General features: G+C 37.2%; 12 protein-coding genes across 18 annotated transcripts in view; 3 read left to right on the top strand and 9 right to left on the bottom strand.

Moving 5' to 3' along the window:
• Positions 1 to 4939, bottom strand: part of GPS1 (geranyl diphosphate synthase 1) — a 6502-nt gene extending 1563 nt beyond the window's left edge. Inside the window, exons 1-9 of the mRNA XM_086249257.1 lie at positions 4624 to 4939; positions 4449 to 4547; positions 3996 to 4076; positions 3764 to 3835; positions 3524 to 3652; positions 3004 to 3090; positions 1825 to 1896; positions 967 to 1052; positions 1 to 92 (exon numbers count right to left, since the gene is read on the bottom strand). The exon at positions 1 to 92 is cut by the window's left edge and continues 41 nt beyond it. Of these exons, the coding sequence (XP_086105383.1) occupies positions 1 to 92; positions 967 to 1052; positions 1825 to 1896; positions 3004 to 3090; positions 3524 to 3652; positions 3764 to 3835; positions 3996 to 4076; positions 4449 to 4547; positions 4624 to 4764 (859 nt within the window). The 5' untranslated portion in view covers positions 4765 to 4939. The remainder of the gene's footprint in view (positions 93 to 966; positions 1053 to 1824; positions 1897 to 3003; positions 3091 to 3523; positions 3653 to 3763; positions 3836 to 3995; positions 4077 to 4448; positions 4548 to 4623) is intronic.
• Positions 4940 to 10655: 5716 nt separating this feature from the next.
• Positions 10656 to 12278, bottom strand: LOC147297168 (Mitochondrial transcription termination factor family protein). The gene has a single exon (XM_086230257.1). The coding sequence runs from the start codon at positions 11744 to 11746 to the stop codon at positions 10811 to 10813; it is 936 nt and encodes a 311-aa protein (XP_086086383.1). The 5' UTR covers positions 11747 to 12278; the 3' UTR covers positions 10656 to 10810.
• Positions 12279 to 12407: 129 nt separating this feature from the next.
• LOC147297167 (IAP-like protein 1) lies at positions 12408 to 20391 on the bottom strand. Of its 3 annotated transcripts, none has more exons than XM_086230250.1 (8): positions 20298 to 20391; positions 19630 to 19894; positions 17271 to 17394; positions 16205 to 16551; positions 14338 to 16102; positions 13637 to 13890; positions 13324 to 13425; positions 12408 to 12719 (listed from the first exon to the last, which is right to left on the bottom strand). In XM_086230250.1, the coding sequence occupies exons 1-7, from the start codon at positions 20351 to 20353 to the stop codon at positions 13354 to 13356; spliced, it is 2883 nt and encodes a 960-aa protein (XP_086086376.1). In that variant the 5' UTR covers positions 20354 to 20391; the 3' UTR covers positions 12408 to 12719; positions 13324 to 13353. The 3 variants fall into 3 exon arrangements, with proteins under 3 accessions (XP_086086376.1, XP_086086377.1, XP_086086378.1); XM_086230251.1 differs by having other exon boundaries at positions 13340 to 13425; XM_086230252.1 differs by lacking the exon at positions 20298 to 20391 and adding an exon at positions 19985 to 20235.
• A 674-nt stretch (positions 20392 to 21065) lies between these two features.
• CIPK23 (CBL-interacting protein kinase 23) lies at positions 21066 to 27635 on the bottom strand. Of its 3 annotated transcripts, none has more exons than XM_086230254.1 (15): positions 26817 to 27635; positions 25865 to 25927; positions 25531 to 25602; positions 25330 to 25437; positions 24670 to 24750; positions 24403 to 24456; positions 24198 to 24323; positions 23746 to 23835; positions 23452 to 23571; positions 23238 to 23363; positions 22954 to 23070; positions 22744 to 22800; positions 22564 to 22638; positions 21894 to 21972; positions 21066 to 21375 (listed from the first exon to the last, which is right to left on the bottom strand). In XM_086230254.1, exons 1-15 carry the CDS (start codon positions 27003 to 27005, stop codon positions 21341 to 21343), a joined length of 1392 nt encoding a protein of 463 aa, XP_086086380.1. In that variant the 5' UTR covers positions 27006 to 27635; the 3' UTR covers positions 21066 to 21340. The 3 variants fall into 3 exon arrangements, with proteins under 3 accessions (XP_086086380.1, XP_086086381.1, XP_086086382.1); XM_086230255.1 differs by having other exon boundaries at positions 21066 to 21371; positions 21896 to 21972; positions 26817 to 27634; XM_086230256.1 differs by lacking the exon at positions 21066 to 21375 and having other exon boundaries at positions 21889 to 21972.
• Positions 27636 to 30299: 2664 nt separating this feature from the next.
• On the top strand, positions 30300 to 35120 carry RH1 (RNA helicase 1). Its single transcript, XM_086230253.1, has 9 exons — positions 30300 to 30569; positions 30700 to 30934; positions 31105 to 31359; positions 31605 to 31759; positions 32055 to 32232; positions 32922 to 33109; positions 33545 to 33749; positions 34076 to 34181; positions 34704 to 35120. Exons 1-9 carry the CDS (start codon positions 30451 to 30453, stop codon positions 34811 to 34813), a joined length of 1551 nt encoding a protein of 516 aa, XP_086086379.1. The 5' UTR covers positions 30300 to 30450; the 3' UTR covers positions 34814 to 35120.
• Positions 35121 to 35895: 775 nt separating this feature from the next.
• On the bottom strand, positions 35896 to 36830 carry LOC147297164 (galactosyltransferase family protein). The gene has a single exon (XM_086229822.1). The coding sequence runs from the start codon at positions 36506 to 36508 to the stop codon at positions 36221 to 36223; it is 288 nt and encodes a 95-aa protein (XP_086085948.1). The 5' UTR covers positions 36509 to 36830; the 3' UTR covers positions 35896 to 36220.
• Positions 36831 to 45630: 8800 nt separating this feature from the next.
• LOC147297163 (LEM3 (ligand-effect modulator 3) family protein / CDC50 family protein) lies at positions 45631 to 51267 on the bottom strand. 2 transcript variants are annotated; one of them, XR_015122343.1, is made up of 10 exons: positions 51061 to 51267; positions 49991 to 50139; positions 49508 to 49569; positions 49344 to 49418; positions 49059 to 49175; positions 48459 to 48529; positions 47362 to 47659; positions 46529 to 46818; positions 46301 to 46368; positions 45631 to 45960 (listed from the first exon to the last, which is right to left on the bottom strand). XR_015122343.1 is itself a non-coding variant. In XM_086244388.1 (8 exons), the coding sequence occupies exons 2-8, from the start codon at positions 50067 to 50069 to the stop codon at positions 46525 to 46527; spliced, it is 996 nt and encodes a 331-aa protein (XP_086100514.1). In that variant the 5' UTR covers positions 50070 to 50139; positions 51061 to 51267. The 2 variants fall into 2 exon arrangements, 1 of the variants encoding a protein (XP_086100514.1); XM_086244388.1 differs by lacking the exons at positions 45631 to 45960; positions 46301 to 46368 and having other exon boundaries at positions 46525 to 46818.
• A 632-nt stretch (positions 51268 to 51899) lies between these two features.
• Positions 51900 to 54092, top strand: LOC147297162 (pentatricopeptide repeat-containing protein At1g11290, chloroplastic-like). The gene has a single exon (XM_086229662.1). It carries the CDS (start codon positions 51900 to 51902, stop codon positions 54000 to 54002), a length of 2103 nt encoding a protein of 700 aa, XP_086085788.1. The 3' UTR covers positions 54003 to 54092.
• Positions 54093 to 54292: 200 nt separating this feature from the next.
• Positions 54293 to 56983, bottom strand: LOC147297161 (Transducin/WD40 repeat-like superfamily protein). Its single transcript, XM_086228824.1, has 3 exons — positions 56225 to 56983; positions 55464 to 55761; positions 54293 to 54639 (listed from the first exon to the last, which is right to left on the bottom strand). Exons 1-3 carry the CDS (start codon positions 56879 to 56881, stop codon positions 54569 to 54571), a joined length of 1026 nt encoding a protein of 341 aa, XP_086084950.1. The 5' UTR covers positions 56882 to 56983; the 3' UTR covers positions 54293 to 54568.
• Positions 56984 to 57203: 220 nt separating this feature from the next.
• On the top strand, positions 57204 to 59395 carry LOC147297160 (uncharacterized). The gene is made up of 3 exons (XM_086248137.1): positions 57204 to 57549; positions 58092 to 58204; positions 58949 to 59395. The coding sequence occupies exons 1-3, from the start codon at positions 57426 to 57428 to the stop codon at positions 59033 to 59035; spliced, it is 324 nt and encodes a 107-aa protein (XP_086104263.1). The 5' UTR covers positions 57204 to 57425; the 3' UTR covers positions 59036 to 59395.
• A 389-nt stretch (positions 59396 to 59784) lies between these two features.
• LOC147297159 (endoplasmic reticulum oxidoreductin-2-like) lies at positions 59785 to 64519 on the bottom strand. Of its 2 annotated transcripts, XM_086248123.1 has the most exons (10): positions 64170 to 64516; positions 63668 to 63799; positions 63198 to 63453; positions 62865 to 62975; positions 62149 to 62267; positions 61609 to 61713; positions 61268 to 61470; positions 60966 to 61089; positions 60116 to 60345; positions 59785 to 60025 (listed from the first exon to the last, which is right to left on the bottom strand). In XM_086248123.1, the coding sequence occupies exons 1-10, from the start codon at positions 64314 to 64316 to the stop codon at positions 60022 to 60024; spliced, it is 1431 nt and encodes a 476-aa protein (XP_086104249.1). In that variant the 5' UTR covers positions 64317 to 64516; the 3' UTR covers positions 59785 to 60021. The 2 variants fall into 2 exon arrangements, with proteins under 2 accessions (XP_086104249.1, XP_086104256.1); XM_086248130.1 differs by lacking the exon at positions 59785 to 60025 and having other exon boundaries at positions 60112 to 60345; positions 64170 to 64519.
• Positions 64520 to 66634: 2115 nt separating this feature from the next.
• On the bottom strand, positions 66635 to 67039 carry LOC147297158 (glutaredoxin-C9-like). The gene has a single exon (XM_086230038.1). The coding sequence runs from the start codon at positions 67037 to 67039 to the stop codon at positions 66635 to 66637; it is 405 nt and encodes a 134-aa protein (XP_086086164.1).
• Positions 67040 to 67973: the final 934 nt, after the last annotated feature.

The following is a 67973-nucleotide window of genomic DNA, read 5'->3' as shown; positions in this document are numbered from 1 at the left end:
TCGTATGCCCAGCAAGAATGGCAATTGCCTTGCAACTGTTGGAAATCAAGGATGCAGTCTTGTAATACGTCTTTTGTATATAATATTCCATGCTGCAATGAATACCAGATTCCATCATAATTAGCTAAATTTAATATGAAAGGAAAAAGCACAAATCAAGACATCACAAGAAAAAATCAATGATTGATTGAATCTACATAAATGCTTAATTGCACTCAAAGAATTGAGGCCTTTGATAATGGAATATTGAGAGGTGAGGTATGCATGCCTAGATTGTTTCTCACTCTCTGCTCTCTTTCTTTACAATACACTTTGTTGTAAAAGCCCCTGACTTTTTTCTTTTCTTCACTTTATAGCCTCAATTCTCTACCTTTTTCTTAACCAAAAAATACCCTAAAAATCCCACATATTAACAACACCCCTACCCTACTCCAAATCAGTGTGGCAAGAAAATTCCAGCATGATGGCTCTATGCCAGTACGTCCTCAAATTACCATTTTGTGTGCTGTGCCTGCATTTGGTTAGCAATGAACGGTGGAACCATTGAGGACATGGAGCGCTCTAATTTTGGCAAACATTTTGATATTGTCCAGATTACTAATACACCCCAGGCCTATTTTCCTCTAATACATTCCAAATTTTCTTTATGTTGTTAGACTTGTATACTTCCGTACTTGGTTGCGCCCCCTTGGCATCTTAATGTCTTAAGATGAGCAGACTACTATATACAAGAAGTGGCAAGCCAACTCCCAACCTTACGAATTACATTGCTACACCTACAGATGAACTTTTATGACATTAGTAGTTTACTAACTCAAAGGCAATTGATGAGTGAAAAAAGACTGTAACAGTGGATAAAAGGAACAAAGATCAAGAAGTGAACGCTTTATAAGCTCCATCACATCATGTATTGAGCAAAGAGAAAAAAGCAAACAAAATATAGACAGAAGCAGCAGAGCAGTGTACCTACAACGTTGATCAGATGAAGTTGTCATTTGCATGGTTTCACCTGTCACGAGATGCTCTACAACTGTTGATAGTAATGATACAACCTGCAAATGCACAAAGAAGATGCAGAAAATATGTTAAAATAACTAAAGCGAATGCACCTCCCTGTGTCTGCGTTAGTTGGACTCGGCAGAAATTCTAGACACATCACTTTCATGCTTCACTGGGGGTTGATGATGGTGGAGGTTGTGGTGTTTGGTGATGAAGGCATTGATTCAGTTGTTTATCCACAAGAATGGAAGTTCACAAGAAGGGAGGGGGAAGGCAGAAAATAAAATATTTGGCTGCTTGACAAGATAAGGAGCTGGCAGATTTGATTGAATAAAATATATGTAATTACGCTCTCTCAGGTTATTTAAAAAGGCTTTAGGATACATTATTCTTGATCCAATGCGATGCAACCGCATAGAACCTTGCCCTTGAATTGTTGACTCAAATTTTTATGAAACTAGAGAGACATAATAGCTTACATGATGTGGAACAGTCGAATGTTCAAGTGAAAAAGTAAAATGTCGGGCCTTGAGGTGGACCAGATGGACCCTGGCCATCTACCATTTTGCCTAAAAACTTTCAACTAGTACTTTATGACATGGGGATGAAATAAAACTACTCTAAAAACTGGGTGCCCACACAGTATATCCAATTTTGGACCCTTTCTGACCAAGTCCCCTGTATCCCCAATACAAGAAAGTGACAAACAAGATGAGTCAGATGTCTAAACACATAACCTAATCCAACACTCACACAATAGTCCATGTAACATATCTCAGTGTGTTATTGTTCTCACTATATTAGTACATAATAATGCATGCATACCTCTGTGTTTCTTAGAGAGGCAAGAGCGACACAAGCTCGAGCAAGCAGAAAATCTCCTGCTAATACGGCTAACTGCATTCAATGAGGAAAATAAGATCAGCCATCATACTATACAAAACCCCTCAGTAACTTGTGCATCTACCAAAAATCAAAAATAAGGTATGGACAACCTTTGTGCTTCCCCAGAAAAGAATCATTAATAAGAATGGAAAAGGGGAAAAGTAAATCTTGCTACAGTATAGCACTATATCTTACACAGAATACTAAAATGTTAAAAACTTTGCAAGAATATATACTAGATGCCATTTAACAGACAGGAGAAGTGATCAGCAGTAGCCACATACATCTCTATATGCACGGGGGGTAATAATGAACAAGTTATTTAGCCACCCTTCCTCCACCCCTTCTAGGCTTCAAACCACTAAACTCTAAGGACCCGTATGGTTCAAGTTTTGGAGGTTTAGGAATGAGAAATCAATTACATTCCCACGTTTGGTAAATACAGGTAAGGGAAATCAATTCTTGGCCCAAGGGAATCTGATGTCCTTATTAAGGGGAAAATGAAACCTTTGCTCCAGCTTGGGTTTTGTTTTTCCCCCTCTTGGGAAAGCATTTATTTCTTCTTTTTTGGACAAAACTAACCCTGCTATTATTTTAAAATGTCATCTCTATTGTCATTCCTTAAATAAATAATAAATGAGGGTATAATTGAAAAATTGATACTTTTCATTTCCAATTCCTGCACAACCCAAACATGGAAATGGAAATAAAAAGGTAATTTCTGGTTTACTTTCCCAGGATTACCAAACACAAGAAAGGGAATTTCACATTCCCTCCCCCCGGAATGTGTTTCTCAAAAAATCAATTTCGTGAACCAAACGGGCCCTAAAGGAAATGGGAATATCAGTTAACTAGCAGACTAAAAGACAAAGGGCAAGGTAAGAATTCTATGGTAGCACATTTTTGCCAAGGACAAGGTATAAGGGGTATATGCAATATATATACATAATCATAACACAATATAAACTCTCCAATAGTACAATACACACTTTTATTCCTATATTTTTTTTATCATATACAGAACTTCTGAAGAGAGAAGAAAAGACACATCATAATAAATTATATTCTTACAAGCAAAAAAAAAAAAATCTGATTAGTTTAAGGGAATCAAAAGTACACCTTATTCCCCATTACAGAATTTAATGAACCAACACCACGTCTTGTGTCTGCATCATCCAATACATCATCGTGTAGAAGGCTTGCCACCTGACCAAATGAAAATAATTACATTAGAAGCTTGGAGACTTGAAGTTTTGAGAGCAAAATCATATCCTCATTTCCAACAACTTATTGCTGAAAAATTGATAAGAGATTGCATTCTTAGTGAGTGTAACTACAAAATTTATAGGAATTTTCTAATAATATAGGATTTAAGTTACAATATTATTCTACATAAGTTGTAGGGGTGATAAGAAGATAATTTCGTACTTCCAGCACTAGTTTAGAAGAGAAAAAGGAGTCCTATTATTAGAGCATATGCACCCTGAAGCGGGATTAGGACAAGCCATTAGAAAACAGTAAGGACATGGATGAATTGGTCCAGGGATTCCTCACAGACAACGAATGTCATTCGTACATATGTAGCGTACATTAATTGAAAAGCAATGATTATAATTTCATTAGCAAAGATATAACTAACATGAATCATCTCTGTGACTTCTGCTATGCGTTGTTGTCTTGCACGCAGTTCTGTTGACAAAGCATCTCCCAGCCGCATAGGAGGTTCAGGTATAGTGATATTCAGAGCTGTTGACATCAACAATAAGACCTGTGTAGTGCATATAACTATTGAGTAGCTTTTAACCTTTATGGCAATCATAAATTAGAAAACCGAAGTTAGGGATGAATTGATCAGGGAAAACAATACTATTGTTATTACCGTGGGACGAAACCTCTTTCCTTCCACCCCCATTCTAAAGAAGTACTCAGCAGCAGAGGCAAGCTTGGGGACCTGGGAACAATATTAAATCTGATATATGATCATATGATATAACATTTAAATATTATTCTTATAGAGACCATCAATTCCAACTCTTCCTTTCTAACATATGCGTTTTTAGAGTAATATCAATTACTTGGTGAGAAGGAAAGGAGACAGGAAATACATATACCTCGGCAACTACCATTGACCGCAACCTGTCAGCAATAAGTGATAGCTCATCCGAAACAAGCGAGAATGGGTCAAGTGGTTCCTGTAAAGCAGTATCTCAGCATCTTAGTAGAGTGGGAAAACAAAATATCTTTTACAAGAAAAGACTGAAGTCTCTATGAAAAGGGCACAATCATTTTTAGCCTCAACAAGTTAACCTTACTTTCATCTTTGTAATTGTACCACAAACAACAATACACCATTGATACACTGTCATTCAGAAGCTGAACACATAACTAACTAAAAAACTTTTCCACAATCAATCAGGATTCAGGGGGAAAATTGGGGGAGGAAAAGAGTCTTTTAAACACTTGTGCACTCGTAGTTTTCACATTTTATACAAGGCATTGAATGACCAAATGGGTATTTGGGCAAACAAAAGAAAAAATAAAAATAATAATACCCAACACCTCACCTCAACTATGGAGCTGCTTTGATGGTGAATTTGATGCCTAGACATAGAACCATGAAAAGCAGGAAAGCCCAAAGAAAAGAACTCCCTGCAACCCAAAACCTACTAATATACACTATTAAGGCAATGAAATATAGCAGATGAAACAGTCAATATAGAGCTTATGGAGCGAAATTACCTTCTGTGTCGAATCTCTTAGAGACTGAGAAGAAGTGTTGGAGACAAAGAATTGGTGTGGGTTTGGTCGATGAGAAAGCAAACACCGGCACAACCCATTGATGCTGTTTTTTGGAATCCGATAAACCCGAGAAAACAACATTTTTCTCCCTCAATTAAATGAAAAAGAGCGAGTTTTAGAGAGAGAGAGAGAGAGAGAGAGAGAGAGGGAGGGAGTATGAGTGTGTTTTCGGGTTTTGGGTGAGAGGGGGAGGACGGTCAAAGTGGAAGAACATAAACCGACTTAAGAGTTTATGTGTAAGCGCCACCACCATGTGCTCTAATGTGTGACCCAAAACTATGCAGCCGGAATGTGTGACATAAACCACCTTAGGCCTACTACTATGCAGCCGGAATGTGTGACCCAAAATCCATTTTGGGTCACAAATGGGTCACACCTTAACACTATGGGCCGGAAAATGTGACCCAAAAGAGGGTGTAACCCAAAGTGTAACCCAAAAGAGGGTTTCAGTGTGAGCCATTCTGTGTGTGACCCAAAATCACTTTATCAGCCCACGTGAAGAGAGAAGCTGGAGCTGGGCAAAAAGCCAGGTGGGCCCCGCGCCTGTTGCTGCTGACGCACGCCTGCTGCTGCTGACGCAAGTGTCGGTTGACGCCTGGCTTCCTCGGTTGCAGCTCCTGGCTTCCTCGGCTGATGACGCGTGGCGGGCTGGTTTGGTCACCAACGGTCCAGATGAGATGACCGTTGGTGATCAACGGCTGCTGCGGTTTGTAATTTTTTTTTTTTTTTAGATGGGCCGGAAATGGATCAAAGGCTGAGATTAATGGACCGTTGATAATCAACGGTCCAGATCGGCCATATCCTTTTTTTTTAAAACAAATATTTAATAAATCATTTAAAATAGATATAATATCCGAAAAATTGCCAAAAAATTTCAAAAAAATTTTAAAAAATTCCCCAAACCCTCCAACAGCTATATTTTCAAATGGGTCTATATATATCACACAACACTCATATGGTTTCATCACAATTTACAACCTTTGTTTACCAAATTTACACAAAATTTTTTTTTCTTTGTCATGGCTCCAAGAGGAAGTGCTTGGGTGGTAGCTGAAGATGAAGCCCTAGTGATGGCATACCTAGAGAGGTCTCCCGACAGTTGTCTTGGTGCCCAAAATAGAGCCGACATGCTTTGGGAACAAATTTATCAAATTTTCAAGCGTAACATGGGGGGTGAAACAATTCGTAAGGTTGGCGGTGTTAAAGCACGATTCAAAGATATTGCGCGTGATTGCAACAAATTTTATGCTTGCTTATTGGAGGCCGAGCGAATGCGTGCAAGCGGTGCAAATGATGCCAATGTGGTAAGTTTTTATGCATTTATATATTTGCATGATTATTTTTCGTTTTATCCAATTATCAAGCATATTTATATATTTGTATAATTATTATATGTTTTGTTTATAAATGAAGCATATTTATATAATGGTATTACTATTTTATTGTTTTGTATATGTATCAAACATATTTATATATTTGTATGATTATTTTTGGTTGTGTTTATAAATGTAGCATATTTATATAATGATATTATTATATTGTATTTTGTTTATCTATCAAGCATATTTATATATTTGTATGATTATGGTTTTTGTTTTGTTTATAAATGTAGCAAATTTACTATTTATTTAAGTTATGTTTGCATTTCCACAAGAAAATTTATATATTTTAATTTTAATTTTATTATTGTAGTTTACGCAAGCACTTGAAGGCTTTCGAAACAAGACTGGATTCAAGTTTCCATGGGTGCACATTTGGGAAATAATTAAGGAAAGTGCAAAGTATGCTGCGGTTCATGCTCCTGTTCGGGTTAGTGATTCAGAGACCCCCGCCACCGACGATGCCGACACTCCCGCCGATGATGATCCCGAGGAGACCGATCCAGTCATACCACTTGGCGAGGACGAAAACCCACCACCATTCCAACCAATAGGTTCCTCGCGGCCAAGGCCACCAGGGAGAAACCATGCAAAATGGGCCAAGGCAGCCGAGCCCGTCCAAACTCATATGGTTGAGGCAGTAGATCATTATAATGAAAATTCAAGGATTTTCATACAAACGAGACTTGACAGAGAGCGTGCAAGGAGTGAAAGAGACGCTGCAAAGGAAGCAAGAGAAAGGATGAGGATCGAGAGGCAGCTAGAATGGGAAGAACAAAATATTATGGGCCAAGACCTCTCCAAAATGAATGATGGGCAACGGATGTATTGGGAGCAAAAGATGGCTGAAGTCATTGCAAGGAGGCAAATGCGTGCTAACCACCATTCGGAGTGCACTCCATCTGGATACTACCCGGATCTTTCCAACCTCAATCACTCAAACCAGGGGTACCCGCCTAATAATTAGAATTAGACCTTGCTCTTTAATTGTGTTTTTTAGTTTGAATGTTAATCTTGTTTTAAATTATGTTTGCTCTTTAATTGTATCCTTTAATTTGAACGTCAATCTTGTTTTAAGTCATGGTTTGCTATTTATTCAATTCATGTTTGCATTTCCACCCAACATTGGATTCTCCCTTATTAACCACAGACTGATGCATGCTTTACAGTAGATAAGACTGATGCATGAAATGACTACACCATCATAAAGCAAATGAATGTGGACCATTCATTCCTTATCTCAAATGCAAGTGGTTTCAGTATAAATACCACTATATTTACCATGTTACACTCAATCTTATTTCAGGATCATTTCTCATTCCATAAACACCCAAATGAATACTTTGTATGTGTATTCATCCTCCTCCTCGTCTTCGGACTCTGATGCTGAATGAGATAGGGAAGAGGATGGAAGGGAGATGGTGGGTAAGTTGATTGTGTCAATGGGTCATACCGTCGTCGCCGGTACACCAAGGCATGGCGGTACTTCTTCAAATCGCCGGTACACACACCGGAATCGAGAAGCCGCCCACGAACGTCTCATGGACAACTACTTCATCCCCTCACCAATCGAGGACACCGTGACTTTCCGCAGGCGATACCGCATGCACCAACCGCTATTCAATAGAATTCTCGAAGCGGTTTGCCTCCAGGATGAGTATTTCCGGCCAATAGTTGATGTCGTCGGTAGAGTGGGTTGCACACCTCACCAAAAGGTGACTGCAGCACCGCGGGTGATGGCATATGGCATTCCATATGATTTGGTCTCAGAGTCAATGACCATTAGCCAAACCACCATACGACAGTCATTCTTGAAGTTCGTGAGAGCCATCACTGACGTCTTCGGACCAGAGTATCTCCGGAGGCCTACCCCGACCGATTTGAGGAAACTTTTGCGAAAGGGGAGCCGTAGAGGATTTCCAGGTATGATTGGTAGCTTGGATTGCATGCATTGGGTATGGCAAAATTGCCCAATGGCCGAGCAAGCTGTGTACCGTGGGCATTATCGTGTCCCAACAGTTATCCTTGAAGCCGTTGCTGGGTACGACACGTGGATATGGCATGCAAATTTTGGTATACCTGGGTCGAATAATGATATCAATGTGCTGGACTGTTCTCATCTCTTTGATGATATGATTTCCGGCCGAAACCACAGGGTGAAATTCACTGTGAATGGGATAGACTACACCATTCCATACTTTCTTGCAGATGGGATCTACCCTCAATGGTCAACTCTTATCACTACATTGCACAGTTCCGTTCTTCCCCACCATAAGTTGTTTGCCGCTCGACAGGAGGGATACAGGAAGGATGTGGAGAGGGCGTTCGGAATTTTAAAAGCCCGGTGGCAGATTATAAAACGACCTGCTCGTTATTGGCGTCCGATTGAGCTTGGGTATATCATGAAGGCGTGCATAATATTGCACAATATGATCGTGGAGGATGAGCGCCCTGAGGATGACGGTAGGGATGACCCAATAGACCCAGAAGCGAGCACTAGAAGGGCAGAAGCTGAATACGAAGGTGTAGAACCATGTCCGACCGGTGCCGCTCCATCATCATTACCTGAGATGAATGTTCGTCGGAATTTGCTTAGGGACCGAAATGTCAACGAATCCCTAAAAACTAATTTGATTGAGCACATCTGGATCCGAGAGGAGAACCCACCACTTGCTCCAACATATTGACTGGATCATGGTTCGTCAATATTGTTCTCATTATGATTTGTTAGGCTAATCTTCGCAGTTGATCCTGAAGTTTGTTATTTGTCTTTGTATTTGCCGTTTAAGTGTGTTTATGTTTGTCAGTTGCAGTTTGTGAAATGAAATAAAGGCATTGATTTCTCTTAGCTGACATGACATGACACAACCATCACATATAGCAAAATAATTCACTGAACCAATGACAAGACTATACACTGACTCCACACTCCATCACATGCATAACACTGTTGCTTCACATGTGAGATTCGAGTATTTGTGAATCCATCAGGGAATCCAATGGGCAAGTTATGCACATTTTTTCCCTATAAATACCAAGGTTTAACTATAAGGCCAACACATCCACATAACTATCATTTAGAAATGGCTTCCTCTTCCAAGCAAAGTGTCGGTGAGAGCTCCAAGCAAGGTGTTGGTGAGATCTCCAAGCAAGGCACCGGTGAGAGCTCCAAACAACAGTGCGATCAAAGCTTCTGTAAGTGCCTCCCTAACTGTGCTGCACCATTGTGCGATTATTGTTTAATGATGGAGCGTGCAAAAGAACCAGACTGGAGGTGCTGCAAGTGTTCGGATGATATTTTGGTCCCTTTGTGTGCATTTTGCAAGAGATTGGAGCTCAAGGATCTAGCCAACCACCCAAATCTTCGCCACCAATGGTTGAACCACCTGCCAGAGCCCAAACCACCCGTGCCATGCACCTGCGGGAAGAACCCTCCGATTCAACCATGTGATGAGTGTGAAACCGAACAGAAGATCTCAGATTGGTATAATTACGGGGGTGTCAATTCTTCATCATCGGACTCCGAATAAGAAGTTCGCTTCATTTCCTGTCATGTCGAATGCAATTGTTGTTGTTGTTGTTGTTTTTTCTTTTAGTGATCGTGTTGTTCTTGTTTTTTCTTTTAGTGATCGTGTTGTTCTTGTTTTTCCTTTAAATCATCGTGTTGTTTTTCTTGTTTGTGGTTGTTGAAGTCCCAATGTTGTAAGGCTTATGTTATCTAATTTATGAAATTTTCTTATTTTAAATATATTCAATATTGATCTTATTTTAAAGATCTCATTAAAATAAGACCAATAGAATAATTTTTATTATACTTTAAATTTTAAATTATCAATTAAACATCATTTAATCAATATTAGACATATTTTAAATATGTATAAAACACTGTGACCCAAAATGGGTCACAGCACCATAAATGTGAGAATTGGGTCACAGCACTAATCGACGACGGCCAAGCTCAGCCATGTAATCACACGCATATATATATTTTTTTTTTCTTAAGGGTTGGTTAGTAATTGGACCCTACCCATGTTTCTCTGTTTTTTTTTTTTTTAAGCAACACTACCCATATTTCACTAATGAGTTCAATGACTTTTTTTCTTTTGGTCAAACAGAAGTTTGATGCTTAATAATAGAACAATAATGCTAGTGGCAATCTTATTGATGTCAGGTAACTATGAATGCCAAGGATAGTTTGGTTTGGACTTTGGAAGTTGGAAGTTTAGATATGAGGTTCAATTTAATCGTTAATAAAACTATGAGCATCAAAATATATTTTTAATCTTTTAGACAACAATAAATATTCCCCATAAAAAAAATAAAAAATCCAATTGATATGTCAATGTTATGTTTGTTTATTTTTGCTTCCACTTTGAGCACAAATTACTTTTAGTTAAGATAGTCATATGCCATTGTTTGGTATCTAAAAATTTAGAAGAAAACAAAATTTTTGGTGAGAGTATTTTTTGTGTTTATATTATACAGATTTCCTATGCCAAGACAGAGGTTTTCCTTTTTCTGATGAGAAATTGCCTGCTCACGTTAATGTTGATGTGAGTATTTACAAGAAACAATACATGTTCAGAGTGCATGTAATACACAAAGACGGTTTTATCTTTCAAATCTATAAAATACAGGTAATACACAATCTACTGAACTAAGATGACCTTGTAAAATGAAAAGTAGAGTCTCAGAAGGTTGCAAAGAGAGAAAGTGAGTGAGAGGACAATTTGGAAATGCTCAGGCTTTCATCCACTCCCTAATTGCCTCAGCAACTCCCTAAATTCATCATCAGTGGTCTTAAGCATCAGTGGCAAAGGCAATTCCATTCCACTCTGCACAATTTCTATGTGCCTTGGTTTTATCCTCTTCTCCAAGCTAAAAGCAAAGTACTGAGGAAACTCCTTCAAGTCCTCCAATCTCTTCCCCATCTCCCCAGCAAAGTACTCAAACTTGGGCTTAAAGTTGTTCTCAATACTGAAGGTTAACAATGCTGGGCACCTCAGCACCATCCCCACAGCCTCATCCCTTGGGAACCCCAAACTCTCCAAGTACTCCAGTTTGGGCATCAAGGTCTTCTCCACACTGGACACCAGCAATACAGCATCATGATAAGCCAAGGCCTCCAAGTCCTTGAACCCAAGTCTCTGAACATAGACCAGAGCTGGTTTGAGCTGGTCTCTCACACTTGAAGCAAGCAATCTTGGGCACTTGTTGATGACCCTTCTGAAGTTGTGTTCTGGGACATGAAGGTCTTCTGAGAGAAAGTTGAAAACTGGGCTGAGGTCAGTTTTGATGTTGGAGGTGAGGATGATGGGACACATGCCAAAGATCTTGGCCAAGTCCTTTTGGTGTATGCCTTTGGATTGGAGGAAGGAGATAATGGTGTGGATGGAGTCCAGAGTGGCAGTGTGGAGAGATGGATTTTGGGAGAGTGCCTTACCTGCATCAACCCCCATGATTTCAAGGCATAGGATTTTCTCTTTGAATTGGAGGGACAGTTTGGTGTGCGTGGGTGTGTAGAGTGGGTGCTTTTGGAGAAGGCTTTTGGGTTTTGCTGTCAAAAGGGTGTTTGTGCTTGTGTTTGATGCTGATGCTTGGGAATTGGAGGGAGTAGATGGTGGATTATGAGAAGAGAAGCATAGAGAAGACTGCAAAGCCACTGCTGCTGCTGTTATTGGCATGGTTTTTGGAGGGGAGAGACTGAGAGAGAGAGAGAGAGAGAGAGAGAGAGAGAGAGAGGAGATGGCCTCCTTTTGGTAATATCATCATCCAAGTGGTTTTAATAGTATCTGTCAGTCACACGTACCTGGCAGTTTGCTTAAATCTGATTGGTTGAGGTTGGATTTCACAGATTGTCTGCGATTAAATCCAGACCAGAGCTCTTTCGTTTTCCCTCTCACAAGTCACAACTGCCCATGGGAACAAAACTCAAGTTTTGGATTTTACATTTTCCAGTAAATTGCTTTAACTTTGCATATAATGTGCTTCCTTCCCATTGCTTCTTTGCACACACCACTTCATTCTAGGCCAGAGTAGAGTAAAAAACATGAAATGAACAAGTTACTTCAGTGGTCGGCCAGTTTGAGTTTGACAATGTTCCAACAGTTAATTTTAGCCACTATACACTTGCTTTGGATTAGAATTTTGTGTGGACATAAAGATTTAGTAGAAAGGAGCTAACCTAGAGTAAAACTTCCATGTCACGGAGTTATACACCCATTGTTCTCTCCCTCTCTCCCCTCATATGGACAAGGGGTATATACCCAATAATTTTTCTACGCCCGTGATAGATAAGTTTTTTTCCACTGGCTCTGCGAAATCTCATCTCATACACAGTATCACTGTTATAAGACTTAATAACATTAAAGCAAGTTGTGGAGGATTATTTGTTCAAACATGTTTAATCGAATTAGTCCATCTGTCACATAACTCATCTCCTAAATAATAGTGCAAAACATCTTCAAATTTTAAAATAAAATAAAAACGGACGAGGAAATTAAAGGCCTGCATAAAAATGCATTTAAGACTCCCGTATCGATATAAATAACACCACCATTTGCAACTAGTGAAACTTTTCTCAGCACCAGCTCCAATTGCAACTAGCGAAACTTGCTTTGGATTTCCTTTCAACACTGAATGATGAGGTTTCAGATCCTACAAAGAACATATACACGAGTTTCGGAAACAAAATAAAAAATAAATAAATACTAGACTGCAGCAGAGAACACATGGCAACCAAAGAAAAGGATTGTTGTTTTCCCTTGATTATATATAGGTGTAAAACAGGATCACTGGGAATACTAATGCATCAGCATAAGTCAGAACAAGGCATGGAACTGTAAATGCTTAAGATAGAACCTGAAAACCCAAATGCTAAAATGATCAAATCAACCGGCTCAAATAAGTTCAGCGTCCTTGAACCCAATGCAGATGCTATTAATAAATGAAACAGATTTTCAATTTCAAAGAGACTAGAGAGAGTGGAAAAAAAAAAAATCCTACTTGTCTATTCGTTGATCCAGAGATTTTTTTTTTTTTTTTTTTTTTTGATACTCTGAAGGGCAGAAGCCCAACACTAGCAACATCACTCTGGGCCTACAAACCCTACACAGATCATCAAACAGAAGCTGCACAACTGAAAGAGGGGCCTGGTCCAGAGATTTTACAATGTGATGCAGTTGCACATAAGAGATAAAAAACAGGCGTTTGCTAATGAGTTCAAAAGTAGCAATAATGCTTCTTCTAGTGAAACGTTTACCTGTAATTGCAAGTACCTTCATGGCTCATCTCAATATTGCCCATGGCTTCGACTTATAGAGTGGTTTTGAAGAAGTTTCTGGCCAGGATTTTGGTGATCATCCTGTAAGTACAAATTCAAGTCAATGCACAAAGTGTAACAAGATATTGTTTAAATCTTAAGAAGACAAGAGAGTGGGTTATTCTTCATGCATTCATTGACTCTTGTGAAGGACTTGGTGGCATCAGAGGAACCAAAACTTATACCCTAAACATCCGTTGCTTGATCATAGTAGGATCTACAATGCCATAAATTAAATGTAAAAGAAGCAAACCTTGTATAAAGATGCTGCTGACTCAGACTGTACTGTCTGAATTGCAGCATGCCCCAGCGAACGCAAAGCATCAAGAGCGTCTAAGGTCAGCTGCCACCCACAAAGTGCAACAGCATCAGCACTAGTACCTGGGCCACAGCTACTACCGCCAGCAGCAGCAACATTCCCATTGACCCAGGGGCAGAACTGGTTGTGATGGCCAATTGGATCAAATTCCATAGGTTCTTCATAATTGCTCTCACCTTTCGGAGGTCCTGCATAATACCAAACAAAAGCATAAACGAATACAAATGAGTAGACCTTCATTTTTAAAATTTTATAAATATATATAACCAAGCACTTGCATAGCAATCGGTGGTCCGGTGGACCCAAAAGATGCAGTAAAAGTTTGTTATCTATATTCTTATGATGGAGTCAACCATGATGTAGCATCACATTACAACATTTAATTGTCACTTACAAAAATGTTAAGTAGTAAGCATAACTTTTCAACTTCTATAACAAAAAGGCATTGAGGAAGGGGTATTGCCTGAAAATCTTAGTCATCCTCCACCAATAAAAATAAAAATAAGAAAGAACAGAAGAATCTGTGTTCATAATTGTACAAAGTGTCTTTGGAAGAAGAGTTGGGAGGCAAGCCATGAAAATGTGGGGCATAATTACCCAAAAACCAGTAAAGTACTGAGGTAGATGGATTTTACCTATCCCACTGGCAACTGCATACTCTTGTTCTTGGTACACACAATTGTTCGTAAATGAAGATTTGCCAGCATTTTTGACCTCCTTCTTGGTTGTTCTATAATTGGAGTATACATTAGCATTGCATGAAAGAGAAGGGCGGGCACTGTTCTCCAACTTGCAACTTTGACTAATCTTTTCACCACTTTCCACAGATTCAGCCTTAGTAGAACCATCAATCTTTGAACCACTATCAGCCCTCCCTACAGATCGAGATAGCATCTCCTGGCTGTCACCGTTAGGATCTTCCCTGTTTATTTCATCAGGGACAACTTCATCCATTAGTCCAGGATCTGGGGCAGATTCACCTGTCTGGCCCTGGTTTTCAGCATCTTCTGTTCTGGGTTCCACATCACCAACTACGCTATCTGCTCTATGGACAGATACATCAGCTCCATGAATCTCAGCTTCATGACTAGCACACATTCCAACACTCCCTCCACTAATCCCAAAACTAATCCCATCCCGGGCCTGAGCAGTCACAGTTTCAGCATTGAAAATTTCTTCCCCATCATTTGTACTACTAACACCCATTTCCCCAGGAGCTACAACAGCAACTGGTTGGAAACCAATGCTCCGCTGAGCTTGATTACTATAATTCAATTCTGATGTATCATTCATGTCCAGATTGCCATATGTACTAGAACAGGGAAAATGAACATCATCAACATCTCCCGGATAATTTTCAACACTTTCCATAGAGTCAGCATCTGTACTCTGACAGATTGTATCCATTGCAATGACTGACGATGCACGTGCTGAATCCCTATTTGAATGGATTCCTACGAATTGGTCACTACCTTGCTGATATGAAGATACTCTATTACCATCAGCATAAATTTCAAGACCCACTGAATGACTGGGACCAGCACCAGATGAGCAGTATGTATCAAAAATATCTGAGTCACGAGCGCGTTTTGAAGGCCCAGCTGAATATTGTCTACCATCAGTAACTTCATCACCATCACGATCAATGACAGTTCCTTCAACACTATCTGCCTGTTGCGTCCTTAAATGTGGCCTATCAACAGAGCTACCTCCTTTTTCCAAACTCCTCTTACGAGAGCTGGGACCCCTTGATTCATATGAAGTTGCACGATCACCAACCTCACTGCCTGCAGGTTGCCCAATCATCAGATCCCTTCCCATATCTGCATCATGAATGTTATCAGACATTCCTCCTCTGCCCAATCGGTTAAAGTTTAAACCCCCTGCCATTGTAAGATTCAAATCAACATCTGTGTTTGGAACCAAATTCCCCTCAGTTGTTGTTGCTACTTCATCACGGTCTACAGTCTGTTCTTTCTCTGCATCATCAGCAGCAATCCAGCCACTAATTCCGCTGGCTGCACTTACGCCACGTGTCAATCCCATTTTTTTGTTTGTCTCAGGAATATCAATGTTGTTGGGGGCAAATCGAGCAGGTCGGGGAACAGTTAAGAAATCCAATATTCTAACTGTAGCACCACATAAGCTGCAATCTAGCAAAGGTGATCTGAGATCACCTCTAGATTCCTTAACTAACACTTTACTCTTTCCAGCATCCTTTCTAGCAGAAGTAGAGACCGCTTTCTTGCTTGATCCAGCATCCTGTGAAAGATGTACCTGGGCATAGGTAGGCCCAAGAGAATATCCATTTCTAGCTGATTGGGCAGAATGTTCTTCACAGTCTTGAACATTTAAAAGCCATCTCGGTTCCCATCCACAAAGACTTATAAGCCTCTGGGCCTGGTAAAGCAAAGAAACTGGATTAGAACATATATTTGAGTGGTAAGTAATTGGTTGATTCAACAAATCACCAGCAGGAAGAAGATTATAACTAAATCTTACACGAGAATATAAACAGATTGCTCCATCTCGAGAGCTTTCCAATTCTGGTATACTTTCTGGTTTGAAATCTACTTCCCCTGCCATAAAATTCTGCAACTGGGACAAAAAGCGATCAACCTGTGGACCTCGAGAAACCCCCATTTTCTCAATTGCAGATGCAGCTACCCTAGGAAGAGAGTAAAATTGCAAAAGCCCATCACATCTATCCTTATAACCACCAATTAAGGCAGACTGAGGAGTCGGAGGGAATTGCACCAGGCTTTCTGGGCAGCTGTTTCCTCTCCAAGGACAAGCAACTTTGTGCCCAGAATCCAACTGCTTGACAAAGGCTTCCCCCGCATCTTGAACTTCATAGATTGAAATGAAAAGGAAGGAACACGAAAAATAAAAAATAGCAACAGACAAGCTCATGTAGTTACTATTGAATTCTCAAATCAATTTATGATTAAAAAGAAAAGAGGAAGACAAATAACTTATTCTAAGACTAAATATTAACATCAATGTACATTCTATTTATAAGAAACAAAAAAATTATTAACAAGTGACGAGAGATGTACAGAGCATGATTGACAAAAAGACCATCAAGAAAAACCAAATAAAAAAACTGGCAACGCCCTACTAAACCAAATAAAACGAAAGAAAATAAAACACTTAGTCCAAAACAGCAGATCTCCATGCCAAAAGTCTTGATAAAAGTAAGACATTTTCACCCCAGACACAGTTTAATCTCAAAATACCTTCCTACCTTCCATATAACAGCCATGCCTCCTCTTTGTTCTATCCCCAACACATTGCCCTTCACTACAATGACTTAAAATTCATCCCATATAAAACTTCTTCTTTTTTTTATATTTAATTAGACTAAACAACACCACCACTGCGGTTTGAACCCAAACCAGCCTGAGAAAATTGATAGCCTACACTATTAGGGCGTCTAAGATGTCAGACAAGCAAAATATAATATATATATATATATATCTGCTAAACATTTATTGCCCTTAATAAATACAGACCATATAGGTTTAGAAACATATATTTTGAAAGCCTTAAGACTGGGATTGCTAACCTTCGTCAGGAGTCCAAGATGGTAACAAAGAAAAACCAAGGTATGTTCCACATGATTCACATGCAATTTTATCTACATCAACATTCACCCAACCTCTCCGAGCGCAAGCCAAGGAACTGATGACCTGCAAGAAATTACAAAAGGGACAATCACATGTAACTAAAACTTTCTTGAGTCTGTTACTGGAAGGAAATAAGAGATTTCTGGAGGGAAAACTGATATTTAATGCTTACAGCTTTAGGTTTGAAAGTTGGCTTCAGATATCATATTTTTGCTTGCTTCAGATTCAAGGTCCAGATTAGTCCATGTATATTAGAGGTTTTTTTTTGGGGGGAGGGAGGGGGGATTTCAAAATTCATGATATTAGCATTTCAATTTTGTAGCCCAAAGATGTTAGTAACCAGTAACATTTTTTATGTTTTTTGGTGGTTAGCAATTAGTCATCCCGAGAGCATAATTGAAGACAAAGAATCAAATACGATGGTTCTATTTCTCAATCTTCCTGACTTGCTCCTACGGAACCAAGGTCGAAAAGATTGAAAAAAATCAGTCATTCACAACCACTGATGGGCTTGCATGACAGTCATACAGGATACAGCTTTCAAGAGCCTACCCATCAGTATGAATTTCAAAATTAATTACACACTAACTGAGTTTGATATTTATTGCTTCATTAATCGCTAGCAGATTAGTTCATTAAATAAAAACACTAAGCAGCCCTTATCTATTAAGAAAGTTTGAATTTACTTAACGTCCCCCGCTAGTTGTACAGTAAACTACTTTTCTCAGAAAATGACTTTGCCATTAGTTTCTACAGCAACAGCTGGTAAAACCTAACATTACATAAGTATCCTTTCTCGCAACTCTGTGATAAAATAGCTTAGTTGTCTTGTGGGCCTTGCCTACTGACATCTGTCTCCAAAATCATGTGTGTGCAGAGTCCCTTTCCTTCCAAACTGGTTTGATTTGCACCAACCCTCAAATGAACCGTCTGTTGTTTCGAACTAATTTTCTGGAATTTTTCTTGATAACTAAATCCATTTTATTAACAAAAAAGAACTACAAAGAAGACTAAAAACAAAAACTCCCTGCAATCCAAATGACAGGGTGCATATAGTAGAACGCTTCAGCACCCCAAATGGAACCTCTGCATTCTCAAAACACCTTTTGTTTCTTTCCCTTCATATACACCACCGTATACACAAGAGAGCCTTTCACCAACAATCTTTGCACTCCCTCCTAACTTCTAACCTTCATAAAGTCCTAAAAAATATTACAATAGTGTGCAAAATGAGTAAAAAACTACTTTACTCACTGAAATTTTTTTAGAGGTTTGGATCCGTTTGTCCATCATATTTAGATATAAGTTGGTGAACAATAGGCAAGGTTTTTACTGAGTTGCAGTATAATAGAGAATTTCTCACTCAATATATCTATATCACGACCAACCAAATTTTATGGAAGGACATAATGGATTTGAATGAGAATAGGGCAAATGCTCTGAAGACAAGTTTGTTTCCTCCCTCTCTCTGCCCAAGGATGTCAACATTAATAAGAGCACAATTGCCTAGAAATCTTCATGTGGCAGTCATAAATAACCCTCTGTAACCATTTTCCTGAGTAGTATAACGGTAGCAGATCAAGAACTGAAGAAACACAAATAAAAGAGGACTCTGAGAAATAGAGAGAGGCAACAGTGCACGCAAATGCAGCTAGCCCTCTTAAAATTAACATTCTCTTTTGTTTTCCATTTACCCTTGACCTCCTAGCCAAGGCTACCTCTTACAATTAATATTTACAGATTTAGAAATCTCAAATCTTTAATCTTTTTCAGGTTCAACAGTTTATTAGTAATTTTTCTAGAACCTATCACTTTACCAGACTTTTAAGGATTTCTCTTATATAACATTTAATATGAGAAAGTAGTACTGTATGTAGAATGTAAACAGAAACTTACTAAACAATGACCTTTATATACTCACTCAAAGGGCTTGATTTAAATAATATTTAACAAGGAATTAATTTTCAGTTATAAGCCACAATAACGTGTTGAATATTCAATATTATCATATGCTAACTTTCTATATTAAGCCCTTGATATGAAAAATCTATAGCAAAGAAGGGTATTTCATTTTTATAACATAGAATTAATATATACAAAATGCATAGCAATCATATATATATAAAAATGTATATGTATCTAGACATAGATACATTTATGCATCCAGATGACTTGACAATGGAAATATCAGTGTCTCAAAGTTTGCCACCAATATTTAAAACACAAATTAAGTAAAGTGCAATTAGACTTCAGAATTAAAACATGTCAAGTTATGGAAAAAGCAGCTCAAGTTCAAACCTTAGGCTTTGCAAACCAATTTGAAGGCTTAAAGGTAGCCAAGCGGCGCAGTAAGTCCCCTCTTTCCCAAGGTCTACACAGCGGTCTTGATGATCCGAAAACAGAACTACCCCCTCCACCACCAGCACCACTCGTGCTCAAAGAAGTCACCGGCGGTTGTGAACCAACACAAGATATAGAGGCTCCTTTGGAGCCTTGCCCATGAATAGACCCATCTACACTGCCCACATTCGCCGGAACAGTCGGTGACGACGCCCCAGCCGAACTAACAGACGCAAAAAGAAAATGTATATAAATAAAACCGAATTGATAAATACGGAATAAATTGCAATTGAGCAGAAAGTAATTCTTTTACCTAGACATGAAGAACAACTTAATCTAAATCAAGCTGGAATATATGTAACACTGAGAAATGAAGTTGAAATTCGTGTACTCTACTTTCACAGTAACCAAACAGAGGCCTAAATTGACCAATTCATCACACAAAGAACCAAAACCCTAACAGTATCTGCACAAATTGGTGCGCAACTCTCGGAGCTTGAACTAACAGCAAGAAAATCGAAACCCTAACTAGATCAAGAGGAAAATTTGAAGGAAAACATGGAGGGAGAAATGCCTTATGAACGCAGAGAAAGGGAGAGGAGAGTGAAAGGGGAGGGCTAGGGTACCTGGCAGCTGGAGTAGGATCAATGGTCCCTCCGGAGCTGATGACCTCCTCTCTCATGTTTGTTGATTTCCCCACAATTTTTTTTCGAAAGCAGAGAATGGGAGAGCGTGCGGACTGCCAGCTCTTTATATAGCGAGTAACTAACGCGTGGCGCGTAAATGGCACACATTTTTTTAGGGGTAATCCGGGTCGGGTCGTGATGTGTTTGGGCGGGGCTGGTTCGGTTTGAATTGGACCCAATGCTGAATCAGGCCCTCACTTCTCCATTTAAAATTGAGACGGATTTCCTTAAATTTGGGTCCGACTAGACATAGCCTTGGTCAATTTTCTACACTATAAATCCTTGGCAATGTGAATTTATCATTAATTTTTAATTATCTTGCATTGCTTTCAACCGTTTGAACTTGAAACTTTATGTGATAAATGTTGTCCAGTGTTATTTTGCGAGGGTAAGTTGAAGTTGCACAGATCCGACTTGAATAGAGTCGATGTTTCCCAAGTTATTAATTAGTGATGCTACGCATACAAAAACAAATTCTTAGGAAAATTTAGATTCCAACCGACTTGACAGTGTTTCATTATTTGTTCATATCTGGATCCACAATAGGATAGTCATATCGCCTACCTGGCATACCATTTGATGACTAAAACTTAAAAAGCAAGCTTCATTTCACGTTGAATGCAAAAGTAAATATAGCATGCATATATACATATACTTATACACGTAGAGAGAGAGAGAGAGAGAGAGAGATAACGGGCAATTATTTGATTATTTTCATGGTGGGATGTGTTTGTATATGTAGATTGTAGAGAGAGGCATATCAATTTAATGTTTGTCTCTCACTCAGAGGAAACAAGTATATTACATTGAATGCCCCAGGCATCTGGCACGTGATCTGAATGACAGATTCACTCGAAGGAAATGCCCCAATCAGTATTTATTGGTACAATACTGTAAGCCATACTGTGTAATTGGGTATATTCATATAAAAAAAACCCAAATAGCAAAACCCCTTCAACATGTTCTGTCAAGAAGCCAATCATCTAGGATGGCACAGCACCAGCACCAGCACCAGCACCTGCAGGGGAAAGAAGTGTATGAGGATCTTGCAGTTAAAAGTAATTATAAGGGATCAAGCATAATTTATGATGAATTAAAAATTTCTACAGATATTGGTTTGCTGAAATCTAATTTCCTGCATAAATTTGACCTCGGAAAACACCTGCGCTAGTCTAGAGTAAACTAGTCTACTAGCAAGCTCATCTAAATCATGTTTGTTTCCTTCTCTCTAGGGAAAAGAGAAAAATAAACTGCTAATAACATCTAATCATTTCTGATAATCTGAAACCTTAAAAAGTTGAATTAGATTTAAATTACATCTTAAACAAGTCCAAGAAGATGAGGTATGACGTTGAAATCATCTCAGAAAACCACTTATAGTTGAACCTACGGCTGACCACACATAAATAATTGTTAAACAGATTTTTTTCTTATAGGAATAATTGTTCCAGAGACTAAAAACTACCCCAGAAATGCTAATTGATTCTTCAAAAGAGATATGCACTCATTGATAGGTGGTATATAATATATACTAACCATCAACTGCTTCCTTCCTTGATTCGTCTCCCGATTTCCAAACAATATCTTTCAGCCCCGTCGACAGGTTCTTGTAGAACTGTAAATTTAAGACAATTTAGTGAGAATATGCAGAGGACAAAAATTCATAGCATAGAACAACAATGGTACAGGATTTGCGCATGCTCTGTTATAACTGGAATTTTATATGTTGTTGTATTAACAAAACGGTTGCCATACTTGCCCAAGCTACAGCTAGATGGGCATTAAATCTAACATACTAGAGGATTAGTAACACATGCCCAATCCCTGATGCTCTATATCTTCTTATTTTTATTTGAATAAGATATTTTCTTCAAAAACATAGAAAGGAAAAATAAGCAAGGATAGAGTTGACAATGTCAGTCTGGCCTGTCCGTGCACCCAGTGTGGCCATAAGCAGGATTCCTACGATTTAAAACAAACTTACAGATAAGTAGATCAAGATTCCTGGGCCATGTCCTACCTGTCATGCAATCAAACAAGGGTGGGCGCTGCCGCCAGCCTATATAGCTAGCAATAAAAATAGGCAAGAAGCACCCAGGTGTAGCCCGGAGGCCATTACTCATAAAGAGCCCCTAATCGCTCTTAATTAGATGAATATACAATATCAATTAGTTGCCACAAGTGCATCAATAATCTGATACCATACATTGTGAAATTCCAGAGTGTCTCCCCCAGATTTGCGGACCTCAACCATGTAGAGCGAAGGGGCCACCTCGAAAATCTGAAAAGAAAAAGAAAATTATTTTATATAACCTGTTCATCAAAAGGGATGTTCAACTGAACATTGGGATGCCTGAAGAGAAAAATTCACCTAAAAGAGACATACCTCTGTTGCAACAGACAGATGACCCTTACGTCCACTTTTTTCACCTTGAAGCTTCAACTGAGAAAGACAAGACAAAATGGGGTCGTGTTACATGAAGATACATTTTCTTGAGCTTTAAAGAATGTTGAAAAACAGAAAAAAAAAAAAGTAACAGAGAAAACGAATTCATATCACATTGTGCAGAGACAGAGCAAGAGAGAGTCATTGTACCTTGTAGTTATTTTTCTTTACACCAAAACCCAAAGGTGTGGCAGCTTCCTCAATTTTAGAAATTATCTCACTAGCAGGACGTTTGGATGTGAACCTTGTTTCTCGTTTAACAAGTTCCTGGTTAGTTATGGAATTGTCAGCTGTCTTCTTAAAATTATATGTTTATGAATACACTATATCATCAGAACCAAAGAGGTAGTTAAGGCTTGCATATTCATGCAAATAAGAAAACTACATCGTGAATACAACAAATACAACTTTACATTTTTCAAACTTAACCATACCATTTGTTTCTCAAAAAGACTATTGAGATTCAGGCCCTGAGATGTAGAGATAAGCTCAAAGGCATTCATAGTGACAGGTGCCACATGCCGTTCTTCTCGCCTCTCCTCTACAAGGTTTTGAGAATCCTGTTCATCATGGGAAAAATCAAGTAGAAAGTCAAGTCCTGGCATCATGGACCAAATTAAATTATTATTCATAATGCAACACTCTTACCCCTGATTCATTGAAAATAGCATCCACATCATCAAGACTAACATCAACTTGTTCAAACCTAGGTGGTTTATATCCTTTCTTAAACCACTCATTTTCAGTGACCTCAGCAATTGTAATTCGCTGTTTCATGAAATTAGCATATTGTAAATTCACAATATAAATAATAGTACAAAAAAATACAATTGAAACACCTCAAAGAGAAAACAGGGCTGGGGGGGGTGTTCTGCCCCCTTTTACAGGATGGAAGAAAGAATTCTATATTATAAGCAAGAAGGACAGGAGAAGAAAGCATACTGTCAAGGGGTTAGGGTCCAAGATTCTCTTAATTAGCTTCTTTGCACTTGTGGAGAACCATGGAGGACATGTGAAGTCAGCCTTGAATATCTGGTGGTCACATAAAAACCACAAAAGGACAGCTTTAAGCATGTATAGTGATTAACAAAGTGGACAATGACTAAAGAGACCTTTATGAGATTGCAACAAGTACAAAATCCATGCAGAAATCTGACTTGAGTCCGCAAAACATTTTGAAAGACTTTTCTTCTTTTTTGCTCGCAGATTATTAAATCAAATAAATAATTTTCATACTGAAAAATCGGAAAAAATACAAAATGTAGTAAATTTCAAGATAGAGAATTAACACGTGGGAGGGAAGGAGGGGAAGAGAGAGAGAGAGAGAGAGAGAGAGAGAGAGAGAGAGAGAGAGAGAGAGAGAGAGAGAGAGAGAGAGAGAGAGAGAGAGAAACCTTTTTATATAATGCCATGAGGTTAGAATCTTCAAAAGGCAAATAGCCAGCCATCAAGACAAAAAGAATCACACCACAAGACCATAAATCTGCCTTTGCTCCATCATATCCTTTGTTGTTGATCACCTAAAGAAGGAGTGTCATTAAGAGGAACCAAGGGTTAATAAGATAAGAAAATAGCTACTTGGATCAAAAGCTAACATACCTCAGGGGCAACGTAATTTGGTGTCCCACAGGTTGTGTGAAGTAATCCGTCTTCCTAAATGAAAGGGATAAGATAATCAGTCACGCATTCTGTAACAAATAAATTGCATGAAGCTGTCTAGTTATTCACCGTGGTATTTTTAAGAACACGTGAGAGATAATTATGTCAAAACAGAATAAGTATTGCTTCTGGCAGGCGTCCATTCCTCACTATCAAATTTTGAAATATTTAAACTTTTTGTGTAAGGCATGAAGTTATCATTCTCACCCGAACTTGCTGAGGCAGTGCACTCAGTCCAAAATCTGAAACTTTAAGAATCCCATTAGCATCCAGCAGCAAATTCTCTGGCTGTAATTTACAACAAGAGCAAGTCAACAACAATTAAATCTTACATAATAGAATGGTTCCTCAAGTCTGGTGCTTTAACTAAGAAACTTTGAGATTTGACCTTGTACTTATGATTTTAAGACAAGGATATCATTGGCCAAAAAAATAAAAAAGAAGACAAGGATATCAGTATCGTGTGCCAACACATGCACAAGGGTCCTACATGTCAACTTCCAAAGTTCTAGATACGAGAACATGCAAAACATATGTGTATTTCTTTTATTTACATAGGCTATATTTGAGCATATCTTTATTTGTAAGAGAACCATAAGAATAAAAAGAATTATGAAAATAAATAACTGTGTTATTTTCTTTCAAAATGCTCAAATACCACGATAATTTTACACTTTTTCTAGGCAGCTGAAGGTGTATCTTTTCTAAGAATCCCAAGAAGTGAAGTGCCTCAGTGGAACGCATGTTGTGTCATTAAGTGTCTAACACAGCAAAAATTTTATGAAAGAAGTGCCCTACAAATTATAGCTTTGAACTTATTACAAATATATACATATATATATCAAATGGGATCATAAGAATGCACACCTTTAGGTCTCTATGAAAAACACCTCTGCTATGACAGTAATCCACAGCATTTATAAGCTGCTGAAAGAACTTTCTTGCTTCATCTTCTTTCAATCTTCCTTTACTTGCCTGGCACAAGAAAGAAGGGCAAGGAATTTGATTGTAAATAATTATCATCAGAAGTAACCAGAAAATCCAGTATTACAGTAAACACTTTCTTACAATTTTGTCAAAAAGTTCTCCACCAGTCACAAATTCCAAAACGATGTATATTTTTGTCTTGCTAGCCATCACCTACACCATTAATACAGCCAGGAAGTCACTTACAAGTACCAAAGAAAAGAAACACTAAATACATTTAAAAATAAATGAAAATCCAACCACCATGACCACCACCTAACCATAAGTGTTTTACCTGAAACCAAAAGTCTATACCAAACTTGTATTTCATCTCAGATACTGATTTAAGAGAACCACAAACTCCAGAACTATTTTCTAAAATTTCAAATAGAAGCATTTGGAATTCGAAAGCCAAGTACGTTCAGCTTTGTCTAACCTCATACATTCGGATTACATTTGGATGTCTAATTAATTTCATCGTTGATATCTCCCGTTTGATCTGCAAAAGGATGAGGCATAAATGCAAATAATATTAACATAATTTTATATATCAGAATAAGACTCGTGTTCTAACAAAAATGATCATGAAAATAGATTAACAAATTTATTACTTTAGGTTAGATTTATAAGTACATCAGCAAGACAAGGGAGGGTGAGAATAGCATATATGTCAGTATATGCTTCAATAAATATTAAATGCCCAGATTCAGAACAGGCATTCATAGGATAATTGCAATCAAATGCCCAGATTCCTTTTATTCTTCTTTTTTTTTTTCTTTTTCCTCATGTCAGTATTAGTTTTAATAAATATTAAATGTAAAAGAACAGCAACAGAGGATAGTCTATGTAAATTGTGGAACTTTAAATGTGCTTAAAAAAAGTCAAAATCTCCCTAATTTCACTTTGGTTGCGTAACTAATAATTTAGAGAAAAAAAAAACGAAAAACAAAGTCCGAATTCCTCTTTGTATGATAAAATAGCAAATGGGAAAAGAAAAAACCAATAATTTATCCAATTTCTTTAATGTCATAGAGTCAATAAAATAAATTTCAATACAGTAAAAATTACCCAGGTCAGAAAACGACAAACTCAACCGTCAATCTTTCAAAGTTGACTTTTTTCCCACTATTCCTTTGTATTATTGACTTAATAAATAGATAAAACAGCGGCGAAACAAATAGGCTAATAGCTTTAATAAAAAATAAATAAACAATATGGCCAGAAAAAAACAAACACATTTTACTTGATTCTCAGTCCACTTTCTCAGCAACCAATGAACCAGACGGTGAATCATCATACATTATAAATTTATAATATCCAGAAAATCATTCAACAAACAAGCTAACACAAACGGAGATTAAAAAAAATAATAATAATGAAAATTTGACCTGGCCAATCATCTTGTGCTTGAGGAGCTTCTCTTTGTCGAGGATTTTAATGGCGAAGTTCTCACCGGTCTCGACGTTGCGAGCGAACTTGACCTTGGCGAAATTGCCCTCCCCGAGAGTCCGACCCAGTTCGTACTTCCCCACCCGGGTCCGGTTGCCAGTGTTCAGCGACCTTGTCGTCGTCGCCATCTCCAATCTCTCTGACTCTCCGCCTCTCTCTCTCTCTCTCTAGAATCTTCCAACTTATCTCTCTCTCTCTCTCTCTACCGCTACCGCTTCTTCTTGCAGGGCTGCCAAACCTGAGACTTGATCACTCTCATTCTTCCTGTTTTTAACTTTCAAAAATCAAAGCCCTAATCCCCTCCCCCACCAAATCAAAGCACCCCCAAATTCAAAAGAGGAAAGACGCATGTTTTACGCCAACAATGAGAAGCGAGGTCGAAGAATCGTTGACCGTCCGATCCGACACAAACCCCATGGAGTCGGATCCCTATTATAAATCAGACGATGGATGATCAACGATGCATATAAACAAAACTGACAAAAGCTTGTTTTGGAGTGAAAATCAAACAGAAAAATTGGATTGGGCAGAGATCTCGAGGAGATTGAATCGGGGACGTAGATCTTGATCCGCGGGGTTTTTATGCTCTGGTTTTTGTTTTTGGTATGAAATGGGAATAATGGTGACGAGGCTTCAGCCGATCGAATCAATCCAAATTATTTTTTGGCGATGATTGGGGGAATTTTGTAATTTGTATTGTCTTCTTCGCTGTTATACGAGGAAGGTTGGATCTGTGAGGATTTAATAACTTTTTTGAGAGGGAGGGAAGCTGCGATTCGGTGCTTCGCAGTGTAACTCTTCTTTACTTCATAAGTCATAACTCAAATTTTCTTTAATCTTTGCTTTGGTATAGTGTTTTTACTTTTTACACCTTTGCCACTCAAATTTTAGGAGTTGTTTCACATTGTAAACTAAATAAAAAGGTTTTTGCAATATGGGACTCAAGCCTAATTCTGTTAACATTCTTCTAAGATACAATAAATTGATTTTCAAAGGAAACATGAAACAGCAAACTATGTTTAAAAAAATGAGAATGGATCAATAGGAAGTGTTTTTTATATTTTAAACAGAAAAATTATGACAGAGTTAGGTCTAAGTCCTACATTATAACAAATTTTAAATTTATATGATAATGTTGTTTAATATTTTTTTTCTAAATGCCAACGTGAGATGACCTCAATTTGGGTTGTATGGGTGTAAAGCTTCCTTTATGTATATATATTTTTTTATTTTTGAAGATTTCCTTAGCATATATTTGTCAAAGTATTTACTCATTTTTTACTTCTTTTATTTAGTTGTTACCTTCTTTTTCTTGTTATTATATTCAAAATTGTGTAAGAGTTTATAACTTGTACGCAATCAATGATATTTTTATAAAAAGAAGTAAAGTATGTCAGATTAAAAATAATAATTTTTTAGAGCAGTATTATTTGGACAAGGTGAAGGGTGTTCCTGAACTTCCTGGACTTGTACAATGGTGGAGGATGAACAAAACGTACGTGCAATTGAGAAGCATGGGAAAATTGTCTGTACTATGGAAACCGATTTGATCGATTTGATCTTGACGTTTATCCTTTTTGTCCTCCAAAATTCATTGTATCAAGTCTCTCTTTTCCTCTTAGCAAAAAATGAAAAAGTATCTTTTTCTTTATTTATTAATTAATTATTGATTCATTCTCACCTACATTAGAGTATCCAGTTCGAATATTCCTTCTTCTATATTTTGTTTTAAAAAAAGTTATATTTCTTTTGGTAGTCCAAAGTAGAAAGGACTAGAGCTCACATTGACATATTCCAAAGTAAGGTTTGAAATTTGAATGAAAGTGATCTTCTTGAGAAATTTTTTGATGTGATCGTAATATCGTCATGTGTTGTTATTAACATAAGGGGCAGATTCGTGACATTTTATTTTTAACATAAATTTTTAATAGGGGTTACTCCATATAGAATTTTAACGATTTTAACCGTTTATTTTGTAGGTATTTATTAAAAGATTATTCTTATAAAAAATTAAGTAAATCAAAAATCATTTACCTACAAAGATTAAATAGTCAACAAAATAAATACTTGAAATGTTGATCATTTAATCTTATATGGTAAATGGTTTTCGATTTATCTAATTTTTTACAATGATAATCTCTTAATGAAGACCTACAAAATAGACAGTTCAGATCGTTGAAATCATATATGGAGTCAAAATGGACCCAATTGAAAACTTGTATAAAAAAATGACATCATATATCCTACTTGTGTCAAAAATATAATATAGGTGAACGATAGGTTGATAAATATATACGTATTATAATATAAGTAAATTAAAAGAACTACGGTGGTGTTATAATCACACCAAAAAATGACTCTACTTCAAGAACATGGGGTTGAGTCCTTAGTCCATGGTTAAACTCAAGTTTGGAGCCCAAACACTTTTTTCAAGTTTAGAGTTCAAATTTGTGTCTTAAGGATTATGCAATAAAGTCCTAAGGTTTAGTCGAGGACTCGAGGTACAAGTTTGGGGTTTGGATCGCCAGTCGGTGATGGGGCGGTTTAGCTCCAAACACTTTTTTTCAAGTTTATAGTTCAAATTTGTGTCTTAGGGATTGTGCAATATAGTCCTAAGGTTTAGTCGAGGACCCGAGGTACAAATTTGGGGTTTGGATCGCCAGTCGGTGATGGGGCGGTTTGTGGGAAGGTCTTGGGTAGGGATAATGAAGCTGGCATGGCCCCTTCTAAGGCTCCAAGGCTCATCTAGGTCTTGTATACAAAATTGGAAAGACTTTGAAAAAAAAAATGAGTAAGGTTATGCAAATCACCCTCAGCTGCTGAATTGACCATCCTAACATGTTTTGTCAAACTTTTTTCCTATTTTACCCTTTACTGCAAAAACATGATAAAATCATCCAGATCCATTCGATGGTTATTTACTGAAACATCCACCAATGTTCGACAGATAAGTGTTGAATAAACACAAACATTTTGGCAGATAACTGTCGAATGTCTTTTTCATTTCTATTTGGTGGTTATCCACCGAATAATCCACCAATGTTCAAAATATAACTGTTGAATAATCACAAATATTTCGGTAGATAACTGTCGAATTATCCGACGAATAAAATTGAAATTTTTTGCTTTAAGGATAAAATTAGAATTTTGAAATAGGATGGTTAACTCAGCAGTTTAAGGTGGTCGGAATAGTACTACTCAAAAAAAATTTGTGAGGTTTAAAATGTATACAATCGGGTCTTATTAGAATTACCCAAAGAAAACAACCCGATTGGATATTGATTTTTTGGGCTGGCTGAAGCCCAACCACACAAAGATTGCGTTTGTGATCCAGGCCCAATATGTGGCTTCATCCATTCCTGGGTCAAATGTCAATTCCGATTGTATTTCCTCCCTGTCCTCTGATAAATGAAACTGTTTTTTTTTTTTTTTACGTAAATCTGATTCCGAAACTTGTTTCTAAAACCCTAGTGGGAGACATTGAAGGGTTTTAGCTCTGTCTAAGAAAACGAAAAACCTGAAGCGGGTTTTACAGATTTTAGCAAGCATCAAAAGCTGTTCATACTTATTAAAATGGACACACAAGAAGATGAGCAAAAGAGCATACCAGTTCTGCCATGGATGCGAACCCCAGTTGACGTCACTTCCGTCGAGGAATGCCCTCTTACTCTCCTCCCTCGCCTCGACCCCAGGTAATCAAACCCACTTCACCTTCTTCAGCTTCTATTTAGCTTCGAGAAATTTACCCAGAAGCCAAAATTTTCAATTTTATCGAGTAGCTTGTGTTATGGACCATACCCACTTCATTTCACTGTTACTTAGGTTGAAGGTGGCTTTGCAGAATATGGGAATCTCTGCGCTTTTCCCAGTTCAAGTTGCGGTTTGGCAAGAGACTATTGGCCCTGGTGCTTTTGAGCGTGATTTATGTATTAATTCTCCTACGGGAAGCGGGAAAACTTTGGCTTATGCTTTGCCAATAGTGCAAACACTGTCGACTCGCAATGTTAAATGCCTGCGTGCTCTAGTGGTGTTGCCGACTCGTGATTTGGCCTTGCAGGTTTAATGACTTACTCCTTATCATGTCAATGTGTTCAATTTTATAGTAGCAGTTTCTCTTCCAAACTTGCCATATTAGCATTATTACGGGAGTGTAATATGATCACTACAATCATTTTCATGTGCTGTGCAACACAACCTTGTAAGACAGTTTGTATTTCTTCGGTTCAGGTTAAGGAGGTTTTTGCTGCCATTGCACCTGCAGTGGGCTTATCTGTTGGTCTTGCAGTTGGTCAATCTTCAATAGCTGATGAAATTTCAAGTCTTATCAATAGACCTAAGCTGGAATTTGGCGTTTCTTTTGACCCAGAAGATTTTTTGCCTGAGTTACGAAGTTCAGTGGACATATTGGTTGCTACCCCTGGAAGGCTAATGGACCATATTAATAACACTAAGGGATTCACGCTTGAGCATCTCTGTTATCTTGTAAGTAGTAGGTTGGGGTACTGCATTTTTCATTCGTATGCCGTGGAACTGGAATTATAGATACTTTTTATACTACATTATATTTCTTTGCAACTGAAACCCTTGATGAGGCCTGTTATATTTTTTAAAAGTGGTTTCAGAATATGTATATGTACATAATGTACTTGTTTAATGCGAGTAGTCGTCATCCAGTTGAAACAACTTTTTGATCTTTCTTATGTGGCAAAGCATATGATGATTTACAGGTTGTTGACGAAACAGATCGATTACTCAGGGAGGCATACCAGTCTTGGCTACCCACTGTGCTTCAATTAACACGCCCTGATGATGAAAGTTTCTTTCCTTCTGCTCAAACTTTTCTACCTTCTGCATTTGGTTCCTTGAAAACCATAAGGAGATCGTGAGTTCTATGTCCATTTACCTTTGGAAATGTTTATGTTACAGAACTGTATCTTTGCCCTGTGCCTAAACATGGTTTCATATGAGAGCGCTGATGCAGCATTGAGCCATGTGAATTCATCTAGTCATTTTGAAATAGAATTACGTTTTAGTTTTTCCATATCACTGCCATTTTCCTTTTTAAATTACATCATACTCACGGATCTTTGAAATTATAGTTAGTGCCCTTTCAAAAGTGAAACTATAGTTATGACATTTGAGCTTTTCTTTTGAATGCTTTCTCAAACTTTTTGCAGTGGTCTTGAGAGGGGGTTTAAGGGTAAACCATACCCCAGGCTTGCAAAGATGGTTCTTTCTGCTACATTGACCCAGGATCCAAGCAAGCTTGCTCAACTTGATCTGCATCATCCTTTATTCTTGACGACCGGAGAAATGCGTTATCGGCTTCCAGAAAAATTACAATCCTACAAACTGGTATACCATCCTCACTCTATTGGTAATTACAGTACTCCCTATGAGAGTGGTTCTGTTTTTGTTTTAATTCTAATTGAGTACTCTAAGACAGCTCCTTCAACTCAATTATTGCTGTTTTTGTTGTGGTAAATTTCTTCCTTTGTGGGGGAAACATGAGACTGATAAGTTCTGGGTTTGCGAATGGCCCAACTTTGTGAGAATGTTTTATTTTGTAGAGTTACTTTATAAAATTTATACTTAAGTACAGCTGAGTTTCTCTGGCTTTACCTAAAAGCCTTAGTAGCAAGATTTAGAATCGGTTTTGGTGTTGAAATCGGAGCAAACTTCAATCTTGCATGGAATTATCTGTACAATATGTTCGAGTTGGATTCTGAAATTTTGATTGTTGAAATAGCTTAGACAAAAAGGTGTAAAAATAGAATTCTGGATAACTTAGAGATATGGAGCTAGCTACAAGAGGAGGCCCGATAAGCTTCAAAGTTCTCCTGTATCTATACTTAGTCATATATTGGCTGCATAGTTCATCGACTAGCTCCAATTATCATATGTTTTTGCTTGGAGGTCGAGATTGATTTAATCTCTTTTGGTTGCATAACTAAAGTGAAAAATCTGGGGTATTTCTTAAATGGATGTCTAAAGGGCACACCTGGTGCTCTCTCCTAATTTTATGTTCCATGTCTTCTCTACAGTTTTGTGAAACAAAAAACAAACCATTATATTTGGTTGCGCTCCTGCAAAGTTTAGGAGAAGAGAAGTGCATCGTTTTTACATCATCTGTGGAGTCGACTCACCGTCTCTGCACCTTTCTGAACTTTTTTGATGATCTGCCTTTCAAGATCAAGGAGTATTCAGGCCTTCAACGACAATCTGTACGAAGGTAATTTCTGGGTTTATTCACTTGTCAAATTACCTTCCATGATGGTTTTCCTTGAGCCTCCTCTTAAAGGAGAACTACACATTGCACTTGGATTAGATAGTGCAATTCAAAATAAAGGTTGCTAGCATAAAAGACAGCTGTATTGCAACAATAATGTTTTTTATGCTGGTTCTCTTCAGCCAACAACCTAAGGAAAATCTCTCAGGGCGACTCTCCTTGCTTATTGATGATGCTGAGTCCCTTAGGATAAGTGTGAACCACATGACTCAATGCATACAGTATAAACTAGTTCTGTTCATTAAAGCACTTCTTACAGACATGCCCTAGCTTCAGTATTTTCATTGCCAGTTGATGGCTGTAACCTGTCATAGCATACGGTTATTAGGTTATTTATAATTGTTAACAAGATTGTGAAAATGAGATTCTTTATGGCAGCAAGACATTGAAGGCATTCCGTAAAGGGGAGATTCAAGTACTTGTTTCATCTGATGCAATGACTCGTGGAATGGATGTTGAAGGGGTGAGAAATGTCATTAATTATGATATGCCTGCATACATAAAGACATATATTCACCGTGCAGGTCGGACAGCAAGAGCAGGCCAAACTGGCTGTTGCTTCACATTATTGCGTAAACATGAGGTATGCCTAGTCTTGTTAGCCTCCGTTCCAACACGTATGAATATCTAAACTCATGACAATTTACTCGCCAATCTTGCACATTAACATGGTTGGATTGGATGTCAATTAGGTGTTAGTCAGTATTCATTCCTTAACCCCAAAATTGACACTTTGTGGTGCTAAACCTTTTCAAAATAATAATAATAATAATGGGGAGGGGGAAGAACAGAAGAAAAGGTGAGTGAAAAAGGACGATTACTGTTTGGATTGATTTACTTCTCATTTATTTGAACCGTTTACTGAATTTTTAGTTATTCGGATGCTCTAATTTCCTTCTTTTGTGCCAGGTGAAGCGTTTCAACAAGCTCTTACATAAAGCCGAGAATAACTCTTGCTCTAAATACTCTGTTCCTTCCAATTACATTGAATCGCTCCATCCTGTCTTCATATCTGGTAATTTCTTATATATATACATATTTAATTATTTATATTGATGGCTTGGGATAAAAAAAAAATCAGGATTCATAGTCCTAACTCCTCTGGCATTGGAGTTATGGATGCAATTGGAATCTTTTTGAGGATCTTGAAGCTCAACCTAAACTTCTCAAGATTTCCCCGTGTGTCGAGTGTTCATTTTGGGACAACAAATAATTGAAAACGTGATATGCTTGGTTTGGCCTTTCTGAGCTTCTCTGCTGTTCACTTCTGCAATTGTTTGTTCAATTACCAGAGTTAAGAAAAAGCAGGAAGCGGTTCAAATTAGTTTCATTTACAATACCTAATTTGTAAAATTGTAACAAACGAAATATCTTTATCAAACTGGTTGAAGGGTTCCTTGCATCTTGCAAGGAGTATAAACTGTATCAGATGTTGATTTAGATATTTTACTGAATTGTGTTTTAAAGTGGAATGGATTTAGATGTCTAACCAGCACTGTATTTATTTTTTTTTTTCTCCTCTCCCTGAACGTGACAGCACTGGAAAAACTGGAGGAGACAGTTGAAATGGAAACGTCCAGGAAGAGCAAAATTGGTTTCAAGTCTTCTAGAGTGGCAAAGGGAAACGAAACACAGCCTTCAAATTAAAGAAAATAAGCATTGAAGCAAGTACTGTGGAACTTGTGTCTGGGATTTCAAATTTGTGGGGCGTATGAGAAGCAAGTTCTAGTGCTTAAAGTTTTGACATCTACAGTTGGTGCAAACTGAATGAAGACTGGAATGTGAGATAAGTGATGTTATGTAAGCTTAGTGTTCATGGCAATGAAAGTACCAAGTCAGTGTACACAGAATTTTCTATGTATACCTCGAGTATATTCAATTGGTATTCCTTAGGGGCTGTTGGTATGCAATTCAAAAACAAATTTCAAATGCCCTTTATTTGATTTCTAAGTATCAAATATGAAAACAAAACAGTTTTCGAAAAAGATACCAAACGCACCCCCCTTAGCTTCCAAGGTCCAAAAGCAGTGTATATTGGCTTATGACACGTTGAAGATTCTTAACTTTCCGTGAATACATGACCATATCTAATGCTAGGGTACCCTAATTTTGTGCCCTAATGACATAAAATTTCATGTCAATTAAAATATTAATATTATTGAAGCCATCTCATAAATCACTTGCCATGTCATATTTTTTTAATGACCACTGTAACCTTTATTGGAAGTTTAACAAAAATTGACTTAAAAAAATTCCAACTCCAAACCATTTAACCCTAAATACCATCACATCATCTCTTATCTAACATTCGATCTAATCTAGTATATGGAAGAGTTATGGTCTAACTTATTCATTATTTTACTATTGACAGTTTGTTAAGAAAGCCAAGTGAAGAATAAATTTGTAAATTGCAGTTTGTTATATTTCCAACTCAATTGAGGCATATTTTGTAATAAAAAAAATAGATATTTTAGAGTAAGTTTGTAGTACTTGATCTCGTCCTATTCTAACTGGGCTCAAACCATAAACTTTACTTTTAGCTTGATTTTTATCATGTATATATCAATTTTTTGATGAACATATATATAATTTGCCAAGGGCTTGAGCTGTAAGTTTGCCTTTTGATTTGCTTTTACTTAATCTCATGAAAATATACTTGATTGGTTGCATATTTGAGATCCTTAATGATCTGCAAAATTAATGTCAATAACATACATAACAGTAAGATCTGCCAGAGCATTGCTCAACATTGAAATATTGATTAACCAAGAAAAGGTAATAACTCTGTACAATACTATTACAACATATATAATTTCTCATATTCTATATATATATATATATATATATATCCTCCATTGCCAAATAGATATGGTGCCCCTCAGCTGGTAGGATCATCTCACTAATTCTCCATGACCATGTCAGTTGAACCAAAAAGAAATTAAAGCAGAAAATGACAGCTAGGCCCAAAAAAATGGCTGCAACTTTATAAATAGCATGTCACAAATAAGGCCTTCAAGGCTTTCAGTTTATTTCCTCAGCTAGCCTTCAAGGCTTCTAGTGACTGAATATGGAGAAAGACCTGTGAACCTCTTTGAGAAAGTACTTGGAATCAGTACCACCAGCAGCAGGGGAAGTAAAACAAGGTGATGATGATGATGATGATGATGATGATGATGATGAGGAAAACTCGGGTGATGAGTTGAGAGAGTCACATGGGCTAACATATTCTCTCTCCTCCTCATTAATTGTATCCAACACCTTTGAGGTTCTGTGCCTCATGACACTCACAAATTGTGGAGGTGCAACCTCTGTAATGAACTTTGCAAGCCTTGAATTTGCCATTTGGAGCTATACAAGTGAAAAAAGAGCCAAGTGAAGACAACCCAATTGAGAAATGTGTTTGTACAAGATGGTTTACTTGTTGACGAGTATGAAACACAATTCCATGGATATGAAATTTATAAGGGTGTGTGAAGCTAGCTAGCATACATGGTTAGGCTTAAAGCAACTCACATTCCACAGCCACTACTACTAGTCTTAGTCCAAGAATGTCAAATCAAATTTGAAGAGCTTGTGCCGCCTCTTGCTTTTGACATTAATTGCGAGGGCCTGAAGTTTCCAAGTCCTTGCCAGGAGGGTGGGAGCCATGTATTGGTATTTGGTAGGTGTCATGGCATGTGTGGGATTATCAGATCTCTCTGCAGATATGGTTTTTGTTGGGAACGATGACTTCCAAATTTGCACTTTCCCAGCTCTACTGGGAGTACCAGTTGCCTTGCCACGTTTCACTTCATCTCTCTGATATTGACACAATTGTGTGCTGACAAAAAATTTCTTAAAAAAGTTTATTTTTACCAGGAAAATAGGGATGGCTCAAATTCATTTGGGGTGACTGTTAGGAAAATGTCTCCATCATTGTTTACTAACGTACCGTGTTAGGCTAACAATGGTTTTGGTAACTTCTTACAAGGTAGATAATCAATCCGTTTTAAAAGTTCCAATTCTCTGTTTATGTGTTATTTTTGTGTTTATATCTAAATTACCTTCTTTTAAGAGTTTAATTAGGTAATTATCATTTCAACACAAGGAGTCAAAATCTAAAATGACTTGAGCGGCACGACTCTTTCTATTTTTGCGCTGGCATTTGAGTTGTCTCCCCTCCTCTTTCAATCGACACACTCCACGCGGATAGCCCACCCCGGCTTTTGCCTCTATCAGGCGGCGACAACCCCTACCTTCCTCTACCACGCTTCCCCGAGAACCCATTTTTCAGGATTCGGCAGGCCCGTCAAAAATAATTGAGATACTTCCCCCAAAAAACCAAGGGGTTTTGAAATAGTTAAGAACAATTAGCACATAAAACTTTAGTAATTAAAGATCCTATTTCTTTTTGAGTCGTAATTGGTGGATTTATTCTGATGGAACTGTACATGAACCGTTTATTAATCACCTTTGAAATCTTTGTTTTGGGTGAAACATTGATCATTGACAGAATGACACAGCGCGTTCAAAGTTTCATTGCAAGTGAAAATTTCTGATGGGCTACATGATTGGCCACACCACACCAGATTTGGGCTTCTGGTTGAATATGGAGAATCACCCTAGCTAGTGGATCATTAATTATCAGCCTGGTTAGACTTCCCAGCTAGCTAGCCCATGAACCAAACATAGCCCAATTATCCTAGTGTCGCAACCAATAATTTACCCAAAAAGAAAAAGAAAAAGAAGCATCAGATCAATTAGTACATGGTCGGTGGTCCTACAAAATCACATGCTAGAAAGTGTAATTAGGACGAATATGAAATTTCAATGGATATGGATGCTGTCACATTACAATCGCCAAGCATGGCTGCCCATTGCACAAGCCTTGCCTTATCGAACAGTTGGTCCATAAATTGATTTCTGTTTTGTCTTGAGTCCAAAATTCCAAATACGTACATTTGTCTACTTTTCACTTCCAGGCTAATTGCTTCTTATCCAAGGCACTGAACAGTCGCACTTGCAGAAAAAAATGTACGTTGGTGGGTCACATACTCACATTCACCCTCCAATTAGGGAGGCATTCAGGGCCTTTTCTGGGTTTTCCTTTCCGGACATGCCATTTTCCAAACAGGGGATAGCGATAAAACAGAGAAATAATATTGATCATGATTCATGACCTAGCTAGCTAGCTAGGCCGACATGAGGAAAGAATATTAAGTACAATGCATGGATGAGAAATAATAAAGATAGCTAAAAACTGCTAAATGCATTTTGAGTGTATTTTCCTGTTTCCTTTATGGCAAAAAGAACTGAAACTGCTTGAGAAGTTGAGAGTGGATTGTTAATTTTCTTTTTGCCACCAATACTTATTAGTCCATCATCACTAGTGAATGCAACCTGCACCGCCTGTACGACCATCATGTGCCGTGCCAAGTAGGGCATGCAGGCACCAATTAATTGCAAAAAGCAGCTTTTACGTAATTTGAAAGTTCAAGAAAATGGTAATGTTGCAATTGGTTGGTCTCTGCAAGACTGCAACTCTGTTTGAGAGCAACATTCCAATAAAACAAGGCAACAATGGGTAAGGCTGAGGAAGCTCACCCTCACCCAATTCGACTAATGACAGAGACCTAATTGGATAACAACTCCAAATTCGATAGTGACCCAATTGAGTAGCTCCAACTTTTGCATTTATTTCATAAAGTCGGCTCATGCTCATCATCTCTTTCACACATGATGCATTTAACTAAGGGTACAAACAGTTTAATCGGTACAAACTCAATTTAGAATTCATTCTTTTCATATATGCATTATTGTATTCGTCATTTGAGATTGTCAATTGTAAGGGACTTGTACGTACCTGAAAAGTGAAAACTTCGATCAATTAAAGAGGGAAAAACAATTATATTACTAATAATCATGCAATACATTGAAGTTGAAATTCAATGAGTTAATTTCTTGTGCATTAATTAATTCTGTGCCCAAACAAAAAACAACTTGCTGATAGAAGTTGAAATATATATATAGTACATTAATTCGTTAGCCACATTACAGCTAATCAAATGGCATTATATATAATTATCACATAAGAAACCCAGGGAAATTCTACTTAAGCACAACCTTATCAACCTCTATATAAATGGACCACATGAGCATACCAACTGGACATAAAAAAGCTTAGCCCAGTTGAGGTCACAGTATTCATACATCCACAACCCATTACCCACTTATTATAATAACAAAATGGCCAAGACTGGAAGTAGTACTAGAGCTTTGGTAACCCTCCCAATATTCATGGTGATCCAACCCAGTATTAGTAGTAGTCTTAGCCCTAATCCTAAGGCTGCAGATCAAACTTCCTCACCATCATCCCTAACCCCATTATCGGCAGTTGCACCTTCTCGCTTTCTTGCATCAGTTTCTCATCATCGGGTGCAAATTTATCAAATATCTCTGGAAACAATATATGAGGAAGAACTCCAAGACTTCGACTTTGTTGTTGACATGTGTCAGCAGCAGCAGGCTTCACTCGCATCATCATCATCATCATCATCCTCACTCTTGTCGAGTACGTGCTTCTTGGAAATGCACAGGCCTTTCTCTTCATCCTACAGTACTCACAAATATCGCCAGTACTGTGCTTGATCGAGCTAGCTAGCAGCCTAGCAGACTAGCATGCACGTACTCCAAATTTGCTAATGTGATCCTGAAGTACTGTTTAAGTTTAATGACCGGCCTTATATCATGGTTTAATTATGTAATTGGATATATACTTATATAGTTTGTTTATGCGGATGTATGCATGTTAATTTGAAATAGCTAGCATCTTCTTCCAATGCTCTTGGTGCTTATATTATGTTTATAGTCTAAACCACGTACGCTGTTCAAAACTTCAAACATTTAAAATTTAGAGTTTAATTTTTAGGTTTTATATTGAAAAAAATTATTAAATAGAACTTAAGTAATGGAGGTGTGGTACCGGTACACCGTACACTAGTGATGTATCGTAGCCTGGCCGGGCCGGTGAGTTGTGGTAGTCTTAGAGTATGTTTTGATATAATAAATAAATAAAAAATAAGGGCCTGTTTGGTATCTTACTCAAATTTTTTTTTTTCAAGACTTAAGATTTTTTTAAAAAACTTAAGATTTTTTTTTAAAATGTGAGTTTTCAAAATCAATTTTTAAAATTTGAAAACTTGTTTAGTATGAAATTTGAAAACAACTTTTAAATTTAAAAAATGATGACAACTAAAAAAGAAGGAAGCATAAAAAAAAAACAATGTTTTATCATTTTTTTTAAAAGACATGTTTTTAATTTGAAAATGGTCTACTAAATATGTTTTCTTGACTAAAACTTTTTTTATTTAATTTTTTTTTAATTAGAATACCAAATAAGCCCTAAAAGATCCGAATCCTACATTCATACATGATGATATGTGAACAAATTAAATGGGTATTGCTCACATGGTGCATGCACGTATACGTCTGCAATTTATGCATGTATCGTTTTCATGTTCTTAATTAAGTCATTTAAGCATCACCTTGAAGTCTTGAACCCAAATGTAGGGATCGATACCATGCACTTCCTTCTGAACCGCCCACTTGTCCCATTACAACGTATACAACTATACACGCGCGGTTTGTGTTACGAATTTTTGCCAATTTGGGAGCAACGTACGCTACAAGCCTACAACTAATCGTAAGCTTTGTAACGTGCTTTTGCCTTTTTGGGTTCCACTCGGTGTAAAATACTAAAATCTATCTTTTCCTACACTTTCTCTAAACGCCGCCTACGTGGCCTCATGCCCACCATTCATTATTTCAGCAAGGCCAACCCACCGCACTCCTAATTTTGCAACCTCTTCCTTCACAGCCTTCCCCTCACTTCATGTATATATAGACGCTTCACCAACCCCTAAATATCATTCATCAAACACTTTCTACAAGCACATCAAATTAAGCAGTCCTCGATCAATAGCTAGCTAGCACAAATATCTAGCTCTCTTATAAGCTTTGATTTCGTTTCGATCTGGGTTGAGAAATTAATACGTACTAGTGGTCATATATGGGTCTGATGGCAAAGGAAATGAGGTACATGCACAACTGGGTTGAGGTTGCACCAGCCCTTGTCATACCACACGAGAAGCCTTCAAACAATGTTTCAAAATTGGAGACCATTGTTGAAGAAGGGTCATCGTCTGGTCATGAGATGATGATGATGATGAGCTTTGAGATTCTGCCAAAAGCTGGAGTGGTGTTTCTTCTTCCAGTGTTTCTTTCTTTTGTTTCTTACTTGTTGTTTAGGCACATTGGTAACTGATCGATCGAATCCATGTATGTGGGGAATTCATATTTGGAATGAAATTCTCATACAGATGATCAAGAGGGAGGCAGGCAAAATGTACATGGAATATTAGACTGGCAGATTAGAATTTGATGTGGTGAACGTACGTTTTCACCTCTAACAACATGAATCGATATAAATTAAGCAAATCAACCCTAATTCATCAATTGTTTCAAAATTTTTGAACCTCTCTCTCTCTCTCAATGTGATGTGGTATAATTTTAAGAATAGTACTTGGGTCACCTCATTCTTAAATTTTGATTTCGGCAATGCCGATGCATGATTAAAACTGTTCACTTTTTAGATAACCTATTAAAAATCATCTCTGTAAAAAATTAAATCAATCAAAAATCGTTTGATTATATAACTATTGTTAACTAAGTAGAAAAAACCGACATTTTCCAATTAAAAAGTTATTTTTGACCAAATCGTTGATTTTTTCTATTTAATTGATAACACTTATATAACCAAACGATTTCCGATTAAATTGATTTTTTGCATAAATAATCTATAATAGGTGATCTAAAAAGTGAACGATTTCGATCATACGCCGTTATTACCGAATTTACAATTTTAGGAAACGGGGTGACCTTGAGAGTATCCCCAGAAGGTGACTCAAGTAATATCCCAATTTTAAAGGGAAAGAATTAATTAATTAACTCCCCAATAATTGTACCCACCACTCCACTAGTATTCCCCTTTTTTTTTTTTGTTTAGAGCCAAATATATATATATATAGGCCCTTCGGTTAAGAAATTTCTTAAATAACCTTATTTAAGAGATTTTTTATTAAATAAAATTATTTAAGAGATCTCTTAAGGCTATATATATATACAATTAAACAACAAATCATTGGCCTCGGGGTGTAAAAATTAATCATTAATTAGTATGTGAACAATTTCAGGGTACGCCAACCTTAATCAATGTATTGTTGCAACAATTTTGATGAGCCAAAGTTAATGACTTTCTCATTCTTTATTCCCATTTTGTCGCATATATAACATAATTAAGCACGTGAAATACAATTTCTAAGTACCCAGTTCCTCTTGAAGACTTTTCCATTAACAGATCGAGATCGTGGTTTTTTGTTCTTACAAAATGACAATATTAAACTAAAAAACTAAGAAATTAATTGCATAAACTTCATCCTAATGATATCAAAACCATATCATAAGATATATATGTGGCCATGTGGGTTAACTCATATATGTACAACACATAAGATTAATAAATTAATAAGTTTGGATTTATAATGTCAAGTGATTTGACACCAATTATTTTGGTTCATGGAGATCTTCCCTCTCTTTCTATAGCAACCTTCTTCATGGTCATTAGAAACAATTTCCAAAGGGCCGGGTTTCCTCTTTCTAGAATGGAGAGAAGAAAAATCAACAAATCAAATTCTTCAATTAATGGAGTGGGATGTTTACGCTCATCTAGAAGAAAGAGAATAGATTTTTTTTTTCTTGGTCTAGAAGAAAGATAATAGATAACTCATAACTGTTAGTCTGTTACTAGCTAATACAACCATCCTGTTCTAGAAGTATTTGTTTTTTGTTTTGTTTGCATCTTCCTGTGTACCAACCACTTGTCTAATTCCAAGTGGCTCGGAGGGATCATACACACGGTTTTGGACACGTGGATTTTGTCAAATTTACATCCTTGTAACACGTGTAATTGCCAATAATTTCCCAATATATTATCTTTAGACTTGTTCAAACTTCGTGCGTCATTATGTCCTGACAGCTACCACCTCCTATATGTGCATGTATCCATCATCACTATATATATAGGACCCTTTGTCAATCTATTAATCGAAAACCCACTTCTCAATTAGTCTCAAGCTCTCTGATTCTACCATTAATTGATTCGATTGCAGTTTGTATAATTCGATCACACATATATATTATAGATAGATCGAGATCGATATATCATGATGGTGAAGGATCAGATGAGCTACATGCACAACTTGGGGGAAGTTGCACCAACTGATCTGCTGATATCCCCTTACAAACCTTCAAAGTCTCCGAAGCTGGAGACCATTCTTGAAGATGAAGGACCTCTCATTAACATTGAAATTATTCCACCAACAAAGATGATCGGGGTCTTGTTTCTTCTTCCAGTCTTTGTTTCTTTTGTTTCTTATTTCTTGTTGTACAGGCATCTATAATTGATGCATGTATAATATTTGGTCTCAATTTGATCCATGTGGGGCAATTGATTGCCACATACCAAAAGAAAATTGTACATGATCGATCGACAAATGTGTAGTTTCGATCGCCCTCTAGAAATGTGCTAGAATTTGCAAATGGGTCGATCCACAATTCCACATGTATAAATTGCATCGCATTAATTACAGTGTACATGCCATGGCATTCTCATATTGGGAAATTAATGGCAGAGTCTTGGAATGTCTACTTGCCCATTGGGCGCATTATTTATTTAGAGTTTCACTGCTATTTAATTACTTACGAAAAGTTTAAGGACCTGTTTGGCTGTTTGATAAAGTTTTTGTTTTTATTTAGAGAGAGAGAGAGATGAGGAAAATATTTGAAAGAAATAAGAGAGGTGAGGAAAATCGATGAGAGAATTAATAGAGATGTGAAGAAGAAAGGAATGAAATACATAAACCAAAGCCAAACTAATTGTGTTTAGATGCTAAGAAAGGAATAAATGATCTAGAATTGAGTCTGTTATATGAGTCTCTTAATCATCCCATGTATATTTTCCTTTACCATAGATGTACAATTTGAGTGTTTGGGAGGTAATTTCTTTTTGCATGTAGCTTACCATTTTACCTTTTCAAAGCAAATTCTGATAAAAGATTTCGCTATGGGTGAGGGGGGGGGGGGGGGGGGGGAGAGAGAGAGAGAGAGAGAGAGAGAGAGAGAGAGAGAGAGAGAGAAGAAATGGTGCACTTTGGGAAGCCAATTTATATCAAATGTGGTACTCAATACAAAATTTTGTGGTTAACGATACCAATAGGCAATAATCGACCTCACATTGTAAATTTGTTTGAGTGAATTATTAATCCACTTCCACCTTGAGGTTGCATATGAATTTGCTCTTGCTCTCCATAGGAACATATCCATCCAATCTTCAAACCCTTCATAGGCCTCTCTCATTATGCAGCATGTTTTGTCACATCCCTGTACAACGCGAGGTACAAAACCACAGAGAGGAACAGAGGAAGAACATACAACCACACCCCCTTTTGCAATCTAGCTTCAAAGCTTTCTGACACCTCCTCAATGATGGGTTCTAGTTTGGGAAGAGTGGAATACGATTTTTTGTGAGATATTAAAAGGGCTCCTGGTGCAACTTCTCCCCAAGTTTGCATGTATTTGAACTCCTTCATCACCATTCTTTTTCTCCAACAAGATTTAAACTTTTGGAGACTACTTGCCAGTTCCTTCATCTTTGGAAGATGGGTTTCTTGGGGAATGCCAGGTCTGATTTCAGAGGAAGATGCAAGAGAGGTCTTGGAAGGAACTAGCAAAGCAATGGTATAGGCAAGGATTTCAATACGTTTTGGGGAAGAAAAGCAATGGGGGAAATAGATGATTATACAGGGGGTCAGAGATGGTAGGGTCCCAAAAATAGAGAAAGGAGGAAAGGTCTTGGAATCTTGTAATGAATGTTGACCAATCAATAATGCAAGTAAATTCACCTCAGCAAATGCTTGAACATGTCTTAGAACTAAATTTTGCAGCAAGGTTATTTTTGGCCATCCTGTGCTAGCCATTGGTTTCCGCGAAACTTTATTTTTTGGGGGATAGAGGGTTTAACTGACACTGAAAAAGGATAAAAATTATGGAAACCAATGGTTAAAATAAAAAATTTGTCCTACATAGGAAAGCTATAAAATGTACAACCCAAGCATGAATAATATCGATGCTGAACTTGAGTACTTAATCTTTTTAGTTTCCTCAAATATTTTTATCTACCAATTAAAAATAAAGTAGCAATTGGGGGTGAAAATAATTGCATGTATCCATTAATTACTTTCTTATGCGACACACACAATAAAATATATTGAAGAAAACGAATTCTCTATTGGTTAAAAGACTTGGATAATTTGATGAATAAACCATTAGGTAGACATAATAAATTAATGTGATTGTTAGGTATATTGCATTTCATAAAAACATTAATTTCCATTCATGTTTAAATTAAGGAACATGTACGTGGTGTGTGGACAAGTCACAAGTCACAAGCTGTTTTGGATCTGACAGAATAAATGGTATATAGAATGAATGACAACATGTAACTAGCTTGGAGCTTGGATGTTGTTTTTCTTCTTCCTAATATTTCACAGAATCACGGAAAAGGATCCCCTTCCACTCTTTCCAAGCACATCTTGCAATGACTTGACATTTTGATAATCTATGTGTAACTATGTAATGAGGTCACAATAAATCCACTTGTTTCAAACTATTCAAAAAGTAACATCACCTCTTCAGCTCAGCTGCAAACATAAACAAAATTAAAATTTGGCATGTTGGGGAAGACTGATCGATAAAAAGGAAACATTTCCTAATTTAATATTTTTCAGATAAACATTTTAATTTAATTAATTCTTTTTAATTTTAAAATTTATTAAATAACTTGTTCATTTATAAATATCTTCATATAGAAATTACATAAATTAAAATCTTTTCAATATATAATCAGTCAATGACTAATAACAAACACAAAAGTTTTAACCATCTGCACAAGTGCAGCATAAGGAATTTAATTATGAATACCGAAAAAGAATCAAGGCAAAAGACTTGAAACACAAATATGAATGAGGGACTAACACTAACCGAATGAGTATGACAACCAGTGGCAGAGAAGAGTTGAGAAGACAACTCACTTGGGCAATTAAAGAGTTCTAGAAAACAAAGCACTCGTCGACGTCAGTGAAATCCAAAAATGAAGTTAGTAATATTTAGAGGTAATTGAGAAAAAAAAAAAAGGTTAGTGATATTTTGATGTAGTGACAATGAATATGCAGAAAATGGAGAAGTCATACATGATATATATGATATTACCTTGGATGTTTCAAATGTAGCAGCAAGAAGACAATAGAGATGAATATGGAAGCGGAACCTACAAAAGTGTAGGAAAGCCCAAGGAAGTCATTCCTTCCCCCTAACCAGCTTGATGTTGAAAGGATAAGCTTCTTTTTCCCACCAAAACTGTAAGTGTTGTAGTTGTTCGTCAGATTGACTACTACAACATCATCTGCATCCAAATCCTCTTCAATTCTACCGTACAGCTTCCGGAAACTGGGGAGCGCAGCTGTCCGCATCCATACAATAAGATCTTCTTGATCGCTTAGCTGAACAAACAAAGCAACATTCACCAACAGTTCATGAAAAATCCAGAAATATTGTAAGAACTCAGTTTTACTCCAAGGAAATTATATAAGTGGAGAGAATTTGTAACAGCACATAGAGCAGGTGTTTTTGCATCCTTTTCAAATGTTGCACTGGCCACAGGTGAGGCCCACTAGGAAGGCGAGCCGAATAAAACTTAAAATATGCATATCTTTCTAAAAGCATTATGCATGTTATGGAGGTAAAGCCGTAAAGGCACTGATTTTGGGCATGGAAACATGGTATAACTTCTTTGACTTTGGTTATTCATGCAAACATGGAGGCATCCATAAGGCATAAGCTAATGTGTTTTGATGATGAAACCTTCTATTCTCAATTTAATATCTCGAGTAAATTACAAAATATGAAAGTCATCTTTTTTACTAGCCATGGCTGTCAACTAGACTACTGTACAGAAAGTTGGACAACTACTTCAGGTGGCATCATATTCAAAAGTATAGAAGCACAAGGACCAAAGTAATGGATTGTTGTACAGTTGTACTTACAGGAATTCTTGAATCTAGCTTTCCACCACCGATCAAGGTCCCATTCTGGAAATTGAAGGGATATACATGCTTCCCAAATTTGTGATCACGATCACTCTGCCATGCTATGTTCTTCCTATTGACCTTTAGTTCTGATTTTCCACGAATAAAAGTATATGTATCATTAAACAAACTCCATGCTATCAAACCACAAGGAACAATTGGATGACCATTGTTGGACTCCTCAGGCTTACAGGAGCTTGTGTCATTGTACCCGAACCCATGTAAAAGTTGCTTGTCAGTTCTACTTTTGACATACCTGAAAAACCAGGAATCAGCAGAGTAAAACCACAAAGCTGAGATTAAAACCAGTAACATCCAAGTTAAGTTTTCTTGCATAAAATTAACAGAAAAAATAAAAGAGCAATCCTTGTTAAACATTTGGTTTAACAACTTTCATGATTACCAAAAAAGAAAAGAAAAAAGAAAGAGAAAGGAACTTCAGGTATAAATCTTGTTACTTCCAAAATCTGACAACAAAAGACAATAATGACTTTCTCCAAGTTTCTCTTTGAAAAGTTCACCAAAAACAAATAGGACAGATATTGAAAAAAAAAAAAAAAAAATCGCCCGAATAGTTCCTTTGGATTATCAAAATATTCATACTGTAAATTACCTATAATACTAAGGCTCTATGTGGGTCAGTAAATTTTGAAAATTCTATAATGTTTATTCCAATAGTTAAAGGAGAGTGTATAATTTGCACCCAAAAATACTTTTTCCCCCATTGTAATATATCTTCATGCAAGATTTCTCATGATGGACAAAAATGGAGCCAAAGGGATCCACTATGGCAGAAAAAATGTATGATGAGTAAAATTTGAAGTCCAGATCACTACTGCACTACAAATTATCCCAAGGTAGTTGTTTAAAAGAATTCAAAGCACCACTAACTTATCATGAAGTATACCACAGAAGAAGGCAGCTGTTAGTGATATAGCAACTAAATGCATTTCAGAATAGTGGAATAAAGAAATATTTTGAAAGGAAAAGAAGGGTAAATCAGAGTAAGTGATGGGGTCATCACTATGTTAAAATAAAAACAAAACAACTCTCACCGTCGGTGGTTTTGATAGAAGTTATCAAGCTGATAGTAGATATAAATCGGAGCTTTCATATGCTTGTAGACCTTCAAAGAGAGATGCATATGAAATATTTAGAAAAAAAAAATGAAAAACAAACATAATTGAATAAAGCAAATGCGTAAGTTACAGATTGGTTAATAAGCTTACTAGAAACCAAATCAGCTTACTAGAAATACATTAGTTTCTTACATCATTGGATATTGGATAATAAGCATAACAAAAAGTTTATGCACTCACTAGGTAGTAAGCAATTATTGCATTCACAGTTTTGTCTCCCTTTCTAGATTTGAATTCTTAGAAATGCCTACCAACCAGCTCTTCTACAGTTCTACTACTATGACACAATGTAACTTTATGCACTTGCCTCTCAAACAACTCTAACAGCTCAAGCTCTATTTAATTAGATTATTAAAATTTGCAGGATGATAGCCATTATCTAGATAATTGGATAGTATATAGTTTGCTTATTCTGTGACAACTTAAATGAAGCAGACAAGAAATCCAATCCACAAGTCACAAGGAATGTCATAGACTCATAGTTCATGGTCTGGCTAACAAAAAAGAAAATTTTACCTTCAAGAACCGGGAACAGTTTTTGGGAATTGAGTTATCTTTGATATATGCCACCTTATTGCTTTTGAATGCCTCTGGTACACATTCAGTATCATAGTGGTCCACAATTTCCAAAACCTATGCATCCAATATCAAACAAATAACTATCCACATATTTATGCTCCAATATAGATATGGGTGCAAACAAGAACCAATGAACAACAGGATACACACACAGGAAAATATATTTTATATATATGTATATGTACATATGTACATAAAGCTTATCAGAGAAGGAGAGTTTACACTCTGGGAGGCTTGGAGCGTAATAAGACCGACAGGTATGAAAATGACACCAATCAATAAGAATGTAGTAATCACCTGCAGAAGAGATAGTTAATATCACATAGTACACATGTATAGTAAATACTGCATTATAGAAGAGTTGGTTATGATTTTTAATAACTCACCCATGCTGGTGTGAGAACAGGCTTACAAGCAGGGAGACTCTGTTGTTTAAATTGATACAAAGCTACAAAACACCATAAAAGTGATCATTATTTATTAACAGGAGTAAATTTAAGTGTGAATTTCCTTTTTCTTTTTTAATGATGAAAACATGGTACATGCTATGGAAGAGCACCAACAAGTTGTAACTAAAAGCAAATTCAATACATGGTGGATTGCTAAGGCTCCACCATAGCAATTATTTTGCTTAAGAGTAAGTAACACAAGTAAAAGATAAACACACCTCCATGAAATATGCAGCCTTACAGATCATGTTAAAGAAAGGGAAGGAAAAAAAGAGAGCAAAGTGAATAAATTTGTAAATCAAATACTTTCTGTAGCAATCTGTGCTATAGAATGACATGAAAAGAAACTAGGTAATTTTTCAGAGTAGATCTAAAGCAACAAAGTCATGATTAGGAAATGGGAAAGACCCAACAACATACCTTTTTGTTGCCTGGAATGTGGTGGAATTGATTGAGCACCCCTAGAAACTGTTGAGGTACTTCCTCCATCCACATCCATTAAATTCAGTCTTCAGCAATTCAGCCCCAACAATGCACTAACTTTACTAACCCTATGTTCCAACGATACCCTACAAGAGGTGAAACCCTTATTTAGTTATATGTCCCCATTCAGAACCAGCCTCAAATAAAATTATAGATCACAAACTTACTCCCTTAGCTCCATATTTAATTTTCGGAAGGGGAGACAAGGGGGAGGAGTGCTATTGGAATTTCACATATTCTATTGTTTCAGTTCCAGAAGAAAGGAATCACAAACTGAAACTTATCATGTACAGTTCTAAGTTGAATTATGTTCAAGTTCCCATTTTTCTTAACCGTGGGCCGTGGCAACCAAGCAAGATTAATGAATTAAGTTTGTAATTCAAAACTAATTTTGAATTTTTTGTTTGATTGCTACAGAGAAAAAAAAGGAAAACTTGCCTCTGTAGGAATTAATTTGTAGTTGGCTTACTTACCTAACCCTCCCTATATAAATTCTAGATTCTAGACAATTCGAAGAGTGTTTTATTACTGTTACATTCCGAATCAATTAAAGAAACTAATCCCTTGAGAAATGATTAATTAACATAGTTGCGCAACTCAGCCAGAGGCCTTTACACACTTTGATCCCATATAAAGATAAGACCCAAAGTTTCATTACCTGCATTGTATATCTAATTAAGTTTTTGAATTAAGCAACTGAGTTGCCAACATACCAACCAAAGCAATTGGTTACCTAAACTAATCAAAATAGCTGCATGAAGCTGAATTGGTTAAAGGGTTTTAGTTTTTCCCTGTTTCCTACAGAGAGAAAAAAAGAGTGAATATTTATCAATTTCTGTTCTTCTATTTTCCCACATTTTCTCAGCAACAAAACACCCAATAGGTTCGGTCAAGGAATGAAATTGAAAAGAAAAAAACAAAAGATTTACAATTCGAAATCTAAAAGGAACATGGAAGAAGAAGAAGAAGAGGAATGGAAATGAAATTGAGAGAAGATCTGGAATTACCTGTGGGATGTGAAGTGAAAACTGAGTGATTGGTTTACCGGGAATGGAAAGAAATACGAGGGAAGAAGATGGAAGACATTACTTGGCGCTGAGACAAACTCAAATCTTTCATCTCTGTCTTGTTGTAATATATTCTTAGCTTTCCGAAAGAGCAACTCCAGATTCCCTCCTTATTTTTCTTTTTCCAACATTGTATTGTCTTAAAAAAGCAAGAGAAACTAGAGGGAAAATATGAGAGAACACGTAATTAAGTGTATTTTTCATCAGTACAATGCCTATATAAATAGGCTTTAAGATGACCAGAATTATTTGGAGACTGCTCTTAAGTTTTCCTGTTTAATATAATCTTTTTTTTTTATAATTACTATATGAGAAAAAAATTATTTTGGTCCCTCTGTTTTACACTTTTACTCCAAAAATAAATTTTATCTATATAGTGTTAAAACTTTGCATTTAATCCTTATGTTTTATATAATTTATAATTTAAAGACATTGTATAACTAAAATGAAATTTTTTTTTCAAATTAAAACTAATAAACTCACGAATTTATCTCAAAAATAACAAAAAATTATATATGTAATTTTCAATTTAATTGTTAAACAAAAATTAAAATTTTTAGTTTAATTTTGTTAAAATTATTCTTATATTATAAAAATATAAAACACGTTAAATAAATGTGGAGTTTTGAAACCACATATATCAAATCTATTTTCCAGACAAAACACAGACTAAAATGTTTTTTTCCCTTACTATATAGTCTATATTATATATAAAATTTTTTGCTGAACCCGTTACTCACGAAGATGTTCACTTTGGCCACAACACAGTTGTGCCTAACATGCTTCGCTCCCAACGGCACAACTCTTTCCTTCTCAAATTCCTACACTTTCCCGCCGCCCAAACAAGGCCCTTCAGCATACTCTCCTCCCTCTTGAACCTCTGCACCGAGCCCCAAAAACTCCAGCAAATCCACGCCAGGTTCATTCTTCATGGCCTGCACCAAAACCCAACACTCTCTTCCAGACTCATAGACTGCTATGCCAACCTTGGCTTCCTCACTCTCTCCCAACAAGTCTTCAACTCCATCACCGACCCAAGTTCGCTTCTTTATTACGCAATCTTAAGAAACTTGTCAAAGTATGGTGAATTTGAGAGAACCCTTTTGGTTTACAATGAAATGATCATGAAATCTATGTACCCAGATGGAGATACTTACCCTTTTGTTTTGAGATCATGTTCTTGCTTTTCAGATGCTAGAAATGGGGCAAAGGTTCACGGGCATGTAGTGAAATTGGGCTTTGATTCATATGATTTGGTGGACTCTGCTTTGGTTGATATGTACAGAAACTACGGTGGTTTTGAAAGTGAAGGAGAGCTGGTTGATAAAAAGCCTGTTAACGGTTTGTATTGTAGGAATTCTTTGATTTCTGATGCTTCTCAAATGGAGAAACTTGAACCTGATTCAGTTACTATGATTAACTTTTTGAGATCAAGTGTGGATTTGAACTCATTGAAGGTGGGAAAGGCTGTTCATTGTTTGGCTGTTGTGAGCAAATTGTGTGAGGATTTGTCTGTGAATACTGCATTGTTGTCTACGTATGCCAAGTTAGGTGATTTAAAATATGCAAAAATGCTATTTGAAAAAATGCCTGAGAAGGACTGTGTTGTTTGGAATATAATGATATCAGCGTATTCTCGAAAAGGGTACCCTAAGGAATCGCTGGAGCTATTAAGATGCATGGGAAGATCAGGGGTTAGAGCTGATTTATTTACTGCAATTCCTGCAATTTCTTCAATTACACAGTTAGCAGTTACTGAGTGGGGCAAACAAATGCATGCTCATGTGATAAGAAATGGTTCAGATTATCAAGTGTCCGTTCATAATTCTCTTATTGACATGTATTGTGAATGCAATCATCTACATTCAGCAAGAAAGATTTTTAACTTGGTGACAAGCAAGACTGTGGTTTCATGGAGTGCAATGATTAAAGGATATGTAACCCATGATCAGTCTCTTGAAGCTCTTTCTCTCTTCTCCAAGATGAAATCTGAAGGAACCGGGGTCGATTTTATTACAGTTATCAACATCTTGCCTACTTGTGTGAATATGGGAGCACTAGAGAATGTAAAATACCTTCACGGGTACTCGATGAAACTCAGCCTCAACTCACTTTCATCTGTAAATACAGCATTTCTAGTCAGCTATGCAAAATGTGGATGCATAGAGATGGCCAGGAAGCTTTTTGATGAAGAGAACATCAATAATAAAGATGTAATCACATGGAACTCTATGATTAGTGCATATGCTAAGCATGGAGACTGGTATCAATCTTACAAGTTGTACAACCAAATGAAGGCATTGACTATGAAGCCAGATCAAGTAACCTTTCTTGGGCTACTTACAGCCTGTGTAAATGCAGGTCTTGTTCAAGAAGGGAAGGAGTGTTTCAAGGAGATGGTTGAAAAATATGGTTGCCAACCAAGCCAGGAACACTATGCTTGCATGGTGGATCTACTAGGGCGTGCTGGGCATGTCAATGAAGCCAGAGAACTTGTGAAATCAATGCCTTTCAAACCAGATGCTCGGGTATGGGGCCCTTTGTTGAGTGCCTGCAAGTTGCATTCGGAGACTGGGGTTGCAGAGTTTGCTGCAGAGAAGCTTATAACTATGGAACCGAAAAATGCTGGAAACTATATATTGCTGGCCAACATATATGCTGCAGCTGGAAAGTGGGATGGAGTTGCTAAGATGAGGAGTTTTCTTAGGGATCAAGGACTGAAGAAAACCCCCGGCTGTAGTTGGGTAGAGATTAATGGATGTCTACATGAGTTCAGAGTAGCGGATCGATCTCATCCAAGATCAGATGGTATATATGCCATATTAAGAAACCTGGAATTGGAAATCAAGGATGCAAGAGAGAGTATAGAAATACTTTCATAAATAATGTTCATTGGAAAAACATTTTTTAATTTTTTCACCCAGTGTAATTTGATTTCCAAGAGCACATATTAGGCTCTATAACCTTGAACCAAGAAGAATACGAGAGCTGAGATCGAAAGATAAAATCACTTTCAAATACCTTGTTAGTGTTCATGTCACTCACCTCAGTTCCCTACCATTTATTTTTTCTGAAAAAAACAAAAATTAGCTTTGTAGTAGAAAATTTGATTAAAGAGAGGTGAAATTATCTAGAGAGAGAGAGAGAGAGAGAGTCATATTTACACAACTGAACAATCTGAACGCTATAAAAAATGGGATAGACAGATGCCCGCAATAAACACTGTAATATTTTTTGGGTACAATAAAATACTTTAATATTGATACGAACAAGTTCTACGACAAAATTGATTTGTTGGAGCACGGCCCCTCTGGATGACAATCTTCAATTCTCCATTGAAAGTTTCTTAGCGATGCCAAGAACCACACAGGCGCACACACAGTCACATATAGCCTTAATAAATTCTACAGCCAATTTTCCTTGGTCAGCCATTCGATATGGTTATAACTTATAAGCCACCTTTTGCTGCATTGTGCTCTTCTTTCTGAATGCTATTTCCAATATGTGGCCGTTTTGAAGCTGTATAAGAAGGAATAAGAAAACAATAAGAGAACCGATCCCAATCTAGAACATAGAGCAAGATCCCTGAAACAAGAATCATAAAAAAAATACTGTATCCATATACAAATTGCAGCATCAACACAGGTATGAAAACAGGTACTACAGCTCACCCCATTTTATACCATGCAAGCCTATATACTGCTGATCTAGAGATTGAATAAAAAATAACACCAATTAGTTCCTTTTAGTTTTTAACTTTTACCATGCATATCACACTGGTCTAGTGTCATTATAGTAGATTCCTAGCACAACCTTGGTGTTTATCAGGGAAGGGGTTGGAGCCCCATTCTTTTGCTAGGCTTAAGGCAGCATGCAGCATGTACAGGAGGAGCATACAGTGGAGTGTATATGCGAGTTAAAATTTGATTATAGTCAGATCCTTTTAAATACTATTAACCAACCCATCGAATCAACAACACCACATTTTCATCAAGAATTCCCACACTGGTTAATTGTAGACATTGTATAATATAACATATTTACTGCAAAGTTACATTTCAGTCATACCTAGTAGAGTCATGCATTACAAGCTTGTAGGAACAACCAATCGAATGATGGGAGAAAAAGAAACTCTAGAACAAGATTACATACAATTCATTATGGGGAAAAAAAGTAATCTAACAATTACAAACATCAAGCTACCACACATTGGACAAATTTCAATACTAAGGATAAGGAAAGAGAGAGAATCAGATAACAAATTAACAATAAGTATATTACTTAATGAACAGAAGAGTTTTAGGGTTGATGTGAAGTATATGAAACACAAGCGCAAATCTTACATTTAATAGATGATCCAGCCAGACAAGTAAGCCTTGATTTTGTATTAGCCTCGGCCAATGGATTTGGCTTCTCCTTAACAGCCATGCGAACATCCCAAACACGTATAACCCCATCTGACGACGCAGATGCCACAAGATATGGATCCTCGTTGGCTACAGCACCAGCATTGCTTGTCAGCACAACAATTCCTTTCACACGAGATGGATGTGCATCCTCGATGCAATATGCAACCTTCCCACTGTTTGTGTCCCATGCTGTAATACTCCGGTCCTCACCACCAGTATATAAAAGTCCATTCTGTCAAAGTTCAAATTCATTATTTAGGGAAACTTCTTTAAAATGTAGTAACTTCCTAAAGAAACTTTTTTAGTATGAAACAAGAAAGATTGTGAATTGCACAAGTCAGAAAAGATCTTAGAAAAAAGAGAACTGTGAATTGGTAGTAGAGTGAAAAAACATAAATGAAAATGAAGCCAACAGAATTTGTAGACTATGTAATGGGTTAATCTTCCCCTCCCATGGGTTGAACCATTGAACCCAACAGAAGTACCCCAATATAACAGACACTATAGCTTTGTATAAGTGTAAACAATTACAGATATATGTAATGAAGGCACTCTTGGGATTCTTGTACACTACTAAAGTAGACAAGCATAAGACAAACTACTCACATAAAAATGTGCAGACCCTAAATTGCAAAGGAAACAAATTAAACCAATTCAAAAGCCAAAAAACAGACCCAAATGCCCAAAAAACTAACCTCGGCGGGTTCGACGCAAAGAACCCGTTTCGAATTCTCCAACTCGCAAAGCAAGCGAGCATCTTCAGCCTCATGAACCATCACCTTGTCCTCCACAGCCATATAGAACTTATCCCCAGAGCCATCATAGCTCACCAAGCTAGCTTCCTTCCCTAACCTGCAATAGAAGCTCCTCCTACCCCTCACCAAGTTGATCATCGCCAAGCACTCGTCTTTACCCACGGTCAGCGCCAACTTCCCAGAAGGGTGCAACGACAAGTCGTTGATGCCCTTCCTGTGCGGCTTGAGGCTCTTGAGGAGAACAAAAGGGTCGGCCTCGTAGATGCAGAACGTGCCGTCGGCGGCGGCGGAGACGAGGTTGAGAGGGAAGGAGAGGTGGGGAGGGGTGAAGAAGGAGAGGGAGGTGACGGTGGCGGAGTGGTCGTGGAGGGAGCCGAGGGAGGTGGCGGACGACAAGTCGTAGAGGTGGATTGTGTCGTCGGAGCCACCGGAGGCCGCGGCGGAGCCGGCAGTTGCGACGGTACTGATTGAGGAGAGGTGGGAGGGGTAGGAGAAGAGTGGGGTTAGGGTTAGGGATTGGGAATTGGGGTCAGAGTTTAGGGGTTTGAGCTTGAAGCCCCATATGAACTTCTCGTAGGAGCCAGCTATTAGGCTCATGGTGGTGGCGCGGTGATTGCTCGCTTGCTGTGTGTCTGTCGAGGGTTTTGGTAAGGAAAAGGGTTTTACAAAAGCGATCTTTTTTTCCTCTTAATAAAATCCAAAAGCGGGTTCTAAATATACCTCCATATTTCTTTTCCCACCCCCTAAAAGCTCTTGTATCCAAGTTTATAAGGCCTAACTAATGAACACAGAGTTATGGGTCTTATGGCTTATTAAGGTCCAACTTAAGCTCAAAAGGCCCAACCCATTACATGTTAATTTTGGGCGTGTACAAGTACACATTGACTTTCAGCGGGAAGTAAGAAGGGTAGTGCAGCATAACCATTAACGGGCAGATATAAACAGAAGAAAACCCGAAATCCCCAAAAACACTTGTTCTTCTTCTTCTTCATGGTGTGCTGTGGTGGGGTCTGGTCTTACCGTTACCGTACATTCTTCTGGTTGGCTTATTCCCAAATTACAGAGGTTGTATAATCTTGGGTAAGAGTCATTCATAACCATTGCCCACATAGGATTCCAGGAAATCCGAGAAAGAACCCCAATGGGTCAAGAAGAAGAAGAAGAACAACAACAACAACCAGGACAAGCTCCTCCTTCTGATGCGGTCTCTCAGCCATCCTCCACTCAACCCGATCCCCCTGCTCCTCCATTCGATCCTAGTCGAAGTAACTCTCCTTCTCTCTCTCTCTCTCTCTCCCCGTATTTTTTTCTTTCTATTTTGTAATTGGGTATATGATTATTTTTTTATGTTTCAATCTGACTTTTTCCTATCTGGGTTTATGGAAAGATGTGGAATTTCACAATGGAAGTTGGTTTTGGAGGGTTTCAATCCAGCTATCTTCTAGGTTATTATGTATAACGATCAAGTACTTGACTTTTAATAGAAAACTTATCCCATTATGAAAATCTAATGTTAAAACGAAAAAGGCTTAGCATTTCAATCATTTTTCATCTCTGAAAGATATGCAAATGACTTAAAATTTTTGTTATATTATAGACTTATAGTCTTTATAGAAGCTTTTCTAATCACATGTGTAGCATTTCATTCCCCAATCAAAGTGGTATCTCTCCGGTGACATTTGCAGATAAATGTGTGTTTATTGTGCCATCTTCATAGCGGGATCAGGATTTAGTATTTGTCCCTTGTGGGTGACATATAATGAACTTTTTTCATGACTCTAACCTTTACCATATAATTTTATTGAAGTGATTGGAATCATTAAAAGAAAAGCCTTGATCAAAGAGTTAGCTGCTGTATACCATGCAGAGTGCCTTGCATACTGTCAAGAGCTTTTGGAACTTCAAAGAAAATGGGATGAGGTCAGATATGACCCCCCTATTATTTGTTTCTGTATTTCTTTGATTTAATATTACTCCTTTGATAAAGATGTTATGGAATGTGCTAGTTTTAGAGTTTGATTTAACTCTTTATCATGTGATCTGTATCTACCAATTAAATTGGTCTCTAAGAATGGCATCAAAGCAAGGCAGGGCTGGTTTTGCTGTCCCAACCCCATCCCACTATAAAAATGCTATCCCCGTGGGTCCCTTCATCGGGCTCCTGGCTCCATAGGGGATGGATGGTTGTGTTGACCAACTGAAAAGAAATTAGGGTTTTTTTTTTTTAAATCTTATATATGCACATGTTTATATATGTTTATCGCCCTACTAGTAGTAACTAAGTGAACCGAGGTATATATATGTTTCAATTACCTTTGCATCTGTAATTTCCCCATGGTATCTGGTTTTTACCTCAAATGGACTATTTGTTCCAAACAATTACAGACTGGATGATCATATGGTCTGATTCTGGCTGATCATTTCCGTTATAATTTTATTGTAATTTTTACAATATACTGCGATCATATGGATCAGTTGGATCATACAGTTGCTTTAATCTGAATGGCACCCAATTTAGTTTATTGTCAACTGAAAATTTTCATGGTTGTATTTTGGATTGCTTTTCGATGCTGTATGTCGCAATTGTTGGTTTTAGGTTTTGCAGAAGGATGAAATGCTTTTTGATTGGTTCTCACTGTTAGTAGATTTTAAATATGCTTGCAGCCATTTATTGACTTGAAACCTCCAGAGGATTTGAAGAAGGAGACAATGCGGCCCCCCAAGCGGCTAAAGAAACCCGCTAGACACTGATTCTTCTGTGCAGCTTACTCTCGAATCTGCATGGCAAATTCCCTTGGTGCATAGTTCATATGTGTTCCTAACTTTCAGTTTGATTGGAAACAGGATCAAAACATTTATCTTCCCATCAATATGAATGTATTTTAGTAAATTTTGAATGATGAACGAAGAGCCCTGTTGCTGTGGTTCATTATGGTTGCACAACTAGCAGTGTGTAAAAAATTTGTGACCGTAAGGGAGCTTCTGTTGCTTGGTTATGTAGGATTGCTTCACTTGTGGGTTTACTATCTGTTCAGTGGTTCAGCCGCACCATTAAGGAACCCATATTATTCATTCACTATATGCTCTGTTCAGATGCTGCGATACCTTGTATTTTTGCTGATTTGTATATCATCATATAAAGCACTTGTCTGACCACTTATGAAAATAGAGACACAGCAGCCGGGCAGCAAGAAATGTGCTTTAGTGCTCTACTTTGTGTAGTATTTGGTCGATTGTATCTTATTTGAGTGCACAATAGGTGACAGTGTTGGCTTAAGGAAAATAGAAAAAGAGAAAAAATACGGGCATCAAAAGTCAGAAAAACAATTTTAAAACGCATCTAAATCGGAGGAACAAAAGAAACTAACTCCGCTGGGGCAACCAACTCTTGAATTTGGCTACTGCAAAATTTGACTGAGTGAAGCCCTTGGCCGCCAAATTTTACCAACAAATTTCAACAAACCCATGACAGATTAGATTAGATATATTAGATTGTGAAATGAAGAAAGTGCTGTGCTAGTTCCATTTGAAAAGTTCAAAATCCAACAAAGTACAAATTTACAATGTTCACATTGTTTGAGGTTCTTGTACACGTCTGTTCTGTATCTTTTCATTCTACTTGTTACATGTCAGTTTCTTTTCATGGGGTCAATCTCTTTGAAAACCCGAACTGCAGTTTCTTAAGCTATTTTCAGATGTGTGCTGTTTTGAGGTATCATATCGCCAATTAGTTCTCCTTACCTGCAAGTAAGGTAATCCGCTTAGCAACATCAAGAGTCAAAGTGCTACAACAGGAAGAGACATAAACACACTGAAGAGCAAGTTGCCTACCTAGGTTTTAGCCATGCCCATATTCTTTGCAATGGGTTACTTGGAGCAGATGTATTAACTATTGATGCCCAAGTCCTATGAAATGGGCAACCTGGGGAAGTGGGTGCAGACATCTGCGCTTCTATTAGCCTTTCAGCCGAGGGTCCCATTTCATGAACAAACTTGACAGATTCTGAGAGTCGATTAAGTAGGTTCAGCAGGGCAATCACTTCATTCCGTTGCAACTGCAGCTGAAAACCAATACAATAGACTTCAGTTGAAATATAAAGTATGTCGGATACTCAATTAAACCCATAAATAATTTTTAAAAAAATGAATAGTAACATATGGGTGTGCAATGCATGAATTGGCTGTTGGCAAGAGAAATTAACCAAAAAATCATCATCTTTTTCAAAAATTGATGAGAATTCCTGTGGGGAATTGTTACATGGTACAACTTGGGTTCACAATGCATGAGTCACAATGAAGATCAAACGGTTCATTCCAACAACATCACTGTTGATGGGAAGTTAGTACTGGCCGTGTCATTTTAACAAAGTAGGAAATGATGCCAACATGGCTTACTGAGAGTTTTAGAATTCGGGTGGTATAAGCCATAAAAGAAATGGGAGGAAAACAAATGTAGCTTCACAATTAGAACCTTGTACCATGGGCAGTAACTAACAATTGTTCCAAACCTTGGTAACTATTTTTGGCTGTTATTGTGAATACATGTCTCTAAATCAAAGGTCACAGTCTCGAGGAAAAGAGTGGGCCCATCAGCAATTTTATGAGACCTGACTAATTATCATTGCAGGACACTTAAACTGAGTACCATATAAAATGCAAATACTTTTAAAGAGATACTTACAGTCTGATCAGCCTTTTGTTGACCATCAACAGAGAAGAGGATTTCAAGTGCGGTGCCGAGACCAAGTACCTGAAGCTTCCCCCAAAGTCGACATTTCTCACATCCTACACAATCCATCAATGCACTGCAATGACAATACAAATAGTTAATTGACACACAAAGGCCTTCAACTATTTTCTAAGAAAATGATAATGATAGTAACCTTAAGAATGATACCAAACTATTATAAGACACCAGCCCAAAAACAATTCAAAAAACCTAGATTGAAATAAACTAGCCAAAACTGGGGTTTTAGGAAATACCTAATGTTTCTGAACTGTTTTTGTATTTTCTGCTTCAGTTCAGGTCCACTTTGGCCTTTCCACAACTTAGCTTCGTCAAATGGGACAGGGCATGCAGCTTGTAGATTAGAATTATAGAGTAGCTGTCTCATTAAGGATTGTGTCTTCAGATCCTCATTAAGATTACCGGTGTCATACTCAGCATGTTCCAAGTAATCTGCAGCCTAAATGCATTTGAACAAGATTGAAATTATTATTCCAGCAAGATAAAAAGTATCAGGAAGTAACAAAACTACATAAAGTGAAAAGTATTGTCAGTATGCTGCAGTACGCCTTTGAAAGGGACTCAAGTATATACTCACCTTTGTCACAGCTCGAAGAACAAAGAGAAACGTGAAGTACAAGTTTCTGACACGATCTGGGTATCTTAGGACCCGATCATACATCAATGAGAGATTTTGACCCCACTGGAACAGAAATTAGAAAAAAATAATGTTAGAAATTTAATTAAGTGCACGTAAATGATCAGTCTTGAGTGGCCCACATGAGGAGCAAACTTATTCTCGATTTGTCCTTGACCCTTACAACATCTAATAACAAAACACCCAATAATGCAAACTTATTGTTAAAGTAACTTGCTCCTAAGATTATGGCAGTGATGGCTTGGATCCCAGAGTTATTTAAATTATGAACAGCTGACAGACTATAACAGAAAGTCACATATGCTAACAAAATTAGGGAGTCATAAAGAGGGCACAGCCATTGAAATTTCTTATCAGGATTCATCAGTATAAAATATATGGGGCATGGGTAAAGCACAAACTTTTACAAAAATCATGCAAACTGTCTGTTGTCCGCATAAAATTTAAGTATCAAAGGGAATGATGAATCGGAATTTGTACCATCTGTGTAGTTTCATCAAGAAGATAATCAGAAGCTATGTGGACCGAAATAGAGGAATGAAGACCGGATATCAACTTGTACAAAATTCTTTCCTCAGTGCATAACTCTTCAGAAGGATCTGGAGAAGAAGTTGGAAATGAAAAAAAAAAAATCTTATAATAAGGACTAGTAATTCACAGGAATCTTATCTTAAACACAGTGAAACATGAACTGTAAGTCCTCCTAACATTAACTACATGAAGTGTATACTAAAATATTTCTCAAGGAGGAAACTGGTACAATTTCAAGTTTAGTCCACTAGATGATTGAGTAAACACATGCAAACATTTTGACCTGGAGAATTTTGAAACCCAGAGCTTGGCTAATGATTCTGCACCCAAAAACAAAAAACACAGGGGCTTGCCAAGTTTCACTACCTTAGAAAGAGGAAACTACATAACTAGACATTCTCAGAGTTTTCAACATAAATAAAGGCTCTTTATTTGGGGGGCGGGGATAAATGAGTAAAGACGTCAACTCCTACATTCAGTGTCACAACACAATTAACGTTAACAGAAGTTGTTTGTTAATCAATAAGCACCAAAAGTAGAATGGAACAAAATGGAAGTGGAAACAATGCTATATAAAGATCCAGCTGAACCCAAAAGTTAAGATCAACTGTGCAAAATATTGTTTAAAAAAAGGGTTCATTCATTGTGCATGTGAGGAAGCTTACATTTGGGGCAGTTCTCTGCGTAGACAGCATCCCATATCCTTCTAGCAGATGGACCAACATAGCCAGTATACCGTTCAGGATTCAGTTGAAGATTCACATATGTCATCTCAGCTGCAAGTGTAAATACACTATCAATTGTTGAATATTAAAATGATGAATCATCCAATGTTGTTCACACTATAGTACTAGCATTCATAATAGCATATTACAAACTACGATTAGAATATACAAGAAATAACTGGAAGGAAAGGCATTGAACTGCAAACATAAGCTAATATATATATATAGAGAGCCAGAACTGTTAAGTTGAGCAGGAAAAATAATGATACACACCATTGTCTGTCTCATCATCATTTGTCCAGGGATTGTCTGTCTCTGTCCAGCCTCTGAAAGCTTTATTGTCTAGTGTACGGTCAACAGCTGCCTCAGGCTTTCCCTCTTGACAAACAAGATCATCCAATGGAAGGCCATGATGAGGCTTCTTGAATGTTTCGGGGAATTCGCTTTCTGGGCATTCACATACACTACAATCTCGCAGACGGCACATACCATCATCTGGCCAGAAAGGGCAGTCGCACCATAACTTAACCTATATAAAGTATACCAACCATGCTTCAGAAAAATCAGATGCACATTAGAACAGCATAAGAATGGTAAACAGCAGCAAAGCTCAAGATAGATTAAAATGTCATGTATCCAATTGATTAATATATGTTCCACACTAGTTAAACCTAAGTTTGTTATCATCTTATAATTAGTATAGTATTATTTTTATGAGAATACAGATGTAGGCTATTCATTACCTTGAAATACCGAAAGAATGGAGTTTTAACGAGGTCTTGGAGTGACGGATAAAGAACTTCCTTGTTAAGCTGGTCCACGGTCTCATAATCACAACAACAATCCTCCACCATCCCACTATACTTATGTGTGTCCTACACAGATTGTAAGGGGGGAAATTTCAACCATAAGAAGAATCACAATTCCAATTATAACAACTAAGAGAAAAAAAAAAAAAAAAAACTAAAATTTTTATTAACATCAGTCCTATTTCACACAATTCAAACAATATACCGTTTTCTTTTCATGAATTGAGAAGCTTCACATTTGTCTGGATAGTGTAAAGCACGGTTTGAATTTAATGCAATTCTAATTATGCCCAATTTAACAACAATGTACTATCTTAATTAAAAAAAAACCCTGAATTTAATGTTCAAAATTTCATAACATAAATAAAAACACAATCAAGTTGTTGTCATTTCTCTACTTTCTGGGTATCCAAACAGAACATGCAAGAAACCGTACCTGAGAACAGTTACAAGGCTTGCTAGAGCGTCCAAAAAGAGAGATTTTGGGAGCAGCTCTCGATGTCATGGCGACGGCAATAAAGATAGCGATCAGAGCTCCCACCACCCAACCCCATCGCCTTCCTTTACTCTTTTCCCCACCCATCAATGCAACAAATGGTGTCCGAAAACCTGAAAACCCCGCTCTAACACCCTGCTTGGTTCCCAAGAAAATGAGAAGGAAAATCTAATGAGTTTTGTGATCTCTGTTACCTTGCTGGTAAGGAAAATATATATATATATGTATATTTATAAAGGAGGTGAATCAAGTGGATTTAGAAAGAATGAAAGGTAATTAAGTTGTAATAGGCGTTGTTTTGTTTGATGGTTTTTGTTTGATTGGATGGACAACGTACCAATGGGCAATGGGCATGTCCGAGAAAATCAGCGGCAACTGTGGGCAGGTCGGAAAAGTCAGAGAAAATCAGCGGAAAAGGGTAAATGGGCCGAGTATTTTGGGCTCATCTAAGGTGGGCCGGATCAGGTCAAATTGAGGTTGGGTTGAACTGACCTGGTTAGAATTCAATTTCAAGCCCAAATAGGCTGCTAAGAGTAATTTAGACTGTGTTACCTTCACATGAAAAAGTTTCTCCAGTTTCAAATCCTCAAATGCAAGGACAAATTTGCCTGCATGTACATAAATGCCTGCTTACCACTGCAAGATCGATGTGATGAGTTTAAGTTTTAGGGGTTTACAGGGAGTAAATTTGAACTTGGATATGGTGACTTTTTAGATCGAATAACAAGAGTTCAATTCTTTGTTCACCTTAATTTTTCTCTTACCTTCTTACAAAAACCACATAGCTTGAAGTGAATCGTCATTAGCTTAATTTGGGTCACTAATGAGTAATGACACTGTGTTATTAAAATCTCAATGTGAATTTATAAATCCACAAATTAAGTTGACACTATATACCCCATAACAATTAACCAATTAATCTGCATGTTTTAGAATACTGCCCCCGTACACCTAACTGCCTAACTGTAACTTTCCAGAACGTACTATCCAGTCTGAGCTGTGGACATATAAGAAATGAAACATTTGAATAATTTTTTCAACTAAATAATGAAAATGAAAAAGTTGTTTGTACGTGGTGGATGAAAATAGTACAAGTTGGTCAAAGAATCAAATGTATATGATCATCCATCAGAATCGATTCTTATAGATCACGTACATGTACTCTGTATTTCAGGAAATGGCAAAGATCATGGTCAAATATATTCACATCTTGTGATGTTTACAACCGATTTTCGTAATTAAAAATTCAGTAATACAATGCAAAAAGCAAAGAAAAGTAAGAAAAATCATACAAATCAGAAAACGAAAACTCTGGGCCTCTCAGAGGCTCTCAGTCTCGCACCTTGTAATCATTTTCTACTTGTTGCAGAGACTGGCCTTAGCCAGCAGCCTATATATATCTTAATTTCTCTTTCTTACTCATGCATATATATATGATCCGATATTATCTTTTATGAGGTGGAAAAACTCACTGGGTTTAGCTGCTTTAGCATATATATATAAATAATAATAAACTGGTATAAATTAATGCATGTTTTGAATGACTTATGTGCATGTACATTAATTTATTATCTTGTTGTTTCAATATATAAAATGAATGCATTGTTCTTTCAGCCAGAAAAATGAATCGATCATAAGAAAAACAAATTAAACCCATTAGCTAGGTAAAATATGAAATATTTATACTTTTACACAGAGACCCTGTTATTTATTTGTTTTGTTTTATATATATATATATATATATATATATATATTCTCTGGGAACACATGTACGTCACAAGTGCAGTACTGCAGAGCAGTAACAGAGTTATTGAAATGTATATGAACCATGACCCGTTTGAAAGTGGTCAATTGAAATAATAATGTTGGGATCTCCAATACGGTGCATGCCTTGAGTATTGAGTACGGCTGCAGCTTTATTGTCCAATGACTATCCAATCCGGCCATATATATATATATATGATATTTTCCACACATCCATCTCTTTTAATTTGCATGCACATCATGTGCATGTCATGCATGCATGGATATATCCTTTTCAATTTATTCCATCGCCGGTCACCATCTTCCGGACTTAAGGAAAAAACATGCAATCTCGATCAATCATCTATATATATATAACCTTTTTAATTGTAGTAATATATACTAATTAATTAAGTGTCACATATATGATATATAGCTATTACATGGAGATTTTAGCATTAATTTCATATATATTAAATGAGCAAATTCGATCATAGTCTGTACTAGTACAACATATATATATATATATAATAATCCAATGCATAGATACGAAGTAATAAGCTTAATTAGAATCGAAATTGTAATTAATTAAGAGAAACACTGATCGAGACGTACATATTAAAGCTAATTAAAGAGAGTAATTAATTAAGATCTAAAGGGAGTCAGAGCCAGAGAGCACCGGAGTCCTTGAGGAGAGGGACGAGGGTGCCGTTGATGTGACAGGCCATGAGGGTCTCGACGCCGCCCATGAACTTGCCCCCAACAAAGACTGCCGGAAGGGGTTGCTGTCTGTCAAAGGCCAGCTCGTACAGCACCGCCTGGATGTCGGGGCCGGCCACGTGCTGGTCGACCTCGATGATGGTGGGGCCGGCGCCGAGGCTGAAGAGGAGGTGCTTGACGACGGAGCACATGCAGCAGCCACTCATGCTGAACACCACCACCGCGTTGCACCCCCCCAGCTGCCTCACCACCTCGTACGGCCTGCTGCTCTCCACCTTCACCGCCGCCTCTGAGTCGCTGCTGCTGCTGTCCATTTGGACTGATCCGGACTTCTTTGCAACCTGCATTCTTCGATCTCGTGTTTCTTGTTTCAGAGACAGAGAGTCTGAGAGACTGAGACTGTGTGCTTAATTGCCTGGCTAGCTAATTACACGTTAAAGCTTGGGGGTTTTAAAAGGGCTTTACATACCAATATACCATGCATGATTGATCGTGCACCGTACACGCGTCAGTCAAGATCAAAACAACAAAAAAAAAAAAAACACAGATCGATCGAGCCTATTTGGATGATATATATCGATCAGTGATCAGCGAGTCACACACACAGGCATAGCTGATCGACTGACTGCCCGGCCGTTACATGTGGGACCCAATAGTATTATATTATTAACAATTGGAGATCAAAGTACGAGCTAGAGATAGCTAGCATCTACTTCGTCACACTCTGTTACTCATGTCTTTAAAGTTGAAGGCCGGGCATGACCCTAACCAGACCATGCCAGTTACCCCTTTCAACCAATTTAGATATATACAACTCCCAACGCAGGGGTTTTTTTATTTATTCATATACATGTAAAAAACATTAATTATATGCATTATTGGCTAGTCAGATGTGATTAAATTCTGTCAATTATTTCCAAATATTGCTGGATAGGGAGTTAATTAATTGACAAATTTGCCTATATATGGAAGAGGCATTTAGATATCGATCCTCATATTTTTATAGAGGTTAATCACATATTAAGAGATCTAGAGAGAACGATATTGCAATGAACCTTCAAACATGCACTCTGTATATTGTTACTACACGTACCATACGTGAGTGCAAATAATACTATATATCATTATGCATGGCAGTGTTATTTTGCAGCATAGAAGTGCAAAAGAATTGAAGATTGATATTATATTATTATAAGAGAACAATTTTGTTCAACACAAGAATATAGCATTAATTATCATTCTACTCAACTCAATATGTGACACATGTTCTATTTTAGTTAA

The sequence above is a fragment of the Dryas octopetala genome, chromosome 1 (assembly GCF_963921425.1).
Source record: "Dryas octopetala chromosome 1, drDryOcto1.1, whole genome shotgun sequence".
NCBI classification, from domain to species: Eukaryota; Viridiplantae; Streptophyta; class Magnoliopsida; order Rosales; family Rosaceae; genus Dryas; species Dryas octopetala.
This window is presented reverse-complemented; position numbering and strand designations above follow the sequence as displayed.

Coding starts and splice junctions, on each gene's coding strand:
- LOC147297164 (XM_086229822.1), bottom strand. CDS start 36,508: ATGGCAAATTCAAGGCTTGCAAAGTTCATTACAGAGGTTGCACCTCCA.
- LOC147297159 (XM_086248130.1), bottom strand. CDS start 64,316: ATGGGTGGGGAAAAGAGTAAAGGAAGGCGATGGGGTTGGGTGGTGGGA. Junction 61,471..61,608: donor TTCTTCGAGCTGTGACAAAG/GTGAGTATATAC, acceptor AAATGCATTTAG/GCTGCAGATTACTTGGAACA. Junction 60,346..60,965: donor AACAAAAGGCTGATCAGACT/GTAAGTATCTCT, acceptor ATTGGTTTTCAG/CTGCAGTTGCAACGGAATGA.
- LOC147297161 (XM_086228824.1), bottom strand. CDS start 56,881: ATGAGCCTAATAGCTGGCTCCTACGAGAAGTTCATATGGGGCTTCAAG. Junction 55,762..56,224: donor TTTGCGTCGAACCCGCCGAG/GTTAGTTTTTTG, acceptor GAACTTTGACAG/AATGGACTTTTATATACTGG. Junction 54,640..55,463: donor GGCTGGATCATCTATTAAAT/GTAAGATTTGCG, acceptor CTTCTTATACAG/CTTCAAAACGGCCACATATT.
- RH1 (XM_086230253.1), top strand. CDS start 30,451: ATGGACACACAAGAAGATGAGCAAAAGAGCATACCAGTTCTGCCATGG. Junction 30,935..31,104: donor CTCGTGATTTGGCCTTGCAG/GTTTAATGACTT, acceptor TCTTCGGTTCAG/GTTAAGGAGGTTTTTGCTGC. Junction 31,360..31,604: donor TTGAGCATCTCTGTTATCTT/GTAAGTAGTAGG, acceptor GATGATTTACAG/GTTGTTGACGAAACAGATCG.
- LOC147297168 (XM_086230257.1), bottom strand. CDS start 11,746: ATGCCAATAACAGCAGCAGCAGTGGCTTTGCAGTCTTCTCTATGCTTC.
- LOC147297160 (XM_086248137.1), top strand. CDS start 57,426: ATGGGTCAAGAAGAAGAAGAAGAACAACAACAACAACCAGGACAAGCT. Junction 57,550..58,091: donor TCCATTCGATCCTAGTCGAA/GTAACTCTCCTT, acceptor ATTTTATTGAAG/TGATTGGAATCATTAAAAGA. Junction 58,205..58,948: donor TTCAAAGAAAATGGGATGAG/GTCAGATATGAC, acceptor ATATGCTTGCAG/CCATTTATTGACTTGAAACC.
- LOC147297162 (XM_086229662.1), top strand. CDS start 51,900: ATGCTTCGCTCCCAACGGCACAACTCTTTCCTTCTCAAATTCCTACAC.
- LOC147297167 (XM_086230250.1), bottom strand. CDS start 20,353: ATGAGAGAGGAGGTCATCAGCTCCGGAGGGACCATTGATCCTACTCCA. Junction 16,552..17,270: donor ATCTTGGACTCCTGACGAAG/GTTAGCAATCCC, acceptor CAATCTATGAAG/TTCAAGATGCGGGGGAAGCC. Junction 13,891..14,337: donor TGCAGTTGCCAGTGGGATAG/GTAAAATCCATC, acceptor GGTATTATGCAG/GACCTCCGAAAGGTGAGAGC.
- LOC147297163 (XM_086244388.1), bottom strand. CDS start 50,069: ATGGATGTGGATGGAGGAAGTACCTCAACAGTTTCTAGGGGTGCTCAA. Junction 49,176..49,343: donor CGCTCCAAGCCTCCCAGAGT/GTAAACTCTCCT, acceptor TTGGATGCATAG/GTTTTGGAAATTGTGGACCA. Junction 47,660..48,458: donor TTCTATCAAAACCACCGACG/GTGAGAGTTGTT, acceptor CTGGTTTTTCAG/GTATGTCAAAAGTAGAACTG.
- CIPK23 (XM_086230254.1), bottom strand. CDS start 27,005: ATGGCGACGACGACAAGGTCGCTGAACACTGGCAACCGGACCCGGGTG. Junction 24,751..25,329: donor TTTTTCATAGAGACCTAAAG/GTGTGCATTCTT, acceptor TGTAAATTACAG/CCAGAGAATTTGCTGCTGGA. Junction 24,457..24,669: donor CACTGCCTCAGCAAGTTCGG/GTGAGAATGATA, acceptor CCTTTCATTTAG/GAAGACGGATTACTTCACAC.
- LOC147297158 (XM_086230038.1), bottom strand. CDS start 67,039: ATGCAGGTTGCAAAGAAGTCCGGATCAGTCCAAATGGACAGCAGCAGC.